At 32.1% G+C, this 57,893-nt stretch overlaps 3 protein-coding genes across 8 annotated transcripts; 2 read left to right on the top strand and 1 right to left on the bottom strand.

Annotated features, from left to right (window-relative positions):
* Positions 1 to 527: 527 nt before the first annotated feature.
* Positions 528 to 24,177, bottom strand: msn (serine/threonine-protein kinase msn). 4 transcript variants are annotated; one of them, XM_088195882.1, is made up of 21 exons: positions 24,018 to 24,177; positions 18,194 to 18,259; positions 17,909 to 18,116; positions 17,645 to 17,821; positions 17,346 to 17,577; positions 17,050 to 17,277; positions 16,756 to 16,991; positions 14,189 to 14,267; positions 13,963 to 14,128; positions 12,149 to 12,169; positions 11,850 to 12,042; positions 10,374 to 10,524; positions 10,029 to 10,194; positions 8,169 to 9,026; positions 6,675 to 6,788; positions 4,009 to 4,333; positions 3,714 to 3,934; positions 3,458 to 3,651; positions 3,264 to 3,390; positions 3,060 to 3,194; positions 695 to 1,204 (listed from the first exon to the last, which is right to left on the bottom strand). In XM_088195882.1, the coding sequence occupies exons 1-21, from the start codon at positions 24,081 to 24,083 to the stop codon at positions 956 to 958; spliced, it is 4,212 nt and encodes a 1,403-aa protein (XP_088052008.1). In that variant the 5' UTR covers positions 24,084 to 24,177; the 3' UTR covers positions 695 to 955. The 4 variants fall into 4 exon arrangements, with proteins under 4 accessions (XP_088052010.1, XP_088052011.1, XP_088052008.1 ...); XM_088195883.1 differs by having other exon boundaries at positions 775 to 1,204; positions 4,009 to 4,195; XM_088195884.1 differs by lacking the exon at positions 8,169 to 9,026 and having other exon boundaries at positions 528 to 1,204.
* Positions 24,178 to 26,489: 2,312 nt separating this feature from the next.
* On the top strand, positions 26,490 to 32,056 carry LOC148231351 (uncharacterized). The gene is made up of 10 exons (XM_088193915.1): positions 26,490 to 26,587; positions 26,658 to 27,589; positions 27,649 to 27,799; positions 27,868 to 28,048; positions 29,311 to 29,453; positions 29,521 to 29,647; positions 29,710 to 29,869; positions 29,937 to 30,032; positions 30,094 to 31,631; positions 31,699 to 32,056. The coding sequence occupies exons 2-10, from the start codon at positions 26,669 to 26,671 to the stop codon at positions 31,943 to 31,945; spliced, it is 3,564 nt and encodes a 1,187-aa protein (XP_088050041.1). The 5' UTR covers positions 26,490 to 26,587; positions 26,658 to 26,668; the 3' UTR covers positions 31,946 to 32,056.
* Positions 32,057 to 32,701: 645 nt separating this feature from the next.
* Pak (serine/threonine-protein kinase PAK 3-like protein) lies at positions 32,702 to 44,775 on the top strand. 3 transcript variants are annotated; one of them, XM_088193913.1, is made up of 12 exons: positions 32,702 to 32,805; positions 32,887 to 33,002; positions 33,797 to 33,960; positions 38,314 to 38,488; positions 38,560 to 38,681; positions 38,751 to 39,025; positions 39,097 to 39,216; positions 41,415 to 41,592; positions 41,670 to 41,871; positions 41,930 to 42,045; positions 42,123 to 42,341; positions 44,308 to 44,775. In XM_088193913.1, exons 2-12 carry the CDS (start codon positions 32,891 to 32,893, stop codon positions 44,389 to 44,391), a joined length of 1,767 nt encoding a protein of 588 aa, XP_088050039.1. In that variant the 5' UTR covers positions 32,702 to 32,805; positions 32,887 to 32,890; the 3' UTR covers positions 44,392 to 44,775. The 3 variants fall into 3 exon arrangements, with proteins under 3 accessions (XP_088050039.1, XP_088050037.1, XP_088050038.1); XM_088193911.1 differs by having other exon boundaries at positions 41,415 to 41,604; XM_088193912.1 differs by having other exon boundaries at positions 32,702 to 33,002; positions 41,415 to 41,604.
* Positions 44,776 to 57,893: the final 13,118 nt, after the last annotated feature.

Below are 57,893 nucleotides of genomic sequence, written 5' to 3'. Positions count from 1 at the left end.
GCGTAAAATAAACTGCGGTTAGTCCACATACGCAATAATATATTTAAATATAGTGTTATATTAATTTGATATATAATTATTATAAAATATAAAAGTCATATAAAGAGTATTCTATAAACACATAAATATATAGTATGTATAATATAAAACAATATTTTAAAATAAATGCTCAATTAGCTGGCAATGTTAATTTTAAAACGTTCAAGTGGCGGATGTGTCTGCGAGTCCTCAGTCAGGGCTTTCGATTACGGTGGCACAATCGCACGCATTCCAAGGAAAAAAATAAACACAGCCAATTCAACAACACACAATCCTATCTGTCCATACTTATTTAATTTAAAAAAAAATACTAAAAAGTCAACGGTTTCGTTCCTGCCCCGACCGTTCCAAATTTTCTATTAGATCATCGAACGGAATCTCACAAGCAGTCGTCATAAGCGAACAATTAAACGTTTCATATAAATGTATGTATTATATAATAAAATAAAGCGGAAACTTATAGATATACAAATAAAATAATACAAAAATCAATATATAAAATTGAAATATAATTTACATAACACACCTTTCATCCTTTATACGGCAGATCATTTTCACGTTCTCCACTGTCACCTCGAAGCTAAAATTATGCTACATGCACAAACTACTAGTGTAATCAACCACCCTACGTGAGGTAAAAAAGATTCTACACATCTAAATTGCTAATCTTTTATTATCTTTACACATACACTTAATAAATATGTGTATATACGGCTTATACTTTTTATTATTTAATATATATATATATATATATAATCATTGTAAAAAAGGTATGGGCACTCAATTTATACTTGGGTTAAATAGTGAATATGTAACTTTTATATCAGAATGAGACGAAACTTTTCACAGCTCCTATAGGGTGTTCGAGTTCAAACGCTAAATCTTTTCTCTATATATTATATATATGTACGTCCGACTACCAATTCGCCATTCCCGGTTTGTTGAGCGTCATGAAGTAAATCTGACAAGACGATCCGCTTTTGGCCGAGGTGAAGAAGACTTTGTCGTTGCGCTCGCATAGGAACTTGAGCCTCTGCGCTTTTTTGTGCATGAATACTCCGTCGAGGTGACCCGTTTCGATGGATCTGATCTCTATCGCTTTGTTGCCCCAGCCCATGATTTGTCCTGTGCCTATATAAGCGACTGAGGTAGGCATCTCCCCCCACTGAAAATAAAATAAGAAATTACAATCAATAAATAAATAGGTTACATCGGGAAGTATTATACAAATAACATTAAAAGAAACACTTTCAATATTCATTATACTTAAACCAGGAAAACCTCCAGTAAATATAGAGCTACTCTACCACTATTGTATGAAAACAACCTAATTAATCAAGTTCGCAGAATTGATCAGATCATTAATAATAATACGGATAATGTATGGCATATCAAGATATACGAAAGATAAATAAAAAAAGCTGTCACATGGCTACTGCTGATACTCCCAATACAATAAGCTCTACGATGACATTGTTTAATAAAAATTTAATAAAAAAAATTGTTTAAAAAAATAAGCTTTCAAGTTAGTTTAGCTCTGTTTAGTTTTCATTATATTCCCCCCTCTCCCCTCCCCTTGAATTAGACCAGAAAAATGCATGCCATTTAATAAATATTATAAATCTAATGAAATCGAAATATTAAAAAAACGACTACTGACTGGCCAACTTTTGCCCCCCCTCCCTGAAAAAATCTGAAATGACGTCCCTGATCCTAAACCAGATGTTCTTGGTTTATCCCTTATAAAAAAATCTATCCCAAAAATATTTTTTAAAATGTCATTTTGGTGTAATCATATAGGAATACATTTTCACCAGTAGATACAATGTATATATTTTTACCAGTGAAAATATAGTTTATCTTGTAGGTGCTAGTAAGATTATACGATTGTAACTTTTTCATAGTTTTAATATTTACATACTTATCATAATTTATTTACATGTGATGTACAAATGTTACATTGAATGTGTATTTTTCAGTGCAGTTATATTTTCACTAGTGAAATTCAAATACATTTTCATCAGTAAATAATTAAACTGATAGGCGCTAGTGAAATTATATGCTGCTTTAAAATGTCTATGAAAATCAATTTAACACTTTTGAAACGTCCATTTGCTGTTCAAACCCAAACCTAGCCTAATAAAAGTTCTAAAACTATAATTAATTTTAGAACTTTTATTAGGTCAAGTCCAAAATATAAACCAAGTCGACTCATCTCTCATGGGAAAATAAGCGAAAGAACAAGTATAGACAGACGTCGAGTCTCACATATTGCTCCATAGTTTGTCTGCACTTTGATATTACACTATGTTTTAAAAATATGATAGCTATCCTTATCAATATTGCTATGAACTTCTAATATGAAAGCAATGGTCAACGTATATTCAAACTGAATTTTGGTCAATAGGAGTGCGAAAAAACAATTATCACTTCTCAGAAGTCAAAAATTCACGTCAAAAGCAATAAAATCGTGTTGGTAATGAGCGTTCCCACTGCGACAGCACGATTTTATTGCTTTGGACGTGGATTTTTGACTTCTGAGAAGGGATAATTGTTTTTTCGCTCAATTATTTTTCAACGTGACAACCATAAATTATATATTAAATTAAATTTATAATATCTGAAAAGAATACTCCGGTTCTTTAGACACGTTACTATGATAGAAGAACAAACAATTTGCAGCAGCGTTGTGATTGGATACAAATGAATAGAGCAAATTAAATCTACAGCTAGTTTCACAATAATCTGAACATTGCCAGACATATAGGAGTCTCAGTGATAACAGAGTATAACTACTTTAGCATCCGTTGCTTGCACCAGTACTTGGGCCTTATGAGTCCAACCCCTATGGGTGGGCACCCAGCTTTTGACAGCCGGATGAGCGGGACCAATTCCCCGTAATACTACATATTTTATGGAGTTCCATTAGTGTTTCTCCCGAGCGTTTCAGTGATAACAATAACAGAATATTATATATTATACTGTTTTTGCAAATTTTTATATAAAACAAGAATACTAACCTGTAAGACAATATTTTTACTGCCCCGACCGTAAGTGTTTACGTAAACTCCCTCATTATCATAGCACAACAACAATTGCATTCCAGCCGAATTCGGAAGAGGGACTATGCAATGCGGAGAAATAGCACCAGCGGGCTATTGAAAAAAATACATGTAAAACCATAAAAAATATTAAAACATAAACTGCAAATAATATACTCTTACGTGTTTTGGTAAATAAATATTATAAGCCGAAGCAGAGTCGACGTCGACAGCGTGGAAACCGTCTGCAGATCCATATATCACTTTAAGGCGAGTGCCTTCTTCAATTGCCAGATCAACGAGTAAAGGCCTGCGATTAAAACAATAAAATATTAATCATATCTAAAATGTGTCAATTAAAAAATAAACAGGATTACCTATGACTCAATTCAGCAAAACTCTTGAACGCCATAAACTTATGATATGGTTTCGGTGCCCATGCGTATATTTCAATACTATCTTTTAGAGCGATCACCAAAAATTTGATACGCTCGTATTTGACAATCTTAAAATGAACAGCACCTTGTAGATCGCCAACGTTGATCCAGCCGTTACGTCTCTCGACTTGTTGCTGAAAAGATCGTTCGTAAATAAATATGTTACGTTAATATATCACTTTATAACAAATCTTACGTCATTATTTCCGTCGGTGCGTAAAATCTTAGATCTCAACCAACTCAGATAATAGACCCTGACGCGATTCTTCTTACCGGATACTGTGACTAAGATATTCTGACCTTCGAGCACTTCCATTTGCTGGAAGCGTCTCCTGTATATCAAATGGTATACTTTTCCTTGACCAGATCTATCGAGCAGCATCAAACCGTTCTCAGTACCGATCAGCAAGTTTACACCTGTGTTAATAAACAATGCAAAATTACATATAAACATTAATTATTAATTAATCAATATGATATCACACACTGACCCCAGAGAGCAGCACACAATATTTCGGAATTGAATCTCTTTTTGTATTTTCGTATTTCGGGCGTATCCGAGCCAATGTCGTGACTGGTTGGAGTGACGTTCACGTTGACGTGGCTCTCCCTTCTGGACTGACCGCCCGATCCAGCGCCTCCGGCGCCAAAGCCGAACGTTAAGAAGCTACGCTGCTTCTGTTGCAACGGATGAAATTGGTTTTGTGAGAGGTTTTGCGGAGATAATCCCGGCAAGGGGGCGAGGAATGATTTGGAAGGCGTGGAACCGGCCGAAGACGGAGGAGTGGGACGCGGAGAGTTTCTGGATGCCCGATTCTGTTGAGAAGAAAAAACACTTTAATCTAGTTGTTCTAAAATTAAACGGCGAGAAGAGATGTGCACATAGTATATTTCAACAAACTTTTAATCATAAATGTGCATCATTTGCAATGAATTAATAATTTGAAACAGTAAAATTATTAAAAAAAAATAATGTGGTAATATTATATAGAAAGAGAAACATCAAGAACGAATTACCAGTTCTTAACCGAGAGTAAAAAATAGATAAGAAGCCCAATGTTATTGAATTTGTATTTTTAGTTATTTATTTTTAATAAGAAAAACACTTTATAACCTGGACTTTCCCGTTTATATGAGGGTTATAAAAGCAAAACAGCGTTTTACTAATATTTTATTATTTTATTAAATACATAAAATCTATTTTAAAACATACATAGTTAAAAAAATAATTTGCAACAATACTTTAAATTTGTTAATGATTTTTTTTAATTGGAATGCTGTAATTGCGTTTAAGTTATGTATTGTTTTTAACTTCTATATAATATAACTGGGAATTTTAATTAATACATAGATATAAAAACTACTTACTCTACCACTTTTATATTGAACAGATTAGGAATTTAAATAATAAACAATATTTTTCGGTTTTTCCACCCTATCTTGCTTTTATAACCCTCTAATATAATCTTCAATAACCTTTTGTTAATGATATTAAAACTACACTTTAATAAAAATAAATATCTTAACATTAATAACATATGTTTGAAACAAAACTTACTGTATAAAAAATTAAATTAAAATGATTAACATGCTAATTTCAAGAAAATATTACTACAATTTCTCTGTAATGTTCAAAATAAAAATGTTTACAACATTCGAGACTTCATGCGCGAAATCGAGCAATGAATGAATCTCCAATGACCTCTTCCTCCGACTTCAAAAACAATGGTGATTAACTGTAATGTGTATAACATATCTACAAAGCGCATATGTGAACGTAAAGTAAAAATAAATAATAATATGCAAAATTAATATAAAAAGCAGTTATAAGCTAAGAGGAATCGCAACTCCTGGACGAACACAAATATGACTCAGTCGTCCAAAAGTCGTTCGTCCCTAGACAGAAACAAGACCACGAACATCAGAGATCTAACACCAACCAAGACTATATGTTCATTTGCATATTTTTTTTGGGTCATACTTACATGGTCTAATCGGGCATAATACGACAAGTCGGTATCCTGGGTTGGCTTGGCCGCTCATGGATTTATTGGCAGGGAAGCGGAGTGCCAGATAGAAAGACGCAAAATGTGAAATAAGGAACGTACAATATACCCACAATCCCACGTACATACGTCGACATAAAGGAGTGTGAAATGTCAAGATATACAGTGGTGTGACAAAATAATTGGACCAGACAATCTTTTTCATATTTGTAGCTTCTACACACTAAATTTATTTTTGCACATTTTTTGAAATATTTTTTCTTTGGGCTATTTTATAAAAATCAGTTTTATACAAAAAATAAATAAAAATTATTATTAGATACTATCGAATTAATCCATAAATTAGCATTTAATAGCAATTATGATGTAAGTGATAGTTTAGAAAGAGATTAGAAAATAAAACAATTATTTTTGACAGAACCACAAACTGCTCCACACTAAAAAATACAGTCTCCTTTGTTTAACATGTACCTGTATTTTATCCCCAACCTTTTGAGTGTACATATATTCATTATTTTTGTATTAAAAATTATCGCTTAATAACGCACAGCATTTATTTCCTACATTAGTTGCTTGTAAAATATGTGAAATGTTGGAGTGGTCCAATTATTTTGTCACACCACTGTATATTAAAATGTCATGTTAGGATGATATATTAAATTGGCACGACTCACAATCCTTTGTGTTAACTTACACAATAAAATGGGCAACATTAAATATGTATATGCATTAACCAACAATGGACATGATTTGTGTATTATAAAAATTATGATTCAAGTACAACTGTGACTAATTAATCAAAATATTACACTTGTTTGATACTCTCCATACTCCAGACTTATACACTTCTTTCTAGCAGTCAATTTAAAGACTGGCTCATAGTATTATTTTTCAAATAGCAAACAATTGTATATTCCTTCTTTATATAAAAAAAAATATAGCAAATAACTGTACTTGAACCATGCAGACATATTTCAGCATTAAAATCCTAACTTTTCCAGGCCTTAATCAAAATATCACAAAAATATTTACCAACACAATTCCTCTAAATTGTAACGTATAAGCCTTTCAATCGACAACTTATCGTAATTATACTTAAAACCCATATTGAAACTCATATTAATAGTATTGAATAATTGAACCATACAAACCTCTTCGGTGGCGGGTTTTTCGTGTCGAGGAGGAGGCGTAGCTGGTCGTCCGGCTTGACTTAGCAAATCGGGGAGTACTGAACTCGTACGAGAGCCTTCGCCGCTTCTACCGCCCTGCGCAACAACACAACAATAGTAGTAAAGATATAGAACGATTAGATGTCAAGATAAACACATGCAAATTGGTGGTATTAAGTTAATATTTTATATCATTAAAAAAAAAACAATTTAACCCTTCATAGCATGGTGTAAAAACTATCGATAGTAATAAATTTGAATAGTATTTCTCTAACGTATATTTTTTTAGAAATCATATTAATGTGACTGTGAATAATGAGTAATAAAAAATATGAATCATGTAATAAAGGGTTAAATCAGAATATATTCCTCATTTAAAAAAACAACAAAAAAAAACTATACTATAAACTAAATTATAAATATAAAAAAAATACAATAAAAATAAAATATTGTCGATATAGTGTCTGATGGCTGAAATGTGAAGTGATTCTTTTTTATAAAGCACACACTGTTAGTCAGGTTACACACAAAAGATCAAAAGCACGCACTGTGATTGTTCGTTTATTTATAGTGATTTTAGCGTACGAATCCGAAACGGCTGACATTGCGACATCCTCGTCGTGTGATCTCTCCAAGCTCATTCCATGCCACGCATGCTCAAAAAAAAATGTCGCAAACATCATGCCAAAATTCCCACTTCATGCACGGCTCTCATAGCCTAATTTATAATCTTTCAATGTTTGCGTTTTATTTTCAGCATCATCGAGATAGGCATTTTCCGCCGTTTTTTCGAAAGTAAACTCATCCGGAGGAATGTTTCTCATCCGCAGCGATGTGAGAAATGACAGATGTTATTGTGTATGACCCGACACCGCGTAATTTGTATGTATTATGAGAATAATGTTAGTCAATGGTTATTGTATAACAAGTCCAGGTCTCGACGCAAAATGAACGATTTATAGCTCAATTAAAATCAAACACATGCATAATATGATCTATAGAATATTAATATTAAACTTGCTACATAATTAAGTGGGAGAAAATTAATTATCATAAATAATCGTCATGCTTCTACGCATCTAACCTTTTCCACAAAAAAATAATAACAATTCAATAATATTTCTTTGATATTTTAAAATTACGTTTATACAATGTCATATCGTTAAATTTTATATTCGATTGAATTAAAAAAATATTGTGAATAAATTTAGGAACAATACTAAAACAGATCTTACAATTAAACAATACAACATTGTATATCACAATTTATCAATGCGAATTAATCTACAGCTTCTACAAAGTGTGATTCGTCTAAGTCTTTTTGTCAGCAAAGCAAAAAAGCGATACAAAAAAAAAAACATTCCCAGATGATTTTGTTATATTAATATTACTAGAAGTATAAAATTAATAATAAGTGATAAGCGGTAAGCAATCATGTTATAAAGATTTGATGAGGTTTCCTTGCCGATTGGTTACCTGCAAAAGGTGTTCGCGCGTCGCTAGCATAGAGTTGCGATACACTATGTCCGACTCAGTCTTCTCCCTTCGGGGCCTCCTCAAGTACTCGGCGATGAACTCGCTCGGCGTCCTGAGGCCCTCTTTCTCTCTGTCGGATGGCACGCTAGCGTTCATCTCGTCGGAGTAAACTATACTGTTCGATATGCTAGCCGTGGCCAGATCGCCCTTGACTTGTTCAGTGGCACTATTGTCCAAATTTCCTATTTTCAAGAGTGCATTTTCAGGACTGCTCTCTTTGTTCGCAGTGTTCTTGTCCTTCTTCTGTGCCTTCTTCACCTCGCCCTGTCTCGACATCTTCAGTCCTTCGTTCATTTTAACAAATTCCGTCAATATGGGCTCGCCTTTCACCGGACGGCGGTTATTATTAAAAATGCCACTCGATCGTAGCGGATTCGCCTGAATGGGCACACCCTCGTTCTTTGGTATATATATAGCAGAGTGTCGCGTGCTCGACAGTGGGAATAAGTCAGAGTTTTCACGTCTGAATCCTCTGAAGAACGGATTATTTATCCTCGAGTCCGATTCCTGTCTTCTGTGAATATTAAAAACGGACAATTTATCCGATTTGATATCGGACTTGCCGGCCGCTTTCGCCGCTGGCGATTGATTCGCATTAATCTTGAATTTGTTCTTTATTTCTTCTAAGTCGCTCCTCGACTGTCGCTTATTGTTCAATATTAGGTTTTGATCGTTTTTGCTGTTTTTATTTGCGCCGTCTTCGGAAAACTTGGTCGGGAAAAACTTAGCAAAGTCCCAGTCCTTGAGAAGGTTGGCCTCTTCGATTTCGGAACGTCTATTTTCGCCGCCCTCTTGTTTCTTTATTTTTTTCGTATCGTGCAAGTGAAGAACCGTAGTGCCAAGTGAAGTAATAACAGATTGTGGATCGTAAAAAAAATGAAATAAAAATAAAACATAAATAAACATATAGACAAGCGCACATGCATTGTGCATAAGTTCACTGTAAAATTTCTCAATCGTAATTCGGACGAGACTATCCAATTTTTTTTATACATATTAGTAATTTTATCCACTACGACACAGCAGCAAAGGGTAACCGTGATTAAATTGTACGAGAAAAATACATTCTCCTATCATAAAATCACAATATATATCATAGTTATCCATCTCTGCACACAATACACATAATCGAGAAATTTTACAATTTTTTCACATGTAAAAATTAAATCTTATAAAACATAAATAAACAAAAATTTGGAATAAAGAACTGAAATTATCTATAAAACTATAGGAATATACTTGCAATAAAGACTTCATTATAATATTGAGTCATTTCTCATTCAACTCATGCCAATCACTTTTGCATGATTACAATAAGAGCAATAAACGATGATCAGGGGTCAAACGTGTGGGTATGAATGTAACTTTAAGTAATGAAAGAACTCGGCAGTCATACTGAGTTGTAATATAAATTCGTCGATATTAATGCGTTATTTGCGCTTTACATACAAGCATTTTTTTAATAATTAATTTAATATACACTATAGAAGCTCTTGTATTATATACAGCATCACTCTACGATATGTTTATTAAATGATATTAATTTTGCGCTGAAATTGGAACATTTTCATAGTTTCTTGAAAGACAAATATTCATATTACAACCCGGCATGTAACGTATTTTACTGTTCCAATTAAAACATTGTTAGCTTTCGCGAGGATTAACTTTGATCTTTACCGATTAGTATTATATGTGTGACTTATTAACTTTTCGAACTGACAAACTACTCGACATTGATAATAATGATCTGCTAAAATATTAGTCGGTATGTCAACATGCAGCAATTGACCATTTTCTTACCCGCTTCATGACGAGCGTCCTATCGCCGTGGGTTCCGTGAGAGTCGTCGTCGTCCGGAGTCGGAGGCAACGGGCGATTCGGAGCGCCGCCGGTACCGCTGCTCGTGCTGCTCATCGTGACCCCGGACCCACCGGGCGTGTCTTCGGCCAACGATCCCAACCCTGGTCTGTAACAAAACTCAGGACTGATGGAAGCAACAAAAATGAACAAGCGAAACACAAAATAATGATGGTAAACAATAAAAATAAAACGATCAGGATAAATAATTAGGATGTGTGAGATGTAAGTTAGTATTGAATACATTTTATTATGAACGATGATGATTTAAGTAATTTTATGACTTACAGCGGCTTGGGTGGATCGCTTGCCAATAGAGTTCCATCGTTACGTGTGCGACCGTTGTTTTCTTCCGGCTCAGAATCGCTATCAGAATCTTCTGGAGGATCCAGGATATTTCTTTCCATTGGTGGAGGTACTGAATGTTTCGGTAATATATCTATTATTGGAAAATAGACATAGTTTTATAAAATAAATCTTATTATTATTGCACAATATAAAGGGTTTTTATGTCCAATCAACTTCAACACTTTGAGTAGTGAGTTAATTTATACACATTTGTTAATTTGTTAGTATACATCTGAGAGTGAATTTATTTTATGTATTTTTCCATAATTACTTTTATTGTTATTTATTTATTATTATTTTATATTACATTTATAGTAAATTATAAAAAAATCTATAATTCTCAACGTTTTATTACTTTGATTTAATTTACTACTTTTTTATATTAGTATGTTTTAATAATTTATTATTCAATTTAGTTTTTTATATATTATTCGGCTTTTATGGATTTTTTTTTAAATAAATTCAGAGGCTCGCAATATTTTTTATAAAATTAACACAAAATATTTTGTTATGTTCATTTATCTCTTTAATTTATTGGTATTATTTACTATAAAAATCATTTACGTTAAATCAAATTAAATTTTTTTTTATTATATATACAGTGAAATCTCTTTGTAACGAATACCGAAATAATGTAATTCCCAGTATAACGAATCTTCAATTTGTCCCCGAAAAACTTTCACACAAAATATTTTCATTGTAACGTAGACTGATCTCAGTATAACGAAATATTTTGATCCGAATTTAAGAATGACGTTACAACTTGACACAATATTTCTCCGAATTCAGTTCGGCCTTTACTTGGCGTGTGCCAGATCTGCTCACAAGCGACATTCAATGTGTTTCGCTGACCCTCAAACTTTTTATATAAAACATTTTTTTAACAAATTTTATTGTGTTCATTACAGTATCCTTAAAAATGGACAAAAAACGATCTGTCAATCTTGTAAGAAATTATTTCGATGCTGTAGTAATATGGTAATTAAAAATAAAATAAAAATATATCATCTTCCTTGCATTCAATATAACGAATTTTTTTCTTCAGTCCCGTAAGCTTCGCTATACTGAGATTTCACTGTATAATCTTTTTTATTTATTATTTCTTCAATTATATAAGTAGATATGACTGTCTGGGGTACCCCAAAACAGTGAAAGCTGGACTACCGTACATGTACGGCGATACCGCTCAAAGGGTTAAGTAACTAGTTTTGTTCCTATATATATCGTATTCCTCAAATGATAATGATCTTTATTAAATTATTTTCATCCGCCCGTATTTTGGATAACCGTCCATGACAATTTTACCTTCCAACACTTTTGTCATTTGATATCCTATGATACTGCATTTTTTGTCATATACAATCAATATTTTTTGGTCTATAATCTCTGAATAATTTTCACGTCTAATTTACAAACCTTGTGTATGTCCATGTCCGTTGGTCGCCTGTTGGGAATGATGCGATTGAGGCGGAAGAGGCGGCGGTCCTGTGGTAGGAGGAGGAGCAGTTAGCCTAGTGCCACCGCTGCTCCTAGCGACGCCCCTCGGAGGAGCTTCGGGACCTGACACGACTCCCAATTCGTTCAGTTGAGCGGCCAGCATATCCAAATCCTAAAATATCAACCGATCAATAAATACACGATACCGAAACAACCTCGTATTCAACAATTTGAGAGAAATGTAAGTTATTATTATTGATGAATGTGAAAGAGCTTACCTCAGGTCTCCTAGCCGGAAGCTGAATTTTTCAAGTGTATTCCGAATTAAATTATTATTTTACAAACGTGTCAACATGAAAAAGCCAGCATGACAGAGATAGTGCAGCGTCATATGAAAAAAATAATATAAAGCAATGAAAGAAAACTCATAAAATGCTTGTGGCGACAATTCGCCAAACGACAAGAAAATTAATTTTCTTTGAACTAAATTTTAAACTGCTATCAGACATTTCTCAGAAGCACTTGAAATCGTTTCGAAATAGCATTACAGCGTTACTAAGAAATATGTAAAATCGTTTATTTATCATGCGTTTTTAAGTGCTTCCGAGAACCCCTTCCCTTCGCCAGGCGCTAGGATATCAACAGTTTTGAGCTACGCCGGACAGTGGATCTTGAGTTGTCAATCAGAGCAGACAGCGTATTCTACAAGCTTTTATTTCTATTGAAGACTCCACCGCAGATGGCCTGACGCCAAACTTTCGAATTCAACATGTCAGGCTCACGTTTAAGGGTTAAGGCTAATTCTTAAGGATGGCAACACTAGAACACACCCCACAGACAACAACCCCCAGATGGCGCGTCGCCGAGGGTCTGTGCCCTTGATAATGCGCTCCATAAACCTTATCTATAATGGCGTTTTTTACTAGTGTTTCTTTTATACGTAAAATTTAATTGTGTTAAATTGTTTCATATTGAAGGACTGATTTTTACACAGAAAACAGACAAAGATATTCGTAATAAATACTAATATTTCTTATTTATTTAACGAGCGGTATTGTTCTTAATTTTTTGGCAGTCAGACTCATCTTTTCTTCTTTTATAGGCTACTGTACATTATGGTGTTGATAAAAGACTTACATATCACTTTTTGTACAAGTTTAATTATGTGTCGGCAAAAATAAAAAATAGAAACAACAATTTGAGATTTAATGAGGTTACTGTTAGTCAGAGAACTACAAGGCGTTAGTTCAAACATTTTCATGGAACACCTCCATCAGCTGTTTATTAAAAAAGAATGGGCAACACTGTTGAAGCTAATACACAAACAACTGCTTGAACATTCGCAGAAGACTTGCATATTTCTCCGGCAACCTTTTCAAAAGAACTGTATGCTATAGGAAGGGTAAAAAAGCAACGTTTCGAAGTATGTTAGAGTATGAAGCGAGACTATTACAGCGGAAACATATTGTAGGGAAATTTAAACCATGCATAAAAAATTAACAATAAAACATCTGATGTTGGTTAAAACTTGCAACAATATTGCTATATGATAATTCACTAACTACTGTTGCAAAGTAAGCGAATTGGGATTTGAATTTTTACCTCATACCCCATATTTATCATTTTTAGACAATCAAATTTATTTCTTAGAAATGCGAATTTCTAAAAATTAAGATTTCTATAAATAAGTGATTTATTCATTTATGTAATCGATTATTTTATATTTTAATAAAATTATAGCGTTTTATATAGTCCATAAAATAAATTGGCCGCTTCATACGAAACCTAATAATTTTGTGATTAAATAAAGTGTCTGTTTGAAGTTTAAAATGGCTTGAAATGCGTCTCACTGGCAACCCAAGATCCTTACACTTACATACTCATTAGCTCTAGTACTAAAAATATGGATATATATCAGATTAATATTTAAACAATAGCAAAATCATCACACATTTATACTTATTTTCATTAATAATTTCATATATTTTCACATGGGGAGAAAATATTGAAACCATCAATCATTACAAGCAAAATGTAAATAAAAATAAATAAAAGCAAATGGAACACGAAATGACACAGTGCGATTACTAACCATGGGTTTGAATATATGCTGTGAGTTTCTTTGCGGCTGAGGGGGAGGAACGTTACTAGATCCGTTCGAACTAAGGGGACTTCCGCTACCGCCGCCACCATTACTTGACGGTCCGTTTCCGGAACTATTTGATGATCCTGACGATCGGGGTGTAGGGGGTAATGGTCTAAAAAAAATAAAGTTGAGTTAACACATCAAAACAAAATAAAAAATCAATGATGTTTACCTGTAACGATTAGGCTGTGGAGGATCAGGTACTACGATTAATCTATGTGGCACTGCAGGGCGAGCAGGTGGACCTGGTTCTAAAAAGAAATATTTTACAATCATTATTTACTTTACAATATAAATACATTTTACAAGATTTTGGTCACAAAGATATGATAAATTACATGTTGATTTCAATATAATTATTAATAATCCTTAAATAAACAAAAATTTCCAGATTTTGATTTTTTTTAGCTGCACCTGTTTAGAGCTTCATAATGTTGGCAACCTTATTTTGTGGTATGCCACAAAATAAGGTTTCTCATCACTGGTCTATCATGTTACAACGGAAGATTTACAATAAATAAATTACACATATTATGAGTTATCTAATAATAATAATATTCTAAAATGTACGAAATAAGATACTCGACATTAATTCTTATCTGATAAATATTTATGACTTCCTTAAACGTCCTAAGTTCAATAATTAAATTAAATAAAAAGTTGAGGAACACTATCAAAAAAGCAAGGTTACGAGCGCAAAGCGCAAGTTTATGGGTTTCATAGGGCAAAACAGCTGCGGACAGGTCTAGACAGTGCAAACATCTAATATGATAAACCAGATAAATTCATTAATCATTATCATGGCACAAATATGAAGCAATTTCTATAAGTGGATAAATAGTATTCTTTATTATATTTGAACAGATATGCGACATACTCTAACAATAATAACATTATGAGTACAAGTTGTGTTTATAGTGGAAATACTAAAATAATGAAAGCTTGTTTGTAGGCGTGTCACTAAAAGAAATGCACGTTAACAACACAACAGACGATAAATGGCTCAATTGGGCAATTGAATATATATAACCAGTGTGTGTAAAAGGGGTTTAAGTTAAGTTACACTTGTTATTTAGAACAAAAAAATGCTTACATTCTCTGCAATACACAATTGTAATATTTTGAAAATTATAAAAGTGATGATTTTTTAATATTCTTCTGATAAATTTAATATGATTTTTTTTATTTAACATTCAAAATATAATGAAATTACTTTATGGACACAATATTCTTAACTACTTCCCGGTCACAGTACTAATTAAAAAACGACTCACAAACGTCTGGCACGGACGCACCCTTTCATATGCAGCGGCGTAAAAATGCAGCCGTTGTAAACATTTAAAAATATTCATACAAATTTAATTTTCAACAAAAAAGTATAATTTTCTCGAGAAATTTGCTCATTTTTGACATGAGAATTCACAAAGTATAAATTTCGAGTTAACTCAGGCATGACTAGGAAAGGGTTAACCCTTTCCGGTCCACAAAAAAAATTAAATTTTCTACCAGGTCCACAAAGGATTTACAGAATTACAAAGTAAAACAATACATCTAGTTTTTTTTTTAATAAAACTATATTTATGTTTACAATTTTTTTTTTTGAAGGTATAGGATAATGCTCTAATTATTACATTTTATACACATCCAAAGTATGATATCGGTGAAAACATTCACCGATGCAAAGGCCGGGCTTTCTCTAACAAGTTACACAAATATATCGCGTTTCTTTCCTACTCCCAGGAATTTTTCTGTTGGAGCATACCAGGCAATCTTTATGCTTCCCTTGAGGGTTGAGGTATAAGAAATGACCCTTTTTGTCCAGTCTTTGCTCCCTATCGCCTAACTATAAAAACAGGAAGTAATAATCTTGATCGAAAATCGGAATCGTTATCATTGCTGTTCAAGACTCTGTAGACTCGTGGTATTGTAGGACTATTTATTTCTTTATTAGAATTAGAACTCCAAGCATTCGGGGGAACAGATGGTCCAGGATCAGTTATAGATAATCTTCTCCTTCGGTTTTGTTTGTTTTATTACACCAGAAACGTCTTCATTTTCACTTTCAACAAATAGTTGTCACTTCACTTCATTCATATATTCTTCGTCACTTCTTTCAAACTCGTTGTTATCGCGGTTTTTTTTTTTGTAATTCTAGGCATTTTTGAGGGGTTCAAATTATTAGAATAATAGTACAATAAGTAATCGGTAATAATAATTATCAAACTGTTTTCACGTGCATGGGTCGAGCGTAACTGATCCGAGTGAGTGACGCGTACCAATCTAGCCACTAAAACAAACCTTTTGTATCTTCAGGTAGAAAGTTATACATTCAAATGCTCATAAAAACCATTGAATCCTCATCCCAGTATACCGTTACACTAAATACAAGTGAGAAAAAAATATGTTTGCTTGTATTTTGACAATAAACTGATGAAGAAAAAAATGTCGAATGACATTCGACATAGGACTCATTGGAATAAAGTCGATGTCGAATGACATTCGACATAGGACCGGAAAGGGTTAATGTAGGTGAAAATTAATAAACATATTGAAACAATTGAAATATGACTAAAAATAACTAAACTACTTTTTATAGCTGTTAAATATGTTTTACGCATCATAATCAATCAAATAATAAAAATACTAAATATCTTAAAACATATGTATATAGGGAGAAACTAATAATTATTTTATCTTTGTGGTATAAAGCATGTTATTTTTCATTGAAGAGATGTTTACCTGGTACTTCTTCCTTCTCCTGTTTGCGGTGATTCTTGGGTGGAAGATTAGGAGCCGGTAGCGGAGGAGCAGCACTAGCGGTAGCAACGGCAGCGGCTTGCTCTGCTCCTCTCCCTTCTTGAATCTGTTGGAAGTTGCGGCGAAGCGTATCACCGCCCGGGGCATTTTGATGGATAATGGAAGATGGCTCACCGGCGACTGCTAACTCTTCTTCTTCGCCCTCGGAGCCGGAATATCTACAATGAGATAAATGATTAAAGACAATAAAATAAATAATAACAATTTGAAACTCACCTAAAGTCCTCCCTAATGGAGCTCTCTTGCTTCCTCTTCTTGCACCTGTCGATGTGATCCTTGAGCTGAATGCGCACTTGCCGTTCAGTCGGTTGCTCCCTTATGAACGAGTTCTTCAATAAAGTCTCAGTGTACGGTCTTTGGTGATAGTCTTTCACTAGAACGGTTTCGATGAACTGATGAAACTTTTTGGCCCATTTCTTTGATTTTAAACGAGGCGGAGGATTTCTGTTCGACATAATAAATAAATTTCATTACAGTCATAATATAATAGATCAACTTGATACGATATATACCTTGGAATGAGAAAGAGCGCTCTCATCGGATGCATATCACAAAGTGGAGGTTGACTCTCGGCCATTTCTAGAGCGGTTATACCCAAAGACCAAAGATCGCTCCTGTTGTCGTATGTAGCATCGGCGTTTTCGTCGCAAGCTATAACCTCCGGAGCCATCCAATAAGGAGTTCCGATAAAAGTGTTACGTCTTCCAATTGTTCTATCTAATTTGGCTGACACTCCAAAATCGACTGAAAGTGTTTGAGAAACGATCGTAAATACCGATTCTTTTAAAAACATTGAAATTAAAAATCTTACCGAGTTTAACTTCTGCGTTATCTGTGAGCAAGACATTCTGTCCTTTAATATCTCTGTGGATGATTTTGTTCGAATGCAAATAGCTGAGACCCCTTAAAATCTCCCTGCAAATGTATGCAATCCATTCCTCTTTGAGGGATTGTCCTTTGGTTGATTTCACAAGATCCGTGACAGATCCTTTACGAGACAATAGAAATAAAAGCATAATTAATAATTGTATAACTCTTTTCAAAAAAGTATCTATCGGAGAGGTGTGTAACTCACCAGCACCGCAATACTCCATAACGAGCCATAACTGATCGTCCTTTCCCGCCGGACTTTTCTTGATAAAAGCACCATAATACGTGGCAATATTGCGATGATTAGAATACTTTTTCAATACGTTAATCTCTAGCTTTATCTCCTCTTCGTCTTCTTCGGTGACGTCCATAACCTTAATAGCTGCCAACTGTCCGGTCTTTGTGTGGCGTCCCTATTCCGACAATCGTATTCCATTAATTGATACACCAATCATTCCAACCTGAAGGAACAAAATTAACAACAACAAACCTTATACACTTGTCCATAAGTGCCATTTCCGACAACCTCGATTAACTCAAATATTCCAGCAGGATCCTGTAAAATAAAAAAACAAATTTATAAACTCTGATGTGTTGAATCAATATATCAAGACCCCATATTTTTTTATAGAACATCAAACAAGTTCCTTTTTTATCAATACTAAACATGATTCGTCACACATGTTCCAAAGAGATAAACCATAAAATAAACTGATAAATGTGAAATACATAAATTTATATAAATAATCACAGCAGAGCGTATAACCGGATGGTGAGTCACGATTCGGAGATGGGATTTCAAGGATCTTTTTGATGTCCTTTCAAGAACAAATTTTATAAACATTTATTTATCTTAACAAAACAGTACAATTACTGATAATCTGTTATCAAACAATGCTATCAATTCTTGGCAGATTAGTGTATAGCTCACTTTTCACTTTAGCGAGATGACTAATTCTTATGAGGAAACTGGTTAATGATTCACAAGATAATTTAGATATACATAAAAAAAGTTTGTGTCCATTTCTGCCTCAATACAAAACAAAGTGTACGTGTATTATATTAAAATGACTAATCCTTTGTATGAATACATAAAAGCAATTATTTCAAGTAATTAATGCGCATTAAAATTATTCTATAAATAATTTGAGAGGCGCAGACACAATGGAGACGTTGATAATGAGAGAGAAACTTTATCTTAAAAAAACACATACAAGGGTCAAAGTTGATTGAAATGAAATGTAAATCAAAAAATAGCATACAAGTTCAGTGCTGAAGTGTCAAGTTCTATTGCTCATATCACAATTTAAATTTTAAATATTAGATTTATGTTTATGTTTGATTTTGCACACCAAAAATAATAAAAATATTCAATTATATGTGTATGTATGTATTATTCTGTACACGATCATGGAATCATGCCACTTTCGAACATTATAAATATACTTTACTATTTGTTTTTGATATTTTTTATAATTTCATGCAATATATTTAATGGACAAAGCGAATAAATTGTGTCATATTTGTTCAAAATTTATTTTTTGTAAATGTAGCATTCGCACTGGATAAATAATTTAATATAATGTTATACACCTATCACTCATCGTATAGACAAATTTGCTAATAAATACATATGTTATCAAACTTAAACTAGCATCATAACGTTAAAAGTAACTTAACATTATATGTTTATAAATATTAAAAACACAAAGATCCTACATCAACAAGTAGTTATAAATTGTATTTTATTTCCTTAGTAGACTCAAACAAGTAAAAATTAATTAAAAACAATAATTCATTATGGGCATTATTCAACGTCAATTATAATATTGAGTAGGTGACATGATAATCCATCTATTGAGAGCAGAAATAGAATGTTTTTTAATTTGTTTCATTTAGTGCATTTTCGTTTAGTTGCTCACAGAACCTACTTCACACATCCTTTTGTGAAATAAATAGATTACAAATAAAACAAATATTTGAAGTGGGGTCCTTGTATAGCAACAATTATAATATTGTCAGCATCGCTATACAGCCTATTTAAGTAACACTAAACTATTACATAATATTAACACTTTAAGTAGTGCGAACAATCATTCACAACAGTTACAGTCCGGTGGCACAGCCTTTGTATTACATTTTCGTCAAGGATTATAGATCTATGGCACCACCCATTTATCATTTTAGCCATTTCGGTCAAGGACTATATAATATATGATTTTTTTACTTAATTCTTATAAAACTATATACATAATATTCAGCTAAGCTTTCCTGCGCAACCGCAATAATATAAGTTTCTTGAATGCGGCCTTATTATAATACAGCTAACTCAATCAAAATGTTCACGACACCTGCTCTATAGTATAAATATTTGTTTAACTTTAAAAAAGAGAATTCATTAGGTTTAGTCATATTGTATATAAATATATTTTTAATCAGTTAAAATTTTTTTGTACGGTGGGAATATTTTTTCATTATATTACATGAGAAATTAGATTGCATTATCTAAGTCTAATACAATTCTTAGTATTAATTTTAAAACTATATTCATTTACAATATTTTTTTAATTAAACTTTGGGAACACACTGTAAGCATTAAAATAATTACAGGAGTGCCTGTCATAAATTTAAGAAAAGAATACTCCAGACAGCATCATTGTCATTGTCAATTAGTCATTACAATGGCCATTATAATTAAATCAGCACTCCTCAATACGATTTTTTAAGCACATCAAGATGCGTGCTAACCAAAAAGATTAACTCAGCACTATCAATTATTACTTAAAGATAAAGCAATTTGCATATCTGGATAAATTGTATCCTTGATAATATTAGAACACAATGTGATAATACATTAAAACAGCAATAACATAATGATAAGTCGTTTTTATAGTGGAAATAACAAAGTATGATTTGCATTAATTTGAGAACATGTTAGTTTTATATTGCACTAACATGAAAATACACGAGAACAAGTGTGTAGGCATACAATATGCGTGCTAAGATAAATAACCAGAAAGATTAACTCAATCACTACCAATTATTACTTTAAGATAAAGCAATTCGCATATCTAGATCAATTATATACTTGATAATATTAGAACACGATGTGATAATACGTTAAAACTGCAATGATATAATGATAAGTCGTTTTTATAGTGTAAATACCAAAGTATGATTCGCATTAATCTGAGAGCATGTCGGTTTTATATTGCACTAACATGAATATACACGAGAACAAGTGTGTAGGCGTGTGACAAAAATGTATGCATATTAACATAATGGACGATCAATCGCTCAATTGGACAATTTAATACATTAAACCAGAGTACGGAAAAGCAGTATGTGTCGAGTTACACCCGCGTTCTTTGCAATACAATTGAAACTAAGGATTCTATTACAAGATTTTTTATTACACTATATTTTTTTTATATAATTATACAATTACAATAAAATACATATTAGATGTAATACAAAATAACGTTGCTTTTATTATTTATTTTTTTTTAATTTTGTAAGTGTATTTTAACACAAATAATTAGCTTTAGTTGAAAAATTTAAAAACTTGAATTGTGAATTTGTGCGAAATTCGCTCGCCTTTGAGCAATAGCCAAAAAAAAAACCATCGCGAAATATATCAAGGACGTTTTGATGTTCGAAAATGTCAGCGATGGTTTAAGACAGGGGTCGACAATCTTTTCAATCATGGACCACATTCAGTTCTTAGTTTTATTTACTGGGTTGCAAGTAATTAAAAGTATACGAGGTTCTTAACCAGTCAATAGCGATTTGATCAATATTGATATCTTATCAATTCCATTAGATGATTTTTACCATATAAAATGTGTTTCAAACTATTAACTGAAATACTAAAAATAGCAACAAATAAAAATAGCTACACACCGAAAATTTTTAGGATTTCCCCTTTAAAAACCACTAATTTTGCCTAATAAAATTAGCCGCAAAGTAAAAATTTTTCTTTCAATAACCATTAACCCTTTCACCGTAGCTGATAGTTTGCACGCCATTTCGAAATTTGCTAATATGTGGGGGAGAACCTATTTATGCCATAAGTTATTGAAATATTATTTCAATAAATTAAAGTGTTTTTCAACCTTAAATTATACAAAAAAAAAACATATTACAAGACTCAAAGGTTCATGATACCTTTAGGTGCCCAATGCGTACTGGCGATTTTTTTATGACTTCTGAAAAGGTTAATTTTGCACAAAAATTAGCCGCAAAGAAAAAAATTCCTTTAACCATTATTTTTTTAGTTTACTTTTTTAATCCAGTGATATGAGGAATGTAAAAAATAACTCAATATAATTTTAGTATTTATATAGAAAATAATATGTTATCAGAGTAGTTTAATAATAAATAAAGGTGCACATTGATTTAATACTAGAAATGGAGATAATTTAAGGATAGTTAGGTATAAGAAAACGAGTACGGCCAGGGGAATATTGTAGGATGTGTGAATTTGTATAATATTCCTAGGACAATTCGCAAAAATAATAATGTAGCGGATTTTCTCAATGGAATAAAAAAAACACTATCGTTGACTGCCGTGTCAGCCACCGGTGGCCGACACCAAGGTATTCCAATCAGGCCGTGTCGACCACCGGTGGCCGACACGACATACCTAACTTTAGATTGTTACTTTGCACTGTCGGCCACACATTATGTATAAATTACTATTAAACTTGGCCGAATTATCATATTTTACCGACACATAAAAAACACTGTAATTTACCCCAATAATATCTCAAAACAAATTAAATAATTGTATTCCGAAAAATTATATTAAATTAAACCTAAAAACAACAAACTATTAATTGGACATTTTACGAAAATCCTATCGGCAGTCAACGTGTTAAGAAATAAATTATAATATTAGTCTTTTTTATATTCTGTTTATGTTTATATCATATTTTGATTTGTTTAATGTATACACAATCAGCTATATTAGCTAAATAATATATATATATATATATATATATATATATATATATATTATATATATATTATATATATATATATATATATATATTATATATATATATATATATATATATATTATATATATATATATATTATATATATATATATATTATATATATATATATATATATTATATATATATATATATATATATATATATATTATATATATATATATATATATTATATATATATATATATATATTATATATATATATATATATATATATATATATATATATATATATATATATATATATATATATATATATATATATATTATATATATATAGAGAGATTTAAAAACACAAAAATATTTAAGCATGTACAAGACCAAATGAAATATGTGAAATGAAATGAAAAACATTAAAAATGATGTATAAAAGAATAAAAACGAAATAAGCATGCTAAATGTTAAACGTTTCTTTATCTAGTGTGACTTTTATGACTGTTTTTCCTTCACTAATTTTTCTATATCTGCTTTGAAACCGGAGGCGAAAATCCTAATGCAAACATGCAGCTGTTCATCAGCCTGTAAGGAATAAATTTCATAAAATGCTTCTTCAATATATATATATATACGTACTTCTAAATGCCATTATCATATTTATAGCAAATACCAATTTCAACATTTTATTATTTTGTTTCATTAGGCATTAAATTTTGTTTTTTATGAAAATTCACATTTTAAATCTTTAATCAACCAATTGCAGATAAATTTTATTCATTATATGATTTTGCAACGAACATAGTTTGGATTTTTTAAATTATTAATTGTATAATACTAATTAATAATAATAACTAACAGAAGTAAATAACATCCTTAAACTCTAATTATATTTCTTGCAAAGAAAATTGAATGTGATTGAAAGAATAAAGATGTGTACTTTATTGTCAAGACGTTTTTCCAATAATAGTATAATAAATAATAGTTTTAGAAACACGACGCTATGAAATAGATTGTAAATTTGCATAAACTATTTATTGACTATGAAGTCTTTTGTTGTCAAGATCTTGCTCGAGAGGTAGCACACGATGGATAAATATTTATAAATTATAAATAGAGAAAACACAACATATAGTCAGTCCATTTTGGGTGAACCCGAATTTTGGCAACAATGTGCATGCACGTCCAAATCGATCGGGCGCAATCGTCGAGAGGTGGCGAGCGTTCAGGGGGGGGCTTCGGAGCCGTCGAGAGACTGCGGCGCATCGGGGAAAGAGCACAAAGGGGCTCGGTTGTTTTGACAGATCGTCGAGTGCGACATTGTGGCATTGTGTTGTGAAATGGCCGGCGGGGGCGGCAGGTACCTTGAGGGCGTTGAGATCGATGTCGTCGAGGGAGCAGTTGACAGAGGGCGCCAGCTGGTGCGCCATGGCTGGGGGCCGTCGACGTCCGAGTCTCTTCGGGGGGTCTCAGGGTGCGGCCGCCGGCGACGCCTCCATCTTGCTTCTCCCCACCACCGATCGTGGTCCGCGAATTAAAAAAGTTAATCACCGACCATCGACCGTCGACCGTCGACCGAAATGGTCGACTTTATACTACAATACATATCTTAACAAAAAATAAATTAATCAAACGAGTAGGTTCAGTTGTTCCTTGTATTTGTTCATTTTGATTTTCTACAGAAATAAATTAAAAAAGACCGAAGTCGATATTTTTTTCTTAGTTTACTACTACTACCTATAATTAATTTAAAATCAAAAATAGAATAAGTTTCACTTTTGATTAAACACGTTCATTTTACCAATATTGATTGAGATTTAACTGCCACATTTTTATACTAACCGTTGATCTACAAACTTTTTATTAATTTTCTCTTTGATTTTTTTTTAAATTTTAATGCAGTAAATATATTTGATGCAGTAAAATTACCACTACTTAGAAGCTGATGCATTGCCTTCTTTACGCCCTTTTATTGGCATAGTATCACAAATGTACTTCATGGTAAACGGTTTCAAAAAAGTCCAAAAGATCACGTACCGGTTTCAAAAAATAAATCCGAGATGACCATTTATTAGCTCTCACCAACATCCCGCCATCTAACTCCCACATTTCAACATCGCAAAATGAACAAAATTTATAATAATGACATTTGTTTTTTAATTGTCCAAGCTTAAACTTTTCATAAATATGAATTTATGAAAATTGATTTATGAAAATGAGCGAGAGTGCCAGGGCCCATGGCTCTCTCATTAAACAGTTGTCAGAACTACATATAGTTGTATTATTTTCGGAGAGTTCGTCTGCAATCTTCACTGCTCCTGTTAACAACAGCGCCCCCTGGAGGGCGGGTGCTAAAGTTTTAATAAAAATGCATTTAATAAAACAAATTCGTTGCTCCTATTTTTATTTCGTAAAAGTAAAAAGCTTACTCTTAATAACAATAATAATAAACAATTTATTGACATTTGTACTATGGTGCTTAGAAAAAAAGATAATAAAATAAAACATCCACGTAATAAATAAAATATAATCCTACATAAATAATATTAGACCTACTCCTCCTAAAGTAAATTATTGTTAAGCTGCCCAATAATATTTAAAAAAGTATACAACAGCAGTAATTGACGTGTAATGTTCATCTTTATCTTTAGTAAACTGTATTATTTCAACTACACTTAAATCGAGGTCTACTTTATTAAACCAATAAAAACTATCGTTTTTCAGTTGAGTCATTGTTTCTTGTGACATTTTCTCAATCCCAGCAGTTTATTTCTACGATCTCGGTGCAAACATTTTAGCTAGAGAAACTTCTACGGAGGATCTTAGAATCACTTTTAAGTGCATGAGGAGGTCTCTCTACACGTAAATGACGTTTGCTTCCAAGATGCTCGACTTTGTTATGAGGACGCATTTTACTTTGACGATCCGCTAGTTATTCGCGTCCTTTATGACACTTTTTTTTGTAACATTCTCAAATCGGGAACTAAATACTCCCTATTGCTCGAAAAGTTTCAAAAAAGATTTTTTAGATAGGTACTTTGGCGACGGGTGGCAATTAGACACAGATTGAGCTGCTACAGTAGTAATTTATTGAGAATTAAGAGTTGTTTACATGGTTTACAAAGTACGGAGTATGCGCGGGACGAAAGATTGCCAGTAGAGAGAAAAAACCGTCACGCCAGTGTTACCAGAGTGCCGTCAAGTTTTGACCATAATGAAAATCTAAATTTATATATAAATAGGCCCCAACAATACTTTTCTAAGAGGATATTTGTTTATTATCCGTTCATATATCCTAGCGCCTTTCGAAACACACAACGAAGTATTGGGATACGATTCGCTGAGTTATCGCAGAAAGTTGTATGTCGCTAAGCATTTCTTTAAATTACTGAAGGGTGTTTTGGGTTCGCGTCCTCTTTTTTTGCTCGATAAGGCAAATACGTCCGCACTTCCTGAATCATCTATGGCTGTCGCCATCCAGCTCCTCAATACGATGGTATTGAACACTGATCTGTTTAGTGTCAGCTATAAGGAGCTCGTCTGGTTTTTATTATTAAATTTTAATATTTAATGATTTTTTTCTATGTATTATTTTGTTGTGTATAAAAACCAATAGTATGTATTGTTTTTCGATAATCGTGGTGCATTGGAGTAACCTGTTAAACCTAACGATTGTCTTAATTTAATTAAAATAAATATAATTGATTTGAAAAAATGAAATTAGTGAAAAATATCATTTATAAAAATATGATAATATTATTTATTATTTGTAACGAATGGTAAAATTTTGCCACTGGTTTACTGGTCAGATATTGAAGTGCTTCGATCTAAAATTTAAACAGGTCAACTGCCAATGACGGTTAGCGGTTGTCTCGTCGGTTCGTTGAAAATTGGCGTTGTCAATAAAAAGAATCCCGCTTCGTCCGAATAGACTGTAAGTTTCTCTTTTAGTTACTTAGTAAAAAATAGTTAGATCGTTAATATGTCGTGTTGTATTTTTGCAGATAAAAGTACAATGAGTTACAGCGACGCGTCCGGTAGTACGGATCAAAGCAGTACGTCCATGGGCTCCTTTCTTATGCCTCGCGACCCTAGCATTACAAAACCGTGGATGAGACCTCGACCAGCTCGAGGAAAAGATTTATGCGATCTGTTCGAAGACGACGTTTCTTACGATTCGATTGTCCAAGATCAACATTTAAAGGTGTTCTTGAGAGTCAAACCTGCGACTGCGACTGCGACTGCGACTCGATATTTTAAACAAGCGCCGTACGAGATCCAATCGAAACGTATATTTACTTTACAAGAAGAGACCAAAAGTAGCAAAAAACACGTTCAAGTTAAAAAGTCGTATAGCTTCTCTCATATATTTCACGATGAGAATAACACGCAATATGACATTTACAAATATATCATTAAAGAAAATTTCGCAAAATTTATCGACGGAAATGATTATACGATTATGACTTACGGTTCGTCAGGTTCCGGGAAGACTTATTCGTTGATGGGTACCGAAGACGAACCCGGTATAATTCCTCGCTGTTTAGAGTCTTTGTTCAAGGCGATCAAAGTCGATAGGCTCCCTCAAGTGAAGCCGGTGGATAATTCTTTTAAGGCGCTCAAGGCAGCCGAGAAAGAAGACGAAGTGGCTGCAATTCAATCCATCGTCAAGTCCAGCACGACTCGTAACACGGTGGCCGAAAGCTTGAACGATAGCTTAGCCTCGTATCGTCGCCAGAGTATACTCCTACAGGCCCAACTACCAAATCACCACAAACAACAGAGTCACAAGTTAAAGTATGAAGTTTGGGTTTCGTTTGCTGAGATTTATAATGAAGCAATATACGACTTATTGAGAGAGAGATCGCCCATATCTAATCAACCTTTAGTTCCTCTTCGTTTGTTTCATGCCAACAACAGTAAACCATACATTAAGGTAAATATTAATAAATTTAATAAGATGCCAGGGTTTTACGCCGTTTTGTCCATTTTTAGGGCCTGCGATGGGTGTACGTTAGAAGCGGCGAAGAAGCGTACGCTGCTTTAGAAAGAGGCAGACGACTCTTGAAATTCGCTCGCACCAACATGAACTCTCATAGCTCGCGGTCGCATTGCATATTTTCCGTACGACTCGTGCAATATACAGGTATCTTATAAATAAAAATATGATACACAGTTGATATGCAGCTTGACATACTTATCTTCTTTGTCTAGATATTAAACATGTTTCCATGAGCACTTTCCGACTTTGCGATCTGGCCGGATCGGAAAGAGCCAAACGAACCGGAAACGAAGGTCTGAGACTCAACGAATCCAAGAGTATTAACTCCTCTCTGCACGTGTTGGAAAAATGTCTTACTATTCTACGCAGCCAGCATGGTTTACCTCCATTTAGGTTATTATTCAAATTTTTATAGTTAATATTTGAAGATTTAGTATAGTTATTGCTATTTCAGTGTTTTCGTCTAGTATTCAATTTGTTTTAATCGCTTTTAATTGACATTTTTAGGGTCAGAATATAAGTTGCCAGAATAAATATTAGATGATCACAATTTACATTAAATGCTAACAATTATTTTGACACGATGCTCAGAATCATTTTTTTTAGTTTAGTTTAGTTTAGTGTAGTGTTGTTATTGCTGTTACGTTGAAGATTGATACAACTGGTTGATATGTCGTTCGCATATCAGCAGCTGAGCTTGCAATATTGCCAGATGTCAACACGGCAAGTCAAGCACCCACTCCGCTGCCGCTCTGTCGTTATACCGGCTTCGTTAGTCGCTCTGAATACTTCGCATCCTACATACGATTAAATAGATTCGTCGAGAGTTATTCATGGGGTGTTTAATCTTACCAACAATTTTAGTGCAAGTGAAATATTTTATGAGATATTTCTAAATGTTTATTGTTCTATATTTTATTTCTGATCGTCCTTTATTTTTATTCTAACCGAAATTTGATTTTTATTATTTTATATGATAAAGTTGGTTTAAATTTTGACCATTTAATTTGTTGCCTTAGATCAGTGGTGGCCAACTGAAATCACTTGGTGGGCCAAATAAAATAATGCATCACTTCAGACCATAATTTTTTCATTTCGGTTTTCGTTCCAGTTCAAAAAAAATATATTGGTTCAGTTTCGGTAAAAATAACGTTTTCTTGTTTTCAGTTCAGCTCCAAAAAATATAGTTTAAGGGAAAACCGTTTGAAACTTTCAGTGACTTTCCTGTAAACTCCAGTTACCATAGTATTTTGGTCCTTGAAGGTTTTTGATATTCGTTGACTAATTGGTGTGCACAATCTGCACTGAGAGTAATGCATTGCATTTGAAAACTTTTTGTCAGATATAAGAATTATGTTTGCTGGATATTTATACGTGTGCTATTTATACAGGGAATTATTTTTAGAGATATGTGCATTTAAATAAATACTTTGTGCATTAATGTAAAGTAAACACTTGTTTTTTTTTTGTGGGGTCGCGCTAAGTCATTTCTACGCCAACAAACCTGAATCGTTGGAACACATAAAAACTAATATCTGCCGAGATACTGCCCGAATTATATATATAAACTTCTCATTGTTATGACAAAAATCTTGTATTTTTTCTTTTCATACACGTAACTTCATATATATATAATAAAATACTTATCTTTTCAGAGAGTCTAAATTAACATCATTGCTCCAAAATGCATTATGCGGCAACGAAGCTATCGGTATGCTCGTAACGATGAACTCTGATCCGAAATACTTTGATGAAACTCAACATACATTACAGTTCTCTGCGATCGCTAAAGATATTCGTAAATATCTTCTATTCTAAAAATATATAACTGTGTTTTACTTTATTGATGATCATTTTCATTATAGGCATCATCGAACCTAACTTTGACAATTTCCACAAGTCTAAAAGCTGCGTCGACATAACGGATCGTACATCTCGCTTTTCCACTGATATGAACTACGAGATATCATATCTCAAAGAAGAAATAATACGGTATAAATTTGCACATATTCGGTGCCTTTGATTAGATAATATTTTTGAACATATTTAAATAGGATCAAACGAGAACAAGAGCAATATGTACTGAAGATGGAGATGGAAGTTAGACAATCTCTTATGAAAAAGTTTATGCTCCTGAAGAAAGAATCTGATGACGATTTCGAAAAACGAAAATTGAAAGAAAAAGAGCAGGATTCGGAATTGCATCAATTTGAGGTATGAACTCGTTTATTTTTTTATCATATTGTCTCTTGGGTTTTTGTCTAATAAACTTAAATCACAGATAAAACGCTTGGAACGAGCTTACGAAAATATAATAAAAGAGCTTCAAGATGAAAATGAGTCTTTGAAGAGAAACATCAGCAATCTTATGAAAAAGGTACATACTTTTTTTTTTTAGTTAATTTGATTTATTTATTATTTTGTTGATATATTTTTAGGAAACCGTGAGATATTCGGAAAGGCAAAGTTTCAATACGAATGATAAAAATGGCAGTAATAGTAGTGTTCGATGTGATGAAAAATATGTCAATGAAGACAAAGTTTCGGACAGTCAAGAAATTAATTTGAAAATTGTAAAAATTGAGAAAGGACTATTAGAAGTGTCGCTGAAGAATACTAACATTATTGAATGCATAAATAATGATATAAAAAGTGAAATGTTAGAGTTGTCACTAAATATATCAAACACTATCGATATTACGAATAATGATGAAGAACAAGAACTTTTAGAATCGATACAAAGTACGGATTTAATTGATGAAAAAGAAGACAATAGAGAACCTATAGTAACATCAATAAACAAAACACACTTTATTGATAAAAAAGAAGACTATAAAGAACTTCTTGAAACATCCCTAACAAAAACAAACTCAATTGATAAAATAGAAGATGATGATAAAAAATCTATAGTTCCTGTTTTAAACGAAACTAACTCTATTGAAAATAATATTGGATCTTTAGAATCATCATTAAATAAAACAAATTATATTAATAATGATGGAAATGTTAACGAAACTTATGATTTATCATTAAATCAAATGAACCGTATCGATGATAGTATTGAATCAAACGAAAGAAAGTCAGACAACGATGAAGAATTGATTATAAAAGAATCGTCGAGCGACGTATGGGAAGACGCTACTGATCAACACTCTACTGAAATCTTTGCTAACAACGAAAACACAAATGTTAATGATCAAACAGTAGATAAGAAAAGTCTCTGCACTAGTATAATTAGTAAAAGTATTTTAGACGAGAGTGAAATATATAACTGCATGAATCAATTGAGCTTATTAAATTTAGAATCAATAGAGAAAACCTTTGAAAATAACACTACATGTAAAAACGAAAGTTCCACGAATGTTTCTTCGAATCGATTGACATTTGATCTTTTAGATGGGAATAAAACTACAGATAACGGAGAAAACAGTAATCCCGATACCGTAAGCGAATCTCTCAAAGTTGACTTAAATTCCAGTTTCATAAATACGTCCAAAAACGAGCCTGAAAACACAGATAGCATAGAAAGTTCAGAAATTAGTGACGATTACATCAGAATGAGCGATAATAGCGACGGTTCCAAAAATAATTCCCAGATGGAGATCAATCAAAATGATGAGAAGAGCGTAGAGTGTGTGTCGAGTGTAGTCGCAGAAGTGCCTAATATGATATTCAAGTTGAACAGCAAAGAACCTAAGAAACAATCAAAGTTGAAACTCAAGCGTAAAACGCATTGCGTCAGCGAAACTGCCGTAACTGAAAAAAATAAAGCTGTTAGCTTCGACAGTACCGTTAACATATTGAGTCGAGATGTGCAACTCGAATTGCCAGTTGTAAATTTGGAAGACTTCATCACTCCCATGAAGAAAGTGGTGAAAATTCATGAAGCCAATCCTGACAAGGAAAATTGCAATTTAAACAAATTCGACACTGAGAAGAAGGGGAAACCTGAAGAGCTGTATTCGCTCAAAAAAGGGTATGTTGTTTGAGCGCTTAATTAATTTGTATATATTTTTATTTATCTTATTATTTTATCTTTTTAGGGCAATGACAGTGGGAAGCTCCCGGCGGAAATTATTCGCTAAACGGGAGAACAACGAAAAGGCCGCCGAGACCAGAGAGCCAATTCGCTCGCATAGACATTTGACATTCGAGGAAGATTCGCCAGGAGCCATTCACCCACCTGAAGTGGAAAAACCATATATCCCCGAGAGGAAAAGAATTGATGAAAAATTGATGAATGAAAAGAAAGCAATTCGGTCGCCATATTCACTAAGAAAGAAGAAATAATTTATTTTTAAATAATTTTATGCATGTACTTATAGTAGGCTAATAGATTTAGTTCTGACAATATTGTAAATATATTTGTTTTTTAAATAATAAATCTGATATATTTTTTAATATAACATGAGTTTTACTCGTTGATCCATTTTTGTCAAGGATTTCCAGTCAAGTGCTCTAGATATAAAATATTTTGGCTGCTTGCAAAAATTGTGGAACATTTCTTTTGCTCTTAAGTATATTTATTGTTTATATTCAGTTAAAAAATACATCGAGTACACCAGAATTTATATTTTTGGAAATTTTCCATAGTAACATAACAAGTGTCATCCCAACAGTGGCGTAGCTAGGGTATATGCCGCCCGGGGAAATCCTTAAAATTGCTCCCCCCCCCCCCATACATTTTTTGCATTTTTAAAATAATAAATTGGTTATGTTTAAGCTTTTGTTATTCGTAGATTTACATAAATTTTAGTTTATTCACCATATTTTTTGAATGAGTTTTAATTAACATTTAATTAATATAATAGCTTGGCTTGATTTTTGATTGAATTGAATTGAAAAGTGGGCATAGCCGCAATGTCGTGCGCTACGACCGCGTCCAAATTTATAACTAGTATGGGCTTACTGCCAAGAACGCTAGGCGCTAGGCGCTAGGCGCGACTCGCGTGCGTATCGCCGTCTCTGTCTTTCGCGCGAGTGCGAGCGAGACGCCGACGAGCACTCGCCGGGGTGGGGCGCTGTCAGCCGCGCGCAATGGCGGTTAGTCAGCGCGGAGACGGAGCTGCGGCGCGTGCGATCCTCGGTCGGTCGCCGCCCGCGCGCGTCTGATCCGCCGCCCCCGCGCCCCGCTCAGCATGCGGCCGCAGGTGACTCGAGCGTCAAATTGGCCGTCGAGGATCTGAGCCGACGCCATCTTTTCGCTCTGACACCGCGTTCTCGATTTTCAGAGGGATGTCTAGCGACGAAGAGAAGCCTCCCGCGCCCCCTGTTCGCCTCACGAGCAACAGGGGGGGGGACAGAGTGGACTCGGCGCCTCCGGTAGACCTGAAACCGCTGCCCAAAGGTGACAATGTAGCAAATAATGTTTTTCGACAACTTACTTTCGTTTCGTTTGTGTGCCAATTGCCAATTGCCAATTACTTAACCCTAGATTACGATACTGACAATTACGTTAATAACCTTTTGGGACAAAAATGTTAATATAAATATACAATACCCAAATATTTATAAATGGTAAATAAAAGACATTACTTAACCTTTGGATAGTCGCTAACAATTTTCATCGTGTTGACTACCACTTTCTTCTCATTTTTGTCTGGTGATTTTGATTGCATCAGTGGCCCTCATTCCAAATTTTCATTAAATTTATCAACTAAGTATATTCCTCTTCATCAGGATACATTTTGTACCAAATAAGCGGCTGTATAATCTAATAAACCAACTTTCAGGTCATATTAAAAATAATATCAATTTAAAGACTATCGGCTATCTAGCGTTCTTATTAACACTTTATAAAATAATATTACGACTGGAAGCATATCTAAACTGAATTTCGACCAATAGGAGAGCGCAATAAACAATTATCCACATCAAAAGCAACCCCCACCCTCCTGCAAATGTACTTTTGTAGAATTGCAATTGTTGAGCTCCTGTCATTGCCTACTTGTAATCCGGTGATACATTTTATGCATCATTTTTTGCATCACACAAACAAGGGGATATTTATAATTACTGTTTGATGCTTTGAATTAATGACTTTGTCATATATTGTTAAAATTCGGATCGGATAAAAAACAACTGAAGCTTGTGAAACCTTAAACATTTATTATCGTATACTTAAACTAACTTTAATTTCAGAGCCCGACGACGGCAGCGACAGAAAGAAAAAGACGTTGAAAGCGAAGATGAAGGGTTCCAAGATGACGTCCTCGCACAACGACAACAAACCGAACATCAGCTACCCGACCAACTTCGAGCACACCATACACGTGGGCTTCGACGCCGTGACCGGAGAATTCACAGTACGTTACTTCTGTCTCTCTCAAATTATTTAGCCGCGCTTATTCCGATAAAGTAAAGCTTCTACAATGCACCATGTTTGTGATCGCGACAGTCCTACGTTGAAATTAAACGCCAAAACGTGCATGCGGCAGAGTAACGTTATGATTTTATTTTCTTAGTTTATAACATATATATATAAATATATATTACAGGCGAGTCGCTAGTGTAGTTCGATTGGACTCGTCGCTTCGATTTGGGCAATCGATATGCGTACAATAGTCTGAATGCGAAGAGGATGTCGAGTTGGGTGTGCTTGCATGCGTATATGGCTTGTCTCCGTATATGGCGTCGGCTTTTGCTTTTTTCCGATTTGAATCGAAGGAGTCACTATGTGACTAGGTTTAGAATGAAGTTTAATCTGTTCGCGAGAATCGATCGTCGCATTTTAAGCACCGTAGCGGACGATTGTGTGCAAATAACGATAAGGCATAAATGCCCAAGGCTGGTTTTCTTTTTATCGGAAATGTTTCACCAAATGTGTGATTGCAAGCAAATCTTGAATACATAATAACGCATTGATTTTTTCGATAAATTATCACAAAACCTAGTGATAGAATAAAAATGTGATATGCAATATGATGAATCACTCAACTCATTCTATTTTTGATATTAAATGAAATACTTCAATATTATATTTTTATTAAAAAGCATAAGTAATCTTAAAAGTATACGTAATTAAACAATAATATTGTACTTTTGAGCTATAAACTCAGATATATTCTTAATTTCTATTTATGGTATTTTAGGTATCAATTGATTTTTGAAAAGTTCTTTAACACTGCCTGAGTAATATATTTCGCAGGATACTTATCAATTTCCTGTAAACGTAATCAAGCTTGATTTTCAAAATATTAACAATAGCTACACTTGACACTGTAACATATGATAAAAATAGATTTGACAAAAAACAAATGTTGTAAAGATATACTAATGATTACAAATCAGTGTATGATTTTACAAGTAAATCAAATTTGAATCTTTGTGCAAAAAATGCTATCGAGGGTAATCAAATGAAATATTGCATATAACATGTCATGAAAAAATGATGAAATATGTAGACTATATATTTTTTCAACAAATAATTATGGCAAAGAGTCTGGATAAATTCGGTATAAATTTGTTTTGATGATGATGAACTATGAAAAGAAGCAATAGAAAGAAATACTTGTTCTATAAATTGATTATTATGGTGTTTTACTTTGTTTTAATCTCTTAACTGAGCGGTTTATTATTACATTGTTTAAAATAGTTGATTGTGAACGGGCAGTTAAATTTAAATACATTAAAATTTAATTTACCCGTTATAAAATAAACAGAAAGCAGAGCGTATGACTATAAAATTTGTCACACACTGGCTCTTGTGATGATATAATATACAGTATGACAAAATTTGTACCTCCCGTTCGAAAACATGTGAACCTTTAGAAGTCCAAAGGCATGTATGTGTCATGCTCAAAATGCTTATATCATTACAGTCCAAAGGCACCTATGTCATGCCCAATATATTTTCTATTTTTTGTAGCCATTTTAAATGACTTGATAAAATTTCCATTCTTTTTTTCCATTAGTTACTCTGAGATACTTCTATCAATATATTACAGTAAAAAGATTTAGTGATTTTGAACCATTTTACCTAGAATTGTTAAATTACTAAAATTCTTCATAAAATATATTGAAAACAATTTTTTTACCAGCCGCTTAAAGCCTAGGCGTGTAAATTGTTATCCATGGCTCTCAATCTTTTTTTACATTTACGTACATATTTTCTTTAAATATATTAAATTACTGCTTTTAATTCAATTCAAAATTTTGAAAGCATTAAATTCCGAATCATCAAGTTGATGTTGACGAATCAATTGTCATCTATTTATTATTTTGTGCCCTGTTATAGGTCTCTATAATGTTTTATTTTAATCAAGACTAGCCTTTCAGTTGTATGATAGGTTTTTGCGATACATTGTGGATCAGCGTACGCCACGGCTTCCAATTTTTTACACATGCATTCGCGCTTGCTAGTGCCAAGACACAAGAAGAAAGTCGTATACGTTGCACGAAAATACGATTGTGTGTTGTTTTTGTTTTTACCTGCACTGCAATAACAGTTATTATCGGGAAAATACAACATATCTATATAAGGATTAATAAGATATATAAGGATTTTTTAATTATTCGAACATTTGATGTATTTCATTAATTATGAAAAATAATACCAATTTAATAGCCACCTCTGGACCATTTGTAGTAGCCGATGTAATTTTCGGGCGGTATCTCGGCTATAACTTGGTGAATGTTAGGTTTTAGATGTTCCAACGGTGCTAAATCGCATGATATTGGTGGCCAGTTTCCCCCCCCCCCTCTTGAATTTGGCCAGAAAAATGCATGTCATTTAATGAAATCGATATATTATAAAAACAACCACTGTCTAGCCAACTTTTGCACTCCCCCCCCTTCCCCTTCGAAAAAGCTAAAATGACATCTCTAATTCTAAACCAGAAATTCTCACGTTATCCCTAAAAAAAATTATCCTGAAAATATTTTTTTAAATATTTCATTTCAGTGTATACATTTTCACCAGTAGATATATATTTTTACTAGTGAAAATATAATTTATCTGGCGGGTGCTAGTAAAATTATGAGTTTTCTTCATACGTAGTAATATATACATGAACATTATTATCATTATTTATTTACATGTTACAGTGAATGTGTATTTTTCAATGAAGTCGAAATACATTTTCACCAGTAGATATATATTTTTACTGGTGAAAATATATTTTAACTGATGGGAGCTAGTAAGATTCAATAAGAAAAAACTTGTCTGGTAAAGATTAAAATTCAATGATGACTTTTTGCATCTCGTCTGCTATGTATGAAATATAATTACGACGCCTTTAGACTTCATGTCAGGTTAAGAGAATAAATAAAAGGTAGTTAAATATAAAGTTCACCTGAATAGAAAAACCTATAAAATATTTGAGTAATTTGGTCGTATAGATCTTTCAGCGACTTAGAATATATAAAATTGTCAGAAATTAATACGATTTTACTCATTTATAAATCAGTGTTTGAGTGAATGCAATATTAAGTTACTTGAGTAGTTATATTATTTGTAGTTGATTATTTTATATTTTAAAATCTGTTAAACAGCTCAAAAATTGTTTAAAAATGTTACGGTCACATAAGGCACTCAATTTTTATATATTTATTTATTAAAGCCTATTTCCAGGATATCCCGAAGGTTTGATTTATGTGTATTTTATGTTACGAAACAAATATGGTGCATACGTTACAATAGTGTATTAGAAATAATTTAATATAAACACTATTGAAGTGTGTGAAAAGATAATAATTTTGCAATTTATGTGTACTCAACGTAGAACATTGAACAAATATTTGAGCTTCTTGTGTGTGTTTCTTTTTTGTTTCAAGCTGCCTATCACAGTAAGTAATGCTTCATTGGTAACGTTATATAGCAATTTTTTACAAAGCGTCATAACTAAGACTGGATGCGTTCGATGTTTTGGGAATGTTACTAATGCTTTATTGTGTTCGTAATAATTACATCTGCAATGTGGTATTGGATGTTATCTTATGATGTCTGGTAAATTCGTGCACTAGTTTAGTTTATGATGATATTTTTAACAAGTGTATTCTTTGAAATTTTGTCATTCGTTAAAAAATATACATGTTTATATCAATATGGCACGAAATTATTAGACAGTTTAACGTATACAATGGATGGTTTTTATTGATCAATTAATTCACTATGTTCCATTGTATATTATTCCATGTTAGATTTGATTTAATTCATGCTTAATTAGTCTAGTGTCTAGTTTATATTTATACTCACTCATCTCTCTACCTCATCTTTATGTTTTTCAGCAAACTAATATGCATTAGATATTCTGATTCTTGTGCCTTTTTGGTATCACTGAATTTTTATATCAAAATATTCAATCTGTTGATTTTTATTTCTATTAAAACTGAAGAAATGATATTCTTAATTTTGTATTTAAATGTTAATAAATACTTCAATAGACTTCTTTACGACTTGAATAGCTTCTAAGAATTTTAACGTTTGATATCATTAAAAAATTCTAGTTTTTTTTAAAGCACCATATTTTCTCCTGCATCATGAGACAGAATTCTTTGTATGTATAATAATGAAACATTAGTTGTATCACATGAATGAAATTGTTTTTAACAAAATATAAAACCATGCTTCATTACATGTTTGTATCATTAGCTTTTTTCAAGTTGCCTTTAACGAGTACTTACAATATAGCTGATTATGAATCGTTGATAATTTTCAGGGAATGCCAGATGCTTGGTTACGACTATTGCAAACCTCGAACATCAGCAAACAAGAGCAGAAGAGCAATCCACAGGCTGTGCTAGACGTTTTAAAATGGTACGACGCCAGCAACAACCAACCGCCTCTGTCAAAGTACATGACTCATGCCCACGTCCACCATACTACACATTCGGGTATGTTTATTATAGAAATACAATCCATATAATATCAAGATTTTATTTTATTTTTAATCAAATTATTACAGGCTCTTCATTGTCGCGTGTATCTTCAAGTAGCCCGTCGAGCAGTACTCCGACGGACTCGGAACAACATCCGGAGCCTCCTCCTCCTCCGCCGCCGTCAAGACCCGATCGCACTAAAAGCATCGTAAGTATCACGCCTTTACATATCAATGCATATACAATTTATTATTAATACATTGATTATTTCAAATAGTACACTAAACCTATTGAAGAAGAACCGATTCCGCATAGCGGTGGGCAGAGCCCTCGTCATGCCCCTGTTGTCCCTCCACCGCCTTGTGCCTCACCAGGACCTCAGGTGACAAATAGCATCAGTATGTCGCCGCCGCCCTGCCTGCAGCAGCAGGTGTTGGATAAGAATAAGAATGCCGTAGTCGGAAACGTACAACCGGCTGCGCCGTCGCCACTGCCTTCACCCGTCCCGACCAATGGTGCCCCCACGACTACGACTACACACCAAGATTCTAGGTCAGTATCGTTGATACGAATAAGCAAATTGAGATATGAATAAATTAACTGATATTTAATATGATATGTAGAGCCGCCGCTCAGCGAAAGAAAAAGATGACCGATGAAGAGATCTTAGAAAAATTAAGGACTATTGTGAGCGTGGGCGATCCCAATAGGAAATATACCAAGATGGAGAAAATCGGACAAGGGTATGTTTTAAAAATATGATAATATTTAATATTCGTCTCAACGGTGTATTAAATTTTTATTTTGGTTTGGTATGTTTTACCTTTGTTCTTTATCTTATCGAGTAAAATGTAAAGTGCTGTAACTGGCAACATCTTTTCATTTAATAAAATGATTTCTTCAATTATTTGATAAAATAATGATAATGTTAAAATTATCCTTAACGTAATATCCAAATTTGGATGTGACAGTTTTGGTTGTATTCATGCATAATTCTTAATAACTCATTAGAATTAATGTCGTTAGTATATTTGGAGGCAAAATCATAAACTGCTTCATTTAAATTTTCTGCATTTATCGATATCATTTTTCTCCTAGAAAAAATCGAAATGTGATGAAATTTCTTACAGTTTTACATATCTTCATTTAGGTTGTGTTATTAAAATATCTATCACTGCTTCATTTCTACTGTAATTCTGTAGGCAATTCCATTCTGAAGCCATCTTCTCACTTTTAGAAAAACTGTTTTCTTATATAGTGTCTCTCTTTTGCTGCAAGGAATAAGATAATCTTCGTATTAAACGTGAAGCTTTAATTATAGCCATCGTTTTTGACTGCATAGCGTTTTTATTCTATTAACTTCTTGCAATATTAAATTTCTTACAGATAGTGTACACAAAAATTTAAAATTTAATTGTTTCAATAGGCTTTTAAATGTCTTTTTTCCATAAATATTTTTAATTTTAGTGCCTCACTCGCTTAACCCTGTTAAACAGCATCAGAGAAAAGATGCATTTTTAGGGGGCGTAGCCCTAGGGGTGGTTGACCTCGCGGCCAATGAGACTTGTGTGAATCTAGATGGATTGTTTTATTAAGTGATATTTACATGTGACAAATGGACGTGACTAGGGATTCCAATCCCGGGCCAAAATTTTGATCCCGGGATTTCGGTATTGCAATTAGTCGATCCCGGGACCAGTCCCGGGATAATTTTCATGCTATTTTATCGATAAAAATAATTTAAAATGAGTAATACAATATATTTTTACTTCTGTTTTTTATAACGTACAATGTATAAAGTACGTATAATTTTAGTCTTGGACTTAAAATAGAAAATAATATAATAAAAATAAAAAAGGGAAGGTCTTATATATTTATTTGAAAAGAAAAAAATGAACTTTTGACAATGTATGCACATAGGTATGTACATTCATACACAATTAATTGAAAACATTATTTTGAATAAAACTCACGAAGTAACATCAAGTCATCAAGTGTTTTATCATTAAGCCTTGATCTGATTTTGGTTCCTAAGCAGCCTGCTGCTGAAAAAGCACGTTCAGACTCACAGCCTCAAAGATTCACAGATGACACATGCAGCTCGCGCAAGTTTGTACACGAAATATAACGATGTTGTCAATAATAATTCGATTGTGCTTGATAAATCAACCAATCCGAAAAATTCGGGATTATGTTTTATAATCCCGGGACTCATCGGGTATTGAAAATCGTTCGGGATCCCGGGATTCGGGATCCCGGGATTGGAATCCCTAGACGTGACGTTTCTCGCGATGAAGGTGAAGGTGGCGCATGTGGTGATGCCAGTAGATGATTCTCAGGGTTCTTGTGGCTGCATGCGGCGAGTGTCAGGTGTGATCTTCAGGTCTATCGGTGAGGGCGCGTAGCTGGTTCCTCCGGATGGCTGCTGGTAGATCGACTGTGTCGCTGGCTCTCTGCTGTCTCCGGCCATCTCTTGTCTGGTGCCTCAGCCGTCTCGTATAGTGCCTCCGGTCGTCTGCCTTCTGCCCTCTCCTCATCGGAGCCCAGGCCCATATCCTTTAGTGGTTGTACGCTTGCTAGCCAATCGCTGCAGTCGCTTCTTGGAACTCTAGAAATCGGATTTTGCATTTTCGAAAGCAAGTTTTTTGCTTGTCCAGACTTTCGAATTATTCGGAAAGGGTTTGCGATGTGGTGATTAATTGCGTCCGTACCGTTTTGTCACAAAAGGGATTCTCTTAACGACTCGTGTTGTGTGGTCAAAAGAAATCCCTCTTGTGCCATGATATTTGTCTCATTGTTAATGAATGAACGTTTTTGGTCACGGTCATCAACAATGAGACAATTATTACAATTTGTGTGGTCGCCACACATTATTGTCGTATACCCTTTTGGTTTTAGAATCTCGTACTAAACAATAATTATAAATTATTATTTATTACAGGGCATCGGGTACTGTTTACACCGCTATAGAGACCTCCACGGGCGTGGAGGTAGCCATTAAGCAAATGAATCTAAGTCAGCAGCCAAAGAAGGAGCTCATCATCAACGAGATCCTCGTCATGCGGGAGAACAAGCATAACAACGTCGTCAACTACCTCGACAGCTACCTCGTCTCGGAGGTACGCACGTTTGTTAGTGCTCGTAAATCCGTTCCCATTCCGCTCTATCGCTTGCTAACTGTTGTTTCAACTTACAGGAATTATGGGTGGTGATGGAGTATCTGGCCGGCGGCTCTTTGACAGACGTCGTGACAGAGACTTGCATGGACGAGGGTCAGATTGCGGCCGTGTGCAGGGAAGTGCTGCAAGCTCTGCGATTCCTGCATGCGAATCACGTGATACATCGTGATATAAAAAGCGACAATATTTTGCTCGGCTTAGACGGCAGCGTTAAATTAAGTGAGTGGACTTGACTTTTCAATCTGACGATATTTATTGATTTTGTGTCCTATTATAGCTGATTTCGGCTTCTGCGCTCAAATATCGCCCGAGCAGTCCAAGAGAACCACAATGGTCGGCACTCCGTATTGGATGGCGCCGGAGGTCGTCACTAGGAAGCAGTATGGACCCAAGGTTTTTATTTTTATATGTAATATTATAAATATATATACTTTTTTTAATGATTTTTGATTAATTTTTTTTGTTTATAGGTTGACGTTTGGTCTTTGGGAATCATGGCGATAGAAATGATAGAAGGAGAGCCTCCGTATCTAAACGAGAATCCCTTGCGCGCTTTATATTTAATAGCAACAAATGGCAAGCCGGAAGTGAGAGAGCGGGATCGCCTCAGTCCGGTGTTTAGAGATTTTCTGGATAGGTGTTTGGAAGTAGACGTAGACGCGAGAGCTCAAGCTCACGAATTACTTAAGGTAAGGCAATTTTATTGAGTTCTTAATATCATAATGCCTCTTTTCTGTTTCATATTCTTAAACTCTTTGCACTCCAAAGATTTTTTCTAAAGTTTTTCAGTGAATCTGTTAATAATTATGTTTCAAGTACAAGGGAAATAAATATGTTTTGCTATATATAATATATTAAAGGGGGTTTAAATTATGATAATTCTTTAATGTATATATCAAACATTTATTTGACAAATTTTGTGTAATATTTTTTAAAACAATCCCTTGAAAGAAAGATGTATATATTTTTACAAGTTTTGCAATAATACATTGTTTATTTTCTGGTTTTTATCTGTTTAAATATATATTCGAAATAAAATACCCAGAATATTTAAATAAAAAATATTTTACCGAGAAATGGCTTCCAGTTTCAGAACAAAAATAATTCCCATATTTCTGATTACCTTAAAGAAATGTCATTTCTTAGGATATTTTTAATTGTTCTAAAGTTTTATCTAAAACATACATATAAACGTCATCATCTTCACTACATTCATATTAATTTTTGATAATTTGAGAAATACTTCTGGACTTTAAATTTAAAATAGCCACTAATTTTAATATGTAATTAACTAAGTATAGTCCAAATAATAATGAATTACTGCAGAAATACAAAAAAAGTTCACGGCAATACTTCGCGATACTGACTATTGTATCAATTACAGATCTTGAATGAATGGTTATTTGGCCGTAGAATGAGAAATCAGTATCTTTTTAACCGTTACCTAATAATATTTCCAATAAAAAATATCAAAATAGATTTAAATTATTTAAAAAAAAACAAATTGAAAAAAAATGTCGGGCACCACCTTGACATAGGAGTTGCTGGTAATAAAAATCAATGTTGAGTTTACCTTGACATAGGAGTTCGAAGAGTTAACCCTTTGACTGTGGCCGGTATTTTTGCACGCCATTTCGTATTTTGTTAATATGTTTTGGACACCTATTTATGTTATAAATTCTTTAAATATTATAGTTCGATAAATTAAAATGATTTTCAGTCCTAAATTATATAAAATATCCATATTACTAGGGTCGAAAATTCATGGCACCTTTAGGTGCCACATGCATACTGCCAATATGTAAAAAAATTGGATTTCCTTATGTGTATTTTTTATTACATTACAGAAACATTTTTATCACAAAGAAACTATAAAAAATTATATTTAATTGTACGCTGATTACAACTTTATATTTTTTTTACAATAAGGTCTTGTTTTTTATATATTAAAAAAATTAACAAATTAAATTTTTTTAATAATATTTATCTTTGTGGTAAAAAGTGAAATATGGTTGTAGTGTAATTATATATTGCTATTTTTTCTCTACGAGAGACATCGAATTTTTTGAACGCATCTAATCGCAGCCTAAAAAGTTCCAAACCTTCCAAGATTCTTGGAAATTGTTCATATATACTCAACCTAAACCTGAGAATAAATATATCATATCAACAATTACTAGTTTCTACCGACATGTCAGTTACACAATTTACATTCACGACTATCAGATCCCCAAGGGTAAACCACATTATTACAATAATGAATTTCTTCTATAATTTTCGACAAAAAAATTTTATTAAAACTTTTTTTAATATGCTGCAAAATGTAAAAATTGAGGGCGGTACAGTAATATTTTGTAATTTTAAGATTTCACTGAAAACAAGTAATTATTAGAAATGTGTTAATATTTGTATTACCTTATCTTTCATCTTTAGGTTACTTAAATTCAAGTTTCACCGATACTACATTTAATTATAAATAATTAAATATTGCAAGGTTCTAATTTAAGTGTGTGTAGTATGCATATCTAATAAAAATTGGAAGGTTTGGAAGGCTTTAAACCATTTTAATGGGTTTTATTTGTGTTTGAAAGTTATAAAAATTAGCACAGTATTTCTTTATCATATCTTTCTATAATATTTAAATTTTATTTTCAGCATCCTTTCTTGAAGCTGGCCAGGCCGCTCGCTAGCTTAACCCCCCTCATAATTGCTGCCAAGGAAGCCGCAAAAGGACACTAGCGAAGTACTCCGGTGATCATATCGGAACGCGTCCATAAAAGATCCTGACATACAATCGACCTCGTTGATCGTGAATGAGATTTACGAATTTTATTAGGGTTTTTATCATTTTTGTGAATCGTTTATTTATTCGTGAATGAGATTATGTTATATGTAATTCAGACAAAACGGTCGTTTGAGAGGGGGTTTATTTTTTACTAAACTTAGTCATTAATTTAGACGATAGTTTTACGACTGCTCTCGGGAGTGTGATTTGCCGCTGCCGGTGTCCAACTTGGCGATTCGTGTTCGATGAGGGTCTTTGCCGTGCAAAGACTTGTGCGTTAAAAAATTGTAATTTGCGAAGTGACTTTATACGACGATGAAAATATATATGTATGTGTATATTGATTTTTTATTATTAGATCCGCATAGACGACGAAAGAAAGATCATTGACTTGTGATATATATTGTATTCCAGTGCAGTGGGCTTTACGTTGTATAGTTATCAGTGCTAATATTTTTTTTAAGTATTGTGTTTGCTGCTGTATTATTTTTTTTTAAAGCATAGTGCGCTATCAATGGTTGTATTTTTATCATTTACGCATTATTTTATATCATCAAGTCATTTTTTATTATTCAATCGCAATACTAATTAAGGTGCCATTGATTATTATTTTTCGAATGATTAACTCGAGAAGCTGCAGCTGTATTCCTATTGTTATCGATGTATTAGTCATTTTATTGTGCAAATATGGGTTATTGAAATTTTTGTGATCTAAATGAAAATTGTATTTGATGGTGCATTCCTATTTTATTTGATTTTTGGGTTCCATTATATTACAATATCATGTGAGACAGGTGCTAATGTAATTATTATATTATTAATATACACCATAATAATGTGTAAATATTTTAATTGATTGATTTTTACAAAATTTATTTTATATTTTAATTTTGACAGTTTTATGTATGTCCTACATAATGTACTAATATAAATAGAATGCACGTATATATCTTACATGACAATATACGAGTTAAGAGGCGGATATATATTCGAGGAAGACGGTTGTTTGATATTGTAATATATTCTAAACATTGTATCTAATATAATTATAAAATAATTATAACGCAGAAGATAATAGCTTATCATTTTACGTGTCATAATCATTTTTTTTTATTAATTATCATCATTGCATTTTATTCATATTATATATTAAATAGATTCGCTTAATTTTATATTATATAATTTAGATAAAATATATAAAAAATGCAAATTTTATTTTGTAAATCGAAAATTAATTTTTTATCATTTAAAAATGAACAAATTTCCGACTATAGTATTAAGTTTTTTTTTTTAATATATTTGTGCATTTTATTTCAATATTTTTTTTGTAACAACGATTGTAATTAATTTTTATGCCTAATTTATGTATTGAATGAAGAAGTAACAAAATATTTTTAAGGTTTTATTTTTATTCACATCAGTTTTCCGCTTAGCTTTTTATTATTATTGTTTGCGATACGAAAGACGAAACGTTAGGATAGTGCTACGTGTTACGATGTATTGTATAATTCAAGGTGTAAGGTCCGGCTGAAGGTTTAGTCGAAACGACTGCATATCTCATATAGAACGGATTTTCTAAAAAAGGTTCAAATCGAGACCAAATAGGAGTTTAGAGTGTGTACATTGAAGAGAAAGCGATGGGAGACTGTCATAAATGTAGATGTTGTAATTTACGCCGATTTGGAAAGCTTTCATCGATTGAATTTTATTATGTGAGTTCAAAGTGCAAATTGTTTACTAAAACGCTTTTCGCTTACTACTTATTATTTAACCGATGTGGTCAATTAAGCCGTTAATTAAAAAAAGTAACTCCTGACTTCCAGATAATCAATGCCAAAATAAATATATAATTCAATAAAACGCATACATAAAGCGGCAGATTTTGGACAATTTTTTTTAATTGAGACTTCACGTGATTAATAATGTATAGAAACATGTATAATTATATATAAAAGTATATATATTGTTGTGAGGTTTTTTCTTTAATTTTTTTACATATATTTTCCAATTGTGGAACAATGGATAGTATAAATGTATAAAGTAATTAGAGTTGTTTTATGTAATACCTATAGCATTTCTATTTTTTAATGAGACAAAGTAATAAGTGGCCTAAAAGAATGTAGTATTTTACATTAGATTAATGAAATACAAAAAAATGAGATAAAAATAAAAGACCTTTGTATTTAGGTTCAACACTCAAACAGAAGATTGTAGTATATGATTATTTTGTACCGGCGTAATGGTTTGAAAATACAATAATAGCGAACGATTGTGTTGCGTTTTCTTGAACACACCGTACTTTATAATTATCCTAATTTATGGTAAGTACGTGTATCAGAATTGTTAAATGAAATTTAATTGAAAATTAGGACAGAAAACATTTGATTTAAAAATATGATTTTAAAAGAAGAACTGCAAGAAAAAGATTACAGTTGTACGTTTGCCGTAGTGATAAATTGAAGGAATTCTTTTGCAATGGAACAAGATGGATGATAAATATTTACCGAACGCAAACTCAGGTAATAAGATTTCATTTTTCAATTTTTTCAGAAATACCTAGAATAAAATTGCATGTTTAAAATATACAGGTTGTTCCAAAATGACACGTGTCTAGTTTAAACTACAGCTTTATTTATATCCAAGTCGTCTAAAATGATCGAGGCGATTTGATGTGACTGCTTGGCTGGACCAAATCTAACGATCGAAGTGGAAGCGGCTGCTTTTCTCTGGACTAAATAGGTGACGTTTGTGTTATTTCGGTGTAGTATCCATTAAGTGCCAATTCCGTGTAGGACTATCGTGTATTTTAAGATGTAAGCAAAATGGAAGTAATTGTTTATCCCATTGTTACGGCTTATATACAATTAGGAGAAATGAGAGTAAATTAATGACCCTCCCTTCTAACTCTTTGAACAATCCTTGGCTGGAATCAGTTTTTATCTGGTAATACATTATTAGAATAATATAGCGGTAATAACGAGTATGTTGCATAAATTCAGCAACAATGGAATTTAGCAGTTTGAACAAAAAATGCTTTTTTTGGCTGTTTAAGTAATATATATTTGTTGTAAAACTTACGTTAGCCCAATGCGTTACAACAGATTAAAAACAAGTAACGATTTAGATAAACAGGTTAGATACCAGACTCAAATCATTACATTTTACAATTAATAGATGTCACTATGCACGATCTAGCTTGATTTTATTTTAAATTATTCATCCGTGAAATAAGGAAAATATAGGAAAACCTAATCAATCGAAATTATAATTGTAATAATATTAGAATAGGAAAGTGAACAGCGGATGAGACACCACCGCCGTTGTCTATCCGTCGAAGTCCACCAAAAGAATGTGTCTCCATTGTGTCAGGGTTACCAGAGTACCGCCAAGTTTTGGCAATAATAAAATAAATAGGCTTCCACAAGGTGTTGCCTATACTCTATTTGCGTTAACACAGTCAGTTCAAGAGCTATCCATTCAATCATTATCCATAATTGAGAAAGAGATGACAAGTTTGGGTTTACGCCCCTATTATTAGCTCTAAAGCACACGATATGGATATACGTTCGATATACTTATCATTAATCCTGTTTATATTTTGAACAAATCTTTTTAGCCGTCCTTTCAAGTTGTCCACATTGAGTTTGTTGCCTCGATGTTGACGTAGTGTTGGAACCTTGCTTCATGTTTAGCAGCAAAACGTTTTATAGTACTGGTTCATGATGTATGATTCTATTGCGAACATCCTACGGAGCATATATATCTACCAGTGAAAATGTATTCCACTGAAATGAAATATTTAAAATAATGTTTTTGGGATAGATTCGAGACTGTCTTTTTTATATTTTATTTAAGGGATAACCCGAGAATTTCTGGTTTAAAATCAGGGACGTCATTTCAGCATTTTCCAGAGGGGTGGGGGCAAAAATTATTTATTTTTAAATATTAAAAATAATTAATAACCTTTGTAGATATTTTAAATTAAATATTAATAAAAAATGCATTTTTTATTATTTTTCTTTTAGAGAAAATACATATAAAGGAAAATAATACAACTTATTTGATATTTCTTTAATTTTATAATAATACAATTGTATATTTACAGCGACTGCCTATAGGTGTCACTAGTAGCATTCGAATTGAAATTTTGGCGCTTGATCGCCCGTCGATGTCTATTGATTTTCACGAAACTACACAAATATCAATTTAAAATCGTAAAATCTATTTGTTTCAATAAATTATAAATACAGTAGATTATTAAAAAATAAATAATGAATTAATAAACCGCTACTTTGTCGAAGAAATAAATCGATAAAATAATAATTTTGAGGCCAAATCTTTGCCAGTTTTCGCGAGCTTTTCTGTCGTTTTTCCTGAAGCTTTTCCTTCACAGATTCCGTATGAAAGTGTTAACGGAAAATGTCTGCATGAGCCAGCCCGCCGCCGAACAGTTTACCGTTGGCGAGTCGTTGACCTCAACCAGTCGGTACATGGAATTTGGAAGCCTGCGACGATCATCTTCGACAGCCAACACTTCCCGTTGCGTCGAAGCCTCCGAAGGTGCATGCATGAGCGAGAGAAATATTTTCTGAGAGCAAAGACCAAAGGTAAGGAAGCGAATAGATCCATCGAAATGGGTTTGGATTTATGTACCAAAAATAAATTGTTTATTTTTATTTACAATTATTATTTAAAGCCAGATGGTAGTTATGGATTACTTGCGATTCGTTGCAGGGCACCATGAAATTTTACCTGCTGTAATCAAAATTTTTTGACACTCAATGGGTAACGCCTGTATGGGTACAGTTATGTACATACACTCGTACAAATGTGCACGTATGCTTTGGAAACATACTATGTGTGTAATACATCAATTTGATAATGTAATGTACAAATAGTTTATTTAAAAACATAACGTAGTAACAATATAACATGCGAATTAATTTTTAATTAAATATATTTATGCTTATTATAAAAAATCCAACATCATTTTTATAAGCATTAGATGAAAATTGTTTTACGTAACAGTATTTTTTTGTATATTTTTCATTATGGTAAACTATCTTTGTTTGAAATTGAAATGTCTGTGAAAAAACTCGATCCTAATAAATGCTTAGTCATTCGCTCATCTATTATAATAAAAAAAGTTTTGTATTAAAATTTGCATTAAAATTTACAGTAATATAAACTAACCGCATTTTTGTGTTTAGACGATTTACTTTTTGCAATATTTTTTTAATGCGTTATTTTCACTGCTACGCAATTTACCATTATTTACTGTAATGCAATACTAGAACATTTGTAAAATTAGTACTGCTATATATAATTCTATGACGTATTTTTTATTAATATTAAAAAACATTAAGTTTTTCAAACATGTTTAGAGTATAATTTGATTTTTTTACCTAAGTCTTTGTCCATTCGTATTGGACATCTGTTTTTTACCAGCAACTCCTATGGCATTTTCTCAAGTTATTTAAAATCACATCTTAAAATTAATAATAATATTACAAATAAAATAAATAAATAAAACGTAATTTAAATATTTCATTGATAATATAAATATCTCTATACAATACGTATTATATATTTTTATAATCTAATTATATTATTTATAATCTAACAAGATTCTAATTATAAATTTAAAATGTATTTTTCTTCAAATTTTATCGATTGCTTTAGGAACTTCTAGTTAATGGCAGCAGAGTTTTACTAACCGTTTATTCTTACAGGATTAAATAATGCTAAGATAATATATTATATTATGTAAAGGCTTCCTATATACCGATTAAGATATGTACAAAATATTGATAAAAATATATACAATTACTAGGTAATAGTAATTGTATATATTTTTTACCATCGACCCCTAATCGACCTCTAACAATGGCATATCGACCGCTTTGTGGACTTCAAGAATAATATGTGCAATTGGAGTTTTACTGACCGTTTATTTAAAAAAAAACTTGTTCAAAGTAACTGCAATTTCTCATTTTAATGACAACTTACTGACAGTTAAAGGTAATAATCAGTGGCAGATTGTGTACTTTAAAGTATCTCGTAATATATTTTTGAAACTTATTTTAAGTAAAAAGGACACGCTGGTAAATGTCTTCTAAACGGTATTAAATAATGATTAAAAAATAACCTGAAAAAGCATTTCATAATAAATAAAGATGTACATAGATTTAACACTAAAATAATTAGGTATAAGAAAATGAGTACGGCCAGGGGAGTATTGTACGGAGGTGTGAATTTGTAAATTAATATTTCTAGAATAATCCGCAAACATAAAAATGTTGCGGGTTTCCTCTATGGAATAAAGAAACACTTTCATAATTATTTTTTATATTATATTTATGTTTATATTATGCTTCATATGTTTGTTTTGAATATATTTGCTTAGTGCATAAACAATTGAATATAATAGTTAAATAATATCTTGTAAGGTTTATCGCAAACGTCGTTTCGTGTATCTTTAAGTGCTCTTAAAAGTGATTCCGAGATTTTTAGTGCAAGTTTCTCTGTGCAAAATGTTCCCATCAAGATCGTAGTACTAAACTGATGGAGAACGGTATTGTGAAAATGACACAGTAAATCATCTTCCGATACTGAAGGGCGGATGGTTGACGGAAGCTCATCTCAATATAGAATTTAAATCACTCTGTAGATAGAAGGAGTCCGCAACAGATTGAATTAATTTAAACAATTTTTAATCATCTGCATACAAAAGAAAATTTGAATTTATAACCGCCGTATGTATGTCATTAATAAATAAAGTGTACAGAAGAGGACCCAGATTGGACCCTTGAGGAGCCCTCGAAGGCGTGAAATACTCTTTCGAGAATCGGTCTATGATCATCTGAGCAACCGAGGTTAGACAATTTTTTTTAATAATAACTTATGACAAGCCCTGTCTAAGGACTTTAAAAAATCTCTATTTACGATGTATACATTTCAAATTTGATATTCTTTTTAAAATATCTTTGCTTTAGAGTAGTTGTTCCATGTCACTAATTTTATTTATATACTTTTCAATGAAACCTTCTACGAAATTTGGGAAGGAAGGAAGGTGGAGGCATTTGCCTCTCCTTGAATTTGGCTGGAAAAATGCATGTCACTTAATAAAATACTGTGAATCTTAATGAAATCGAAATAATAAAAAAACGAACACTTACTGGCTAAATTTTGCCACCCCCTCCCTCCTGGAAAAATCTGTAATGACGTCCCTGATTCTAAACCAGAAATTCTCGTGTTATCCCTTCAAAAAAATCCTAAGAATCTATCCTGAAAATATTTTTTAAAATATGTCATTTCAGTGAAATCATATTTAAATACATTTTCACATGTAGATACATATTTTTACTAGTGAAAAAATAATTTATCTGGCAGGTGTTAGTAAAATTATATGATTTTATCTTTTCTATACACAGTAATTTACATTTAAATATTTATCATTACTTATTTACATGCGATGTATAAATATTACAGTGAATGCGTATTTTTCAGTGAAGTTATATTTTCACTGGTAAGTCCAAATACATTTTCAACAGTAGATATATATTTATATTAGCGAAAATATAATTTAATAAATAGGCTCTAGTGAAATTATCTATGAAATTAAATTTGACAGTTGCGAAACATATATTTTCTGTTCTAACCCAAACCTAACCTAGACAAAATATGCTAACTCATCTCTCAAGCGAAAATAAACGGAAAAAGTACAAACTCGCATATTGCTCTATAGTCTTGTCTGCAATTCGATATTACACTATATTTTAAAAATATGATAGCTACCCTTACTAACATTACAACGGACTTCTAATATGAGAGCATTGGTCAAAGTATATTCAAACCGAATTTTGGTCAATAGGAGGGCGCAAAAACAATTATCACTTCTCAGAAGGCAAAAATTCACGTCAAAAGCAATAAAATCGCGTCGGAGCCGTCGCAGTGGGAACGCTCGGTAACGAGCGTTCCCACTGCGATGGCGACGACACGATTTTATTGCTTTTGGCGTGGATTTTTGACTTCTGAGAAGTGATAATTGTTTTTTGCGCTCTCCTATTGGGCAAAATTCGGTTTAATTGTGCTTATTGTAAGTCATAATATTGTTTTAAAAAGTCCTTATATAAACGCTGAATAACCGAGCGTTTCCACTGCAACGGCACGATTTTATTGCTTTTGACGTAATTTTTTTATAATTGTATTTTGCGGTCTCATATTAGCCAAAATTCAGTTTAGATATGCTTGATTATTGTAAGTAATATTGCTATTTTTTTTTTAATATTTAACGGCACGATTTTATTGCTTTTGACGTGGATTCTAAGCAGGGATTATGCATTTCATTTTTATGAAATTAATTCATACACATTTGTTAATTAGTATACATCTAGACATGAGTTAATTTTACGTATTTTTGGGGTTATTTATTTATTATTATTTTTACATGTATTTATAGTAAATTATAGAAAAAAGGGCTTCTCAACGTTTAATTGCTTTGATTTATTTTACAACTTTTTTGTATTAGTCTGTTTTTAATCATTTATTTTTGTAGTTTTAATAAGCATTTTTATATTGTTAAATTTAGTTCATTTTTTTACATATTTTTTATATATTATATGGATTTTGTGGATTTTTTGTTATGTTATATCAATTCAGAGGCTCTCAATATTTTTTTATAAAATAATATAAAATATTTTTTTATAATGATTTATTTCGTATTCTTTAATTTAATGCTATTATTTTATATAAAAAATCATTATCATTAGAAAAAAATATATTTGTATAATTCGTAATTAAAGTTATAAATAGACAACATATAAATACATTTAGAAAGCTATAAAAAAATATATAATAAAAATAAGAAGCAAAGTAAAAAAATATGAATTTAAATTTAGTATTTGTAGTCGATTTTTTCTCGTAACATTTTTGGTTACCATTATTAGTTCATATTTTGGTAGAATAGTAATAGGTAAAATTTTAGTTCATGTGAGTATCGAAAGGCAAATTTAACAAAAAAATTTATAGCACTATTTTGAATAACCTGAAGTGATTTTTATTTTGTAAATCACCAAACGAATATAATGAATATGTGCATAATTAATATTTAATCTAATTTTAAACCAAATATATTTTGAAACCTGTATAAAATTTTATCAATAGAATATTTTTTTTTATTATAATCAATATTGTTATCAAAAATTTTTTCGTATATATAAGTAGACCTATGTATTTTATATTATATCATTTTTTGTAATTTGAGAATTATTTACAGTAATTGTGATAGCAAAATTATCATTTATCATATTTTAATTTTCTTAATCTCATCCAATGATTAATATGGATCAAATTACTCTGCATATTTCTTTGCATATTTTAGAGTTATATATTAGCACTGTATCATCAGCATACAGTTGAGTATTTTCTGTAAATTTGCATATGGTTAAATCATTTATGTATAGATTAAATAATAAAGGTCGCAAAATAGTACCATATGGAATTCCATACTACCATTTATTACAACTTCTTGTCTATTATTTAAATAGATTTTTAATAAATTTGGCTTTGGTCCTTACTATTCCAATATGTTTTAATTTCTCTAATAATATGTTATGGACTACTGTGTTAAAAGCTTTTTTTAAGTCTATAAATAATTCTGAAGTTTTATTTTTATCGTTTTGTTGCATTTCATTGATTAAATCTTATGCTGCATATTTTGTATTGGATTTGTTTTTTAATCCGTATTGTCAAAATATAATGTTTTTTTTATTTATTATTTCTTCGATTATATATGTAAATATATTACTATCTGGGGTACCTTGAAACAGTGAAAGATCGACCACCGTACATGTACGGCCATATCGCTTAAAGGGTGAAGTCGAAATAATTAAAAAATGTAAAAGCTGAAAGCGTCCTTGTACGAAACTAGGCTAAATTTAGAAATTTATTTAATCAAATCATCTTAAATCGCTTAACGCCTTCATCTACGAATCGCACTGCGTTACAAAATAAAATAAAACAATCGCAAACACACTCACATTGCGGTTTGTACCGTAAACAGAGTTGGTTACGCGCCGCGCGTGTACATACGCAAACGGTCACTCGGCTCGCGAGAGATCCCGCTACGGCCTTTGAATATTATTAATCGAACGGTTCTTGATAATTTCATCTTAAAATTTTTATAACCGTTAACCCGCAAGACTCGAGACTCGAGACTCGCGGCTCGTTCGTGAATAACGCGTTTCGTACGAGAGCCGCGACCCCGGAACAGTTATCTTGACTCAGTGCTCAACCGTTCTCCAACGGGAACGGTCCTGTCGCGACAACGAACCAAGCGACAACAAAAATAAATAATAATAATAATAAATAAAAAAAGAATAACCACAAACGAGCACCCAAGGATCGGTCTAACAAGTCATGGAACTGTACATCCTATTGTACTTTGCCTATACAGATTTAAACTAAGTGCAAAACTGGATAGTAAACAACTGTGATTGCCCATTTTTGTTTTATATTAAAAATCGTGTAAATATCTACATATATATTTGTGTACAAATTTTGCAATTTATAAACGTAATTTATTGTGTAATATTAACTAAAAATAATTTAATATAAAATAAGAGGTGCTGCTGTATAATTTACAATCGTGATACTCGTGGATATTGTACAAATTGTGGATTTAATTTATTATAAATGTAAGTAATTTTATTGTTTTATTTATAACTAAAGTTCATCTGTTAAATTTATAACATAAACTAATCAAACTTACGTATTATTATTGTTAATTTATACGCAAAACCGACAAAAAATATTTATTACATATTTCTTGTCTAAGAATCAATAGTAATGAATTTAAGAGATTAGTACTCAAAATTTATTCCTTAAATAATAGGCACTGATAAATTCGTAATGTAAATTATAAAGACACGTGTGCAACTAATAAGTTTTGGTTATATACCTTTATAATATTTAAAATATTTTTAATTATTGCTATATGTTCTTTAAATCATGTTATAAATAACAGGTTTTAAAAATTGCTCATGTATTTTTTTGGTATTATATACGAGAATTTCTTATATTATGCAAAGAACATATAACACCATATAAATCATGCTGCTAAAATTGGTTAAAATCGATTGGATAGTTTTTGTGATACATAAACTTCATACGTTGTGTTTACACTAAAATACAATCAACGAAGTTAAAAAATGTATAATATTTACTTACATTAATAAAAAATACACAATTGGAATGTAAAATATAAAAATATGTTTACTTTCCGGTACCTACCCCTAATGAAAGGGATGAACTTTGAGAACTTGTATGTTGACCTATATATTCAACCCTGCCTTGACCTCGCTCAAATTTCATACAAAATGTATACTTTTGTAACACTAATATTATTTAACAATTTAAAAATTCAATATTTATATGCATATTATTTTAATTAAAATATCTCACTTGTAGAAGGTTCAATATTACATATTTTTATTTTCATTAAGGGTCAAACGCAGCGGTCGTCAGCCTTTGACCCGCGCGCCATACTTTTTCTGCCGACTCATACTTTTTAGCTTAAAATATTTTTTCAAAGGCATTTGCATCTTCTTTGTGCGATTCTATTAAATTATTACTCAACATGACGTCACTGATGCTTTATTAAAAAGCTTTTTAGCGATCTACTTCACTCTCACTTTCTAAACTCGATCGATATTGTTTTAGTGAAATTTTAAGCGCGACAGAAATAATCCATTAAGCCTTTTCCCTGTGACGCTACAGCAGATAAATATTACAACAATATACGCAGATATATAAATAAATTGCCACAGTGTAGTTAGAGAGTTATTCTTTAAGTGTGTATGTAAGACCCATAAACTAGCTAAAACCATATCTGCAACATTTAAAATTTAATTGTTAACTCACTGTGCTTTAATCTAAAAATATTGTAGATATAAGCTTATTTAAAAAAGAAAGCTTCGTAGTTTTATTTTTATTATTTATTCATAAACTGCGCAAAAATGATGTCGTTTTTATTTAAAAAAAGCATAAAACGCGTGAGAATAATACTGTTGTATTATATAAAATCAGACACTATATTACAATCCAATAATAGATCAGGTATCAATGTGCAATAACATATTTTTGATTAGATGTATTAAAGAAGCATAAAATAAGTCCAATATTAAAATATTTATTGTTATCTAAACAAGCTTTCTACTTGAATGTTTTTATATATTAATATATAAAAAAGGATATACACAAATATATGTTATATTATTATATATAATATAATAAGAAAGCCTAAATATTTTTCTGTATCTACATTGTTCTTTTCGAATTGAATATTTTATTATTTTATCTACATTAAATGCTTTAAAATTGCTTCGCAATTTTACTAAAACAACCGTCACATTAATAATGGTATATTTAACTAGTGTTAAATATAGATATCACCCGTATACTGTACAAGTACCAAAATTTTCACTATTTGTAGCAAAAATAAAGTTTTCAACCGATCCAAAGCTGAAAAATATACCGCTCCGATCGCAAGCAATCTATTTACTGCAATAAACGTGTTTCACGCATTTTAACCCTTATCGGTCGCTACTTTATCTCGCAGCGAAATGAAATATTTAATTTGATAGAAGAGCGTAAATTTATTCATCGTATACAGAGCCGGCCTAGTTTTTTCCTAGTTTTTTCCTTATACAATTGACATCGGGACTCACTTTCACTCAGTTTTGGATCAGTTTGGAATCTATTATATATGCTTTATCGACGAATCGATTTTCGGCTTACAATGGAATCTGCTTTGAGGCTGTCCTTTTTTGGATCTGTATTGTCATCGATTGAGGTCAGTTTTAACTTTAGTCACATTAGCAAGGGTCTTTATCATTTTTTTAAGACAACGTAACTTCAGTTATTATTTTGCGGCCAATTCAATACTGCACAAAAATATTTTTAAATGCATTTTTATGATTGATTAAGTCATTTGCATGTACTTCTGATCTTTAGGATGCATTGTATTAAATATCAGTCATCGCGGAAATAATTTTCGATTACGAGATATATTATTTGAAATAAATATGGAAAGTTGCGCACAGTTTAAGCAACATATATGCTATGGAAAAAATATGATGGTAGTAATTACAGTGTATAGGATTTAAAAAACTTTTTTTATTATTTATTAGTAAATTTACAGATATATTTGAAAGTTTTTTTACATTTTAATCTTCAATTTTGGTTTCAATTGAATACTTAATATTTTCTAGTGTAATCTTACTATTGTTTATGGTAGATTAGGATCTATAATACGTATTAATATCATTTAACGGTAATTTTATATTTCAATTTTATTTTTTTATAAATTTTATAAAATTAAAATTATTTATATAGTATTTTTTATTATTAAATTTAATCAAGCATTTTTTTTTGGTTAATATGTGCATTATTTCTA

Source organism: Plectrocnemia conspersa, unplaced genomic scaffold (assembly GCF_051122295.1).
Source record: "Plectrocnemia conspersa isolate PC_06_02 unplaced genomic scaffold, ASM5112229v1 ptg000010l, whole genome shotgun sequence".
Lineage (NCBI taxonomy): Eukaryota > Metazoa > Arthropoda > Insecta > Trichoptera > Polycentropodidae > Plectrocnemia > Plectrocnemia conspersa.
Note: the sequence above shows the minus strand (reverse complement) of the source record. Positions and strands in the feature narration are given on the sequence as shown.

What these genes read in the sequence shown, in the direction of transcription:
- Pak (XM_088193911.1), top strand. Translation starts at nt 32,891, where the DNA reads ATGTCTAGCGACGAAGAGAAGCCTCCCGCGCCCCCTGTTCGCCTCACG. An exon ending in CCGTGACCGGAGAATTCACA is followed by an intron (nt 33,961 to 38,313) that starts GTACGTTACTTC and finishes GATAATTTTCAG; the next exon opens with GGAATGCCAGATGCTTGGTT. An exon ending in ACTACACACCAAGATTCTAG is followed by an intron (nt 39,026 to 39,096) that starts GTCAGTATCGTT and finishes TATGATATGTAG; the next exon opens with AGCCGCCGCTCAGCGAAAGA.
- LOC148231351 (XM_088193915.1), top strand. Translation starts at nt 26,669, where the DNA reads ATGAGTTACAGCGACGCGTCCGGTAGTACGGATCAAAGCAGTACGTCC. An exon ending in ACGACTCGTGCAATATACAG is followed by an intron (nt 27,800 to 27,867) that starts GTATCTTATAAA and finishes TTCTTTGTCTAG; the next exon opens with ATATTAAACATGTTTCCATG. An exon ending in TCAGCAATCTTATGAAAAAG is followed by an intron (nt 30,033 to 30,093) that starts GTACATACTTTT and finishes ATATATTTTTAG; the next exon opens with GAAACCGTGAGATATTCGGA.
- msn (XM_088195882.1), bottom strand. Translation starts at nt 24,083, where the DNA reads ATGGCGCACCAGCTGGCGCCCTCTGTCAACTGCTCCCTCGACGACATC. An exon ending in GGACGCTCGTCATGAAGCGG is followed by an intron (nt 9,027 to 10,028) that starts GTAAGAAAATGG and finishes AAAAAAATAAAG; the next exon opens with AAACAAGAGGGCGGCGAAAA. An exon ending in GCACCGACGGAAATAATGAC is followed by an intron (nt 3,652 to 3,713) that starts GTAAGATTTGTT and finishes CGATCTTTTCAG; the next exon opens with CAACAAGTCGAGAGACGTAA.